Source organism: Bos mutus, chromosome 2 (assembly GCF_027580195.1).
Source record: "Bos mutus isolate GX-2022 chromosome 2, NWIPB_WYAK_1.1, whole genome shotgun sequence".
Classification (NCBI taxonomy): domain Eukaryota; kingdom Metazoa; phylum Chordata; class Mammalia; order Artiodactyla; family Bovidae; genus Bos; species Bos mutus.
Window position 1 is genome coordinate 82,964,067 of NC_091618.1, and position 72,089 is coordinate 83,036,155.

The 72,089-nt window shown below is 39.6% G+C and overlaps 1 long non-coding RNA gene across 1 annotated transcript; it reads right to left on the bottom strand.

Annotated features, from left to right (window-relative positions):
- Positions 1–7,784: 7,784 nt before the first annotated feature.
- On the bottom strand, positions 7,785–50,408 carry LOC138990214 (uncharacterized). The gene is made up of 4 exons (XR_011466333.1): positions 50,335–50,408; positions 45,277–45,377; positions 43,894–43,981; positions 7,785–14,094 (listed from the first exon to the last, which is right to left on the bottom strand). It is a non-coding gene; the product is annotated as an uncharacterized lncRNA (long non-coding RNA).
- Positions 50,409–72,089: the final 21,681 nt, after the last annotated feature.

The following is a 72,089-nucleotide window of genomic DNA, read 5'->3' on the forward strand; positions in this document are numbered from 1 at the left end:
ACACAAGATCAGCCCTATCCAATGTGAAGGGCATAATAACAAAAAGCAAAGATTACTGGGAGTCAACTTGGTCATCCTGTTATTGCTCAAGACACCTTCCATCGAGATATGGAATTGTTCTTTGATCATTTTGTATCTAAAGTGGCCTGTGACTGTTTTGAACAACTGAATACAATGGAAGTGATGCTATGTATATGCGCGTGTGCTCAGTCATGCCTGACTCTTTGTGATCCCAGAGACAATAGCCCACCAGACTCCTGTGTCCATGGAATTGTCCAGGCAAGAATACTGGTGTGGGTTGCCATTTCTTCCTCTAGACGATCTTCCCGACCCAAGGATTGTACCCGTGTCTCCTGAGTCTCCTGCGTCTCCTGCACTGGCAGGTGGATTCTTTTCCACTGGGCCACCTGGGAAGCCCAAGTGATGCTAAGCCAGTTCCAAATTAAGAGTCTTTTAAGGACATTGGAAGTTTTTCTTTTTCTTGCCGTTTGGAGCCCTGAGCCATTCTCTAAGAAGTTCAGACTATAGCTTCACTGGTGGCTCAGCGGTAAAGATCCCTTACCTGAGTTCAATCCCTGATCCAGGAAGATCCCATATGCCAAGAGAAGCGACTCAGCCCAGTACACAACAACTGCTGAGCCTGTGCCCTAGAGCGCGGGGAGCTGTAGCTACTGAACGCACACGCTGCTGCTACTGAAACCCGTGGCCCCAGGGCCTGTGCTCTGCAACAAGAGAAACCCACACACTGCAACCGGAGACTAGCCCCTCCTCACCACAACTAGAGAAAAGCCTGAGCAGCAACAGAGGCCCAGCACAGCCCAAAATGAAATAAGTAGATAAAATTAAAAAAAAAAAAAGAATTTTAGGCTGCCCTGCTGAAAAAAAATAGCTACATCCTGGTATGTTAAGGTATTGGACATGTGTGCAAAGAAGGCCATCTTGGTTAATTATTCAGATGACTCCAGAACCTATTACTGAAGGACTGCAACTTTATAAGAAATTTCAAGTTAATATCACTAGCTGAGTCTGCCAATTCATAGAACTATGAGACTATGAAATGATTTGCTATCCAATGACAGAAAATCAGGACAAAAGTTATGCAACTTTCTATTATTCATTCTTGGTACTTTATGTATACCTTTGGATTACAACAAAAGTTCCATGATGGCAGGGAACGGTACCTGGATTACTATGATGGCATCTTAACTGGTTTTTCACAATATTCTTGCCTCCAACCAACTATTCTCCAAATAGTAGTCAAAGTGACTATTAACATAACTCATATCAAAGTCTTTCCCCATCCTCAGATGATTCTATGCTTCAATTTTGTATATGACTGCAGTCTATATACCAATACAACTCTTTCATAACATGTATAGCACTGTATTTTTAATCATAATTTGCATAATCATTTTTTTACTGTTGTTCTCCCTAACTAGATATTAATCTCTAATAGGCAAGGTGCCTTATCCATTGGTCTAACCTCTGTGTCAAGCACAATGCTTAGTACATAGTGGCCATTCAATAAATATTTGTTAAATGAATAACTTTTTAAAAATGGCTTTTACAGTTCACTTGATTTTGTATTTAGCAACTAACTCCCTAAGTTGCCTTTGGGAGTAACTAACTTGCCTCTTTGGGCTATTTCCAGTTGCAATAAATATATAAAACCAATTAATGTTTCAGCTAATTTTTCACAGGCTTCCAGACATAGGTCAAGAAAAGAGTTACATGAAATGTGACATATGTTCCAGTCTTAAACTAAGGATTCTGTTAAGATAAGCAGAGTTGTGGCCACTCTTTATTGAGAATAGCTATTCAGATTGTATCTAATTCATCAAAGCAAAATAAATGATAATCCTCCCACTTCCTTTTGCCAGTTCTCATTTTTATTTTCTACAGAATTTTTTTAATGATTTCCTACATTTTCTATTGCATATTTATATGTATTAACTTATTTAGACTAAGAATAAAAGATTCTCCAACTCCTTCCTTTGGCGACCTTGGAAAGCATAAAGCCTTGGTTAATATAATCAGACCAATCCTAGAAAATTAAAATCACCACCCAAAATGCTTCTGCATTAATAAAAAATGGAGCCAGACAGACTGTTAGGTAAAGCATATGTTAACAAAGCACAGAAGTGGTTAAACACAAGGACATTTCCCTATATAGGAGACCAAAGGCCCAAATATTCAATAACAAAAATTTTAGCCATATGTGCACTTATGTAGAACAGATTATTAACTGTTATCCTCTGTAAATATAAGAAATGAATTACAATAAATCTGAATAATTTTAAATTATTTTCTTTCTGAAATCACAGCCATTAAGCAGTGGTAATCATTCAGTGGAAATATTCATCAAGATACATGTATGACAGAAATACCAAGTTCATTTTGGGATGTCAAATGGAGGCAGATTCTACAAATGCTTATATTCAAAAACATTTTCAGAGTAATTACGCATTTTTGGACAACGTTTTCAGCATCCTTTTTCTTTTTTTCTTACATATGTTTCTAAATCTGTGTTTGGAATCCAAATTTTAAATTTAATTACAAGCAGAAGAATATGCTTACTTAACATCCAATTTAATCCTAAATTACCCTGAAATTCATAGAGGCTCATGGGAGTTTAGGGTTGGAAGTTTCCTAAAGTTTATCTAATCCAGTGGTTTTCAAAGATTAATACGCTCTAGAATCATGTAGTTGTTCTTTGGGTTACCCTGGTGGCTCAAACTGTAAAGGATCTGCCTGCAATGCGGGAGAACTGGGTTCAATCCCTAGGTCAGGAAGATCCCTTACAGAAGGGAGTGGCTACCCCTCCAGTATTCTTGCCTGAAGAACCCCATGGACAGAGGAGTCTGGCAGGCTACAGTCCATGGGGTCACAAAGAATTGGCATGACTGAGCAACTAACACATTTGGAATCACCTAGAAGACTTATTAAAATACAGATTGCTGGGTTTCACCCTCTAAGTTTTTGAATCCATGGGTTTTGGGGGTGGGGGAGGCACTGAGAATTTGCTTCTATAGCTAGTTCCCAGATCATGTTAATGTTAGTGGTCCAGAGGCCTCCCTTGGAGGATCACTCATCTAATGAACTGCTTAAATTTTACAGATAAAGAAAGTCCCAGAAAACTTGAAAAATTAATCCAATGATTCTGCCATAGTCAGTGACAAATGGCAGCGAGATTAGAAGACAGTTTTCCTATTTCCAAGTAGAATGCTCCTCTGATACTACTTTCTTATTCTGAAGTATATTCAGTACCATATGAGGCATTGATTAATAAGCTACAGAAAAAATAAGTCACAGCTGAGGAAAAGGGAAGACAACATAAACATGGTCTCTCCCATTCAACAAAATTAAAGACATGCAGGACCACACCAAAAATCGAATGATTCAGGTATTTCTTTGTGGCCACTACTCCCCTTTTGAAGTTCATTTCCCTCTAAACATCTAAGGACTTACTTTGCATTCTTACATTGCAACGTCTTTGTTGATAACTTTTCAGTAATTCCATTAAAGCAAATCACAGGGTTGTCAAATCTTCAAGGATCAGAAGATCATGAGTTGACAAGTAGCAGATGCACAGAAAGAAGTTTTAAATAACGTGCATTCATTCCCCATGTGGAGTAAAGTAGAATACCTATTACTCCATGATAGTAAAAACCAGCCGGGAAGTAACGAAGAATGGAGTTATGCCACGATATTTACCATTTCTCCCACTTTTATGCAGTGAAGAACCCAAAAATTCAGAAGAAAGAAAACCCTTAGATTTTCCAACAAGCTGTTTCTGTTTAAGGACAGAAGTTTCTGTTAAAATTTAGTATAATTGTGATGTCACTGAGCACAGTGAAAGCTGCAGGCAAACAGAACATTCTCATTGTAATACCACTACTGTAGGCATATTTGAAACACTATAGCTTCTTCAGACTATAATTACAACTGTTTGCTGCTTCTGTGGTTTCAAAGATAATAGAAGTTGTTCACAAAATTTACACAACACTGATGTGTTGCATATAAAATATAGACAGTCACGTGCAAAATATCCCATTATATATTTTCTCATAGAGAAAAACAGCTGAGAAACCTACAGACCATCAAATTATGACTCCAGTGTTTCATTACAAGCAATTAGACTCCGGAACCCAAAGGTACAACCAAAATGCTTGGTGTAATTTGGCTAATACCATTTAAGAGCTGGGCCACAGGTGTTTAAATCTGCAGAAAAGAAAAGTCCCGGTGGCTCTAGGGTCTTATTACTTTACTTTTAATTCCTTCCATCGCCTGCACATCAAAGGTGGGACCTGGGAGAAAATATATGTTAAATGAGGAGAGAGATTCAAAATTCCACTGATTCATTCCACAAGCACTGAGTGAATGACTACTCCGTGTCAGGCACAGTTCTTGCCTAAGTGAACTCAAAATCCAGCAGGAGAAGTGGCCATAAATGCATCCCTTGTCAAACATTGAACTCTGTTGTAAAGATATCAGTACAACCTGTTACTCATGTTATAGAACAGACTGGTTTTTTGTTCAGACTGGGAAATTAAGAAATAATTGCCAACAAATGACATTGATATGGGTCTAGAAGAATTAAAAAGTAGTTTCCATATGGAAAAGAAAATCATCTGATGGGAAATAAAGCCATGAAAGACAGGTTTGAGGTCATATCCCTTAGAAAATTAAGGAATTTGTACACTGTTTCCAACACAGTAGGAGACATGGGGAGTGTTTGAGAGCTCTAAGCCAAGTAGTTTCTGAGAAATTATTGGGGAGCACACCTAAAAAAAGGTAGACAAAAAAGAAAAGACAACTTTTTGTAATGCTTGGATGACCTGTTATAATAATAGACTCCCTGGAAATCAATCACAAAGAATTCAAGGAGTTAAAGAGATTTGGAACAGACTTTTGCCCTGAGGTATCTGCAGATTTCTGGTGGCCTAGAACCTGAATTTCAGTGAATCGTGAATTAGTGACAGGACACAAAACTGAGGCCAGAGCAGAAATAGATATCAACACAACAAGGTAAATGGGGAAAAAAAACAATAAAATTAACAACAACAACAATGAAAACTAAATGAAAATCAAAGATATGATATGCAGCACCAATACAACCAAAAGTTAATTCTATGATAAGACTAATAAGGTACAAATCTCTGACAAGAGTAATCAAGGGGGGTGGGCTTGAGAGGGTTTAGACCAGGGGCTGGGATCTTTGATGCGGGGGTTAGAACTGTGGATTCCCAGTCCTTAAATTATAAAAAAAAAACAAACAAACAAAAAAAAGAGTAATCAAGGGGGAAAAAAGGGACAAAGGATGCAAAATACATGAAATGAGGGATGAAAGAGGGACTTAATTAGTGATGCAGCACATCCTAAAAAGATAGTATGAGAATATTATATCAACTTTGTTATAGTAAATTTACATTGATCAGTGAAATGGGCAAATTTCTAGAAAGATTTGTAAACTTACTTGTTCATGAAGACGTAGAAAATCTGAGTCACCTTAGAACTCTCCCAAGAAACTAAAAATATTGTTTTAAAATTTCTCCCAAAGAAAAGCAGCTTGTTGAAATTGTTCTATTGATGCATTCTGCCATGCAATCGAGGAACAGATTATTCCACTATTTTAGAGAAAAGAGAAAAAAGAAATACTCATTATCATAGGTAAAAACTAGCATATCCTTTATACTGAACCATACAGAGTCAGTTTGAAACAGAAAATTATGAGTCAATCTCACATAAAAATTATTAAACTAAGTCCAGGGATATACAAAGAAGACAACACATTATTAACAGATCATGATTATTCTATAAAAGTCGAGTTGATTCAACATTAGAAAATTATGAGATTGCTTTGTTATACTAAAAGATTAGAGGAGAAATCAAGGGACATAAACCTACACATCCATGAAGCTCAACAAACTCTAAGCAGGATAAGTACAAAGAGATTCTCACCAAGCACATCATGCCAAACTTGCAAAAGACAGAAACAAAGAGCAAATCTTGAAAATAGCACATGAGAAGCAACTCATCACATACAAGGGATCCTCAAAAAGAGTATAAGCTGATTTCTTTTCATAATCACGGAGGTCAACAGGCAGTAAGATGACATATATAAGTGCTGAAAGGAGAAAATTGTCAACCAAGAATTCTGTATCTAATAAAATATCCTGCAAAAATGAAGGTGAAATTAAGATTTCCAAGTGAAAAAATCAAAGGGAGTTTATCAGCAGTAGTCCAGCCCTGTAAGAAATGTTCTGTAAGTATCCTCATAGCTCAACTGGTAAAGAATCTGCCTGTAATGCAGGAGACCAGGGTTCAATTCCTGGGTTGGGAAGATCCCTTGGAGAAGGAAATAACAAACCATTCCAGTATTCTTGCCAGGAGAATCCCATGGACAGAGGAGCCTGGCAGGCTACAGTCCATGGGGTCGCAAGAGTCAGACATGACTTAGCAACTAAACCACCACCATAAGAAATGTTATAAAGTGTCCCCCAGACTGAAATAAAGTATACTAGACAATAACTCAAAATCATATGAAGCAATAAGGAGCAACAATAAAAAAGCTATACAGCAAACAATCGTAAATAGTAATGCATATTTGATGTGTAACTCCTCTTTTTCTCCCTATATTATTTGGAAGACAAATGCATTAAAGAATAATTATAAGTAATCATAAAATTATGTTAAGGAGTGGGAGATAGAGTTATAAAGGAAGAGAGATTTGTATACAACTGAAGGATAGTCTAAACAAATTTTCACCTAACAAGTAATAACCAGTGGAGGGACCTGACCTATCAGTTGGTAAGACTTATTACAAAATATACTATTTAGGACACTGTGGCATTAGTGTGGAAATAATCCTATAGACCAATGGAACAAGAAAGAAATGCCAGAATCAGATCTACACACCTTGATGGAAACCTGATATATGAGAGAACTAGAATTGTCAATCAGTAGCAAAGCATAAATTTATCATTAAAATATCTTGGACAAGTGATGATCCATATGGAAAACATTGTTATCTTCAACTATATAAACAATTAATCCCAGATAGATCAAGTACTTGAACTGGAAAAGCAAGAGTAAAAAATTTTAAAAATTAGAGGAAAATACATTTGCCAATGCAGGGTAATAAATAATTTTTAAATCAAGCAGAAAACATAAACCAAAAAGGGAAAGAGTAAAAAAGCATTGCTACTGTCTAGAATAAATTTTAAAATCTTATGAATTCAAATGAAAAAGTCAAATAGTCCCTTTAAAATGAGAAGAACCTATAACAAAAAGTTTTCCAAAGATGAATAGACAGTAAACATAGGAAAATATTTCTTAATGGAAATGACAATCAAGCAATGTGTATTAAAACTAGCATGAACTATAATGTTATATATAAGGTTATAATGTCCAAACAGAATGGTAAAAATTCAGAAGTCTGAAAATGCCAGATATCAGCAGTACGTGGAATAAAGGTTATACACTGCTGATGTAGAATAAAGTTGAATACATTGGTGAAACTACTTTGGAAAACAACTTGGAGTTGCTTGGCATAGGTGCGTCTGTGCATGCCCAGCATTTCTAGGTGTACATTCTAGAGAAGCTCTTGAATACATGAACAGGAGCAAACGTATATAAGAACATGTATAGTGACGCATATTTTGTAATAACAAATCAATCCAAATGTCCGACAGCAGTAGAAAAAAAAATTGAAATTCATTCTTTTTTATTGAGATACAATTGGTAAATAAATTTGTATGTTTCAAGTGTATAACATTGTGATTCAATATTTGTTAGAATGCAGTAGTATACAACAGTGAAACATGAATCCCAGATAAATCAACATAAATATATCTCTAATACTTAATATTGAGTCACAGAGTAATACATTATGATTCCTTTTATATAAAGTACAAAAGAAGGCTAAATAAAATAGCAGAGATTCAGATTTTTATAAGTATATGCACATATGATTTCTACTTAGATTAATACATGCACATACATGACAAACTTGAAGGAAAACAAGGGCTGGGGTTAGTCCACATAATTCAGGAAAGTAGTTACCTTCAGGGCAGAGGAAGGGGGCTTTCAACTGGGCAGAAACTCACAAAACATAGGCTTTCAAATACAAAGGTAATGTCTTATTTCTTAGGCTGAATTAAGAGCAGTGATCATTTTGTTTTTAAAAAATGCAACTTCGGTATACTATATCCATTCTTTTAGTATGCTGTATTTCACTATATAAAGTATTATATTCACAATAGACAACACAATACTTTATAGAAGTAAAAAGTAAGTCTGAGTAGGAAAAAGGAATCGAGTCTAAATTTTAGGAAAATTATTCTGGTGGACATACAGAAGAGAGACATTGATGGTGTCTATTATCCCCATGGAGAATATGAGGTTCGAACCTGGGCAATGCCAGTCAAGGGCAGATTTAGAAGAGAAATGTTATGAATGTATCATTGATAGAAGAGATAAGAGAATTTGTTTACATTTTTAATTGAAGGATAACAGCTTTACAATACTGTATTTGTTTCTTATTACATTAACATGCATCAGCCATATATATATGTGTATATATATACACACACACATATATATATATCCCCTCCCTCTTGAAGATAAGAGGATATTGATGTGTTTTGTCCCTGACTTAGGATGGTGACAATGACCAAGGAGAACTGTAGGAAAGCTCTATTTGAAGGATGAGAAAAGGAATAGGAGTAACCAATAGAAAAATAGACCCACCGAAGAACATCCCAAAGCCAAGTGAGGATTAGGTAGTTTGGAACAGATATAGCTCAATCACTGTAGAGTAAGTTCTGAAATCAACTCCTGGTATGCGAAGTACAGAAATATTTTTCTGAATTTGGGTGAAGGGAGAGGGTGTGGAATAGCAGCTGTGAGAAGTACAATAGGGAAAAATTAGAGACAGAAAGAGGACTGAACAGCAATGAGAGCCCAGCTGAGCTTGGACAGCATGAATCTGTAGGATAGACCTCTGGCACAATTCATGACCTTGAGTGATCATCAAGGTTGCAAATATTTTCATGTTCAAAACATACAGACATACATACACAAACACTCGTGCATGCACTCACACACTCAAGTTTGGACTAAATAATTTGTTAGAGGTCTATCAAAAACCAGAGACCACAATACAGAGGAGACTGTAAAATCCTTTATAATTAGGCCACATAATTGCCATGGATAACTATATTTCCATCTAGACACAGCTTCTTCAGGATTCTGGTTGGTCAGAATTTCCAGGAAAAGTTTAAAAAGGAAGGTTAGTGGAACAAATCAGAGCCCCCACTGCAGCAGTTAACTCTGAAGCAATAACTGATATTCACTCTCTCCCCGCTTTTCACTCACTTTAGACTTTCCTCCCCTTCGGTCTGCACTCTGGTTGGTCCAGGTGGCTTGACAGGTAGTTTGACCCAGGCCCTCATCTCTGGCCTCTTGTTTCTATGTCATTCTCAAGTCATAGTTATTGTACTTGCTCTTCACAGGTACCAATTACAGTGGGCGGGAGAGGCACACATATTTCCCATTGTGTAGCACAGCCCCACTTTTTTGAGATAATCATGGCCAGTTATAAGGAGAAGCCAGAGTGCTATGACAGTGACTTGTGTTTATTGCATTTTACTCTGATCCTTGATGGAAGCATGCTTATTTGTGAACTAGGACCTCAGGACCTACAGAGCCCAGTCTTGCAGAGACAGCAAGCACAGGCTGACCACGTGGGTTACTAGGATCGATGAAGAGGAAGATCGATCCTACTTCCACCCCTAAATTCCCAGACCCATCTGTTTTATCTATTGAGGCCACAGTACCATATAATGGTCTTAATTTCAGTTGCACAGCATGTTCTGAAGGGTAGCACTCCATTGCTTTAGCCTACCATCTCTAAGCCAGCCCCTCAGCTAGACTGTACCTTCAAGAAGCCATTCAATACATTCCATGATCTAATACCAGCTGCTGCATCTTATTTGCTGCAAAGTGGTCTCTTGGTCCATGGTAATGTTATGCAGGATTGCCTGTCAGTGCCTGTAAACCACTCAGTGAACCCTCAGTGGGTGGTACTGGCTAAGGACCTCCAAGCAGAAAAGGCAAACCCATACCTGGAGTAGGATGGGATCCAGTCAAGAGGAAATACTGTAGGAAGAGTCTGATGTAGTCAATATCTAGCAAGTAGCTCACTGGTGTCCTCAAGGAATATTCCTGTATCAGGGTCTGACAATACTCAGTCATAACGGGAAATGTCGGCTCTTCAAGGATCCTGTTAACCACTCTGCTACTAAGGAGCTCACTTCCCTTGTAGCATCTCCCACCATGAGCCCCAGCCTGTGGACACTCTACCACTGAGTGTGCCTATCATCACCAGCAATACCTTCCTCATTTCCTTGGTAAACTCAATGTCCTCCAGACCCTTGTGAAGAATTTGGCCCGTCAATAGGTTTTGAAGCCTCACGTGGTTAACTCACAGCAGCAGCTTCCTTCTCTGAGCCTTGCAATCCTCTCCTCTGCAGTGTCCTCCACAGGACTGTATGGCAGTTCCAGGACTTCTGCTTCATTTAGTGTGTGTGTGTGTGTGTGTGTGTGTGTGTGTGTGTGTGTGTTAGTCCTTCAGTCATGTCCAACTCTTTGTGACCCTTAGGACTATAGCCAGCCAGGCTCCTCTGTCCATGGAATTCTCCAGACAAGAATCCTGGAGTGGGTTGCCATTCCCTTCTCCAGGGAATATTTCTGACCCAGGGACTGAACCCAGGTCTCCCGCACTGTAGGCAAATTCTTTACCATCTGAGCCATCAGGGAAGCCCATTCATTTATTGTAGAAAAGTGCTATCACTCACCTCCAAAAACAACCTCAGCAGCATATTAGAACTGTCCTCCAAGCCCCTGTGAGAGTGTTAAATCCTGTGTCATTAGAGAATGGCCTATATTCTACCTTGACCAGCATTATCTCCACCTCTATCTGATAATACTATGATGGTCCGTTCTCAGACAAACTCTCCTGCTTCTTTCTGGAACATGATAATCAAGTCCTGCAAATTGCTATCCTTTTTCCAGTCAGCCAGTGCCTTGATCTGACCGAAGTTATAGGCCAAGAGAGGACTTGAGGGAAGACCTGTCGAGGAGAAACATTGTCTTGTAAGAGACCTCTCTCATTTAAGGCTTCTTCATGTTCTTCAAGCAAGAAAAGAATCTAACTTCCATCAAGAATTAAGCCACCTCTACAGAACTGGGGGTTTTAGGGAAAAAGATTCAGGGTTCTCATGCACATTTACCCCAAAATCCCTCCCCAGATCCCATTTGCTTCTTATTAGAACCTACCTTTGACACAGGACATGTGTCTATTCTGAGAATTCAGACTTCTCCTCAATTCAGCCACTTTTACAATTAAATATAAAGGAACCAAACAATATCTGATCATCAGCTGTGTGTGACCTTCTACCTCAGAAGATGAGAGCCTCAAACATTTACAAGAGGGCCTTCTGACTACCACTGTGCTTTAAACTATTGACTAATAGATCTGAGCCTGTCACTTTCTCTCTTCATTGGATCAATAGCCCTTAGCAATAGCCATCTAGTTCCACCGTCTTTACAATGACTATTTTCCCCTTTCTCTCAAATACCTGAGACTTTGTGCCAATTATTACATCCCTTCTACCCGTACTGTATCCCAGCTTATTACAGATGAAAGTATTCACAATATCACTGCCACAGTGTAGCTAGGGTGATCAATAGCCTCCCTCCCAGCAGCTGGGGGGTGGGGCTTGGTGCACATTGCCTGGAATTCAACTTCAGAATCCCATCCTTAAAAGTTGCTTTCTAAGACCACATCTGCTTTCAGCTGCCCTAGGTTAAATTCCCTATTGCTTGCTCAGTTCTTTCTGGCTGTAGCCTGCCAGGACTGTGGCCCGCCAGGCTCCTCTGTCCATGGGATTCTCCAGGCAAGAATACTGGAGTGGGTTGCCATTTCCTCCTCCAGGGGACCCTCCAGACCCAGGGATCAAACCTGCATCTCCTATATATCCTGTATTACAGGTTAATTCTTTACCCACTGAACCATCGGGGAAGCCCTAGGTTCCCTAGAAGCAGAATCTAAGAGAGGACTTCTTGTTTGGCTTATTTATTGAATGTTCCTGAAAGAATGGGACTAAAGGCTACAGGAGAGGGCAGGGGGAGGAACTAAGGAAGGATGTGGTCTTGGCATTCATTTGTTTCCATAAGAAGTTCCGGAGTACACATTGTACCACAGAGTTGGTCAGTTTATGGCAAAAGGATAACACTTCTCTACCGCTGGGTCAGACAGTCGTTGTCTATACAGGAGGGGCAGTGCTGGAAAGGGGCATGTAGACTTCCTGGTGAGGTGCATGCATGTGCGCCCAGTCGCTTCAGTCGTGTCTGACTCTGTGACCCTATGGACTGTAGCCTACCAGGCTCCTCTGTCCAGGAATTCTCCAGGCAAAAATACTGGAGTAGGTTACCATGCCCTCCTCCAGGAGAGCTTCCTAACTCAGGGCTTGAACCCATGTCTCCTGCATCTCTTGCATTTCAAGCAGACTCTACTCACTGAGCCACCTAGGAAGCCCTTCCTGGTGAGGTACCTCCTGTTAAAGAGTAATTCTGCAGGGAAGGCACATCTATGAATGGCTATCAGCCTATCCCCACAGCAGTCAGGAAGTGGATGTCTCACAGCATGCAAGGGATCCAACAGCACGGCACCAGCACCATCCACTTAAGTACTAAGTCTTAAGATACCTTTAGTGTTACAAACTGCAGTAAAACAGAAGAGTAATTCCATGAAATCAAACCATATACCTAAAGCCACGCAGTGATGTGCAGGAACCGGCTTCTATTAGCCCATAGGAGTTAATTATTCACATCTCTTCTCAACTGGGTATTCAGTGATGTCATGTTGGAGGCTTGAAATTGTCCGTGGTGGGAGTACTTACACTATGGAAACCAGCAAAAGCTACGCACCAGGCCCTTTTTTATGGGGGGGAGGGCGGTGGGGAGAAGGGAGAAGATGATGAAGTTGTTAAACATTTACCAGCACACTGCTGACATAGTGCAAGAATCGTTATTTCCAATTTAAGTATAAAAAAAGGTTAAGAAAGAGCAATTAAGTGACAGATTTAGAATTAAAATCTATTTCTCTCTGACTTCATCATATCAGGAATATTAGGCTAACTTAACATACATTTATTGAGTGACAACCATGTGCCAAGCATGGCTGTCACAAAGGCACATTCTAAACCCACAAAGGAAATGGAATGAAAGTTCACTCTATGGGAAATGGAGAACATGATATCTTGGAAATTTAATTGAATTTCTTCTAGCTATTTTCATGTCTTTGAGATTTTAATAATGTTCTAAAGATTTTTCCCTTTCAGTCTGTAATATGAAGATTTTTTAAAATGTAATCTAAATGCCTCAGTTTATGAGATACATATGCAAAAGCACTTTGGAAGTGCAGAAAGCTTAATACAAATGGATGAATTGTTAATGAGAAAATCATTAGAGAAGATACCGCTCTTTTTCAAAAGGCTGAAGCAATAGATCCCTTGGAGTGAAGAGGAGGAGGACTTAACTGAGTCAAGGCCACTTTTTCTTATGGCTTTCAATCGAGGTGAAACAACTTCTCCAGGCTTTGGTTTTGACAATGATTTTTTAATGTGGTCGGAATTCTTCTGGTCCTGAAGAAAGGAGAAGCTCTTCTCTCTTCCAACATTTGCCTCCATCACCTTTTCAGAGCTGAAACTAGAGTTGTTCCGAAGAAAGTGTTTCAAAACTCAGGCCGCTTCGTATCTTTCCATGCACGTTCAGGGAAAGTTGTTGAGTTCAGGGCCACCATCTTTTTGGATGCTTGGTCGTTTGCTGATTTCAAGACTTTCATATTTCAAACCTCTGGTTCCTTGGTTTTCTTCTCTCACGTCTTTGACTGTAAGCTGCCTCCTCTCTGTCCCAGGCATCCTTGCTGTCCCCTCTTCCCACTCTCTCTGGCAGAACAATACATCATCATTGCAGTGCTCTTGGTCTCCAGTGCTGCAAACATCGATGGCTTTCGAGAGCAAGTATATTCTAACGGAAGAAGAGAAAATGAAAGATGACTTCCTCTTACAATAGTGAAAGGTACAGTCACAGCATTAGGAACAGTTGTAACAGCGGCAAAACTACTGATCTGAGCACCTGACTGGTTCTTAGAGAAAGCAACACGTATACACACAAACGTTCCCACGCAAACACAGAGAGCGAGCGAGCGCATACGATTATATACCTATTTCCTAACTGAACAAAGAAAAGGCAACACAACTCTTTAAAGGGCTGTTTGGCGGGGTGGGGGTGGGGGTAAAATTTCAAAAGACTGCTCTCGAAGCATACTGTATATGAGAGACAAGCAAGGTTATAGATGAGAGACAAAGTGAAAAACAATTCACTTGCTCCAAGAATTTGCTGAACAATTTCATCTTGCTGAATTCCACCCATTCACACATGTATTTAGATCCTAACAATGACTGACAGACATTTGGAAAGCAAAAGTAAAAGTTGACCCGCAGACAGTTCAAATTTGCCATATGCTTGCTGTCACTGTTAGCAGTCTGTAGACCATCCTAATTTATGCTTCAGCAGATTAACCTGATGTATTTTAAAGACTCTGAATACCTGTTTATTTTTTGAATAAGGCATTTTATTTTCCCTTATTATCCATAAATATGACAGCAGTGATAAATGAGTAAGGGCAGATTTAAGTAGATGGAAAGGGGAGATAAAGGGTTTTTCCTCCTATGACCTCTAACAAATATTTTCCACTTAAATGATCGCCTTACTAACAAATTCTCAAAAAATATACATCAGGTGCAATTTCAGAAATAAAAGTTCTTTCCTTCCACATAGCCTAAACAGAATTTTAAAAGGAACTTATTAGTGCTTAAAAATCACTATACTTTAAATGGCATGTGTGTATGTGTATGCAAATGACTAATCATATACTTTTTTTAAACTAATATTTGCGTTTTTAAATTTTGTTACTCTCTTGTGCATTTAAGCAATCAAATATCCTGTCAACTAGATGCCCTTTCCTTTTCTTTCATGAAACTACATTTCTTAGGCATTATTGTAGATGTAAAATATTTCTGATGGAAAGGGAAAGAATTACTATCACTTGTTTTAAAATTTGATACTTCAGTCCAAATCTACTCAATCTTTCCTCTTTGTGCCTTTGAGGGTAGGTCTTCAACTTTCCCAGTTTTAATCAGATAGCCCAGATGGTCATGCTTATGGTAAAAATATCATTAAGGACTGGATAAATAAAATAATTAAGAGATTTACTAATTAATTTTTAAAGATTCTAGATTTTGAGCTAGGGCTATAGATTGTATTACATAGGCTTTGTCTCTTTTGCTTTTAACAAAAGTGGTTAATAGTGGTTGGTGTGTGGTAATGCTCAGTAAGTGAATTTTAATTAGTTATTAATGGTTATTTACAAGTTATCATATGTAGTCTGCTTTTAAAGGTGCCATACTTATGTCAAAATATTCTAAAATAATGAAACCCACCATCTAAAACATGCATGGCCATTCATTATTTTAAAATAAAATATTCTGTTGCTTACATTTGAGCAAACTTTACTTTTCACATATCTCTTCTGACAGTATTTAAAGTATGAAGCATGAACAGAGTTAAGTAACTACAGCAAGTCATAGAAATTACACGTGGAGACAGAGTGAAATGGCTTAACTGCAGGCTTGTGCTTGTCGCCACACTGGTGGACAAAGCCGGTGGGACTAGGAGAGACCTGATCTGCACCTCACCCGACAACATCCACCTGGCTTTTTTTCACAGCAAAACCTCCTTGTCCTTTAAATTCTCGAGGTGAGGAGGGTAGGAATGATGCACCGGATTCATCTGAAGCACCAACAAGACTCTTGGTTCATCTGGAGAAGCGAAGCCCTGGGCAGCTGGCACCCTTCCACAGGGAGCTACAAACTCCACTTTGCCACATTGCGAGTCTCCCCAGGCAGCAGATGTCTCGTAGCTGCCGCGCAGGTCTCCAACTCCACCACACCACCTGGACAACATATTTAATGTACCGATGGTGTGTTTGTCGCCACTTGGGAAAGATTTTTTAAATTTTATTTCATTTTTCTCTCAACACCTTCCTGATTAGTGAAATTTGGCCTCAGATTGCAAAACTTTGTATTCAAAAATATAAGGGGGAAGAATCAAGACTCACATTTCTTCCCATCACCCCAATTCCCCACCCCCAAATCATTCTGGAAAAAAAAATGCATCCATCTTCCATATCATTACAATGCTCTTTTATTCTTTAAAAATGGAATCTTTCCACAGAGCAGTTCTGCTGAACCACTACGCAGAAAACTTATACAACGAACTGTGAGATGGTTCACCCTCCTGCTTGGCTCCAGCAGCACCAACTTCAACACGCCTCCACCACGACTTTAAACGGTGGGTGCAATCCTCGTAGAACATTATCTGGAAAACATTCTGACTTTTTCGGCTGCTAAAGTGATACTTACAGTACCGTTGTGTCTGTTTAGTTTAAAAATGAGGTTGATAACGATAATGCTTTTCCTAAGATGATCTTCTACTTTTTAATGATACCCGTAGTTTCCCCTACATAAATGACTAAATCCTTACAGAATCTCGGTCTTGATTAGCACTCCTGCTAGTAAAATTTCACATACTAAATCAGCACCAGCTGTAGCAAGAAAGAAAGAAAAAGGCAAGTGTAAATGTTCCATATGCCCCACCAAATTGGCATCTGTGTCAGTAACCCTTTTTTTTAAACTATTGTATACATACATTCTCTTAAGTGTTTTGTTCACAGAATACTGCTAACAAAATTCCTCTGTTGGCATCTCAAGGAAAGAGCCTGTCCTTGGTATAATTCAATGGCACAAAATACAATTTCTCCTTCTCTTCATGTGGTCACAGACACACCTGAGTTCTATGTATATAAGTTGCTTCAAGTTAGTGAACCTTTATTTTGACATCTGTTCCCTGTAATATGACATGGCAGTGCTCTTATAAAGCTGCTTTACAGTTGAAATTCAATTGGTAGCAATACCAAACAATGTTAGAGAGACAATAGAATTATTTTGGTCACCTGGAAGGTATCTCAGAGACCAGGCTCAAAACAAATAATCTGGAATGTGTTGACTGTAGAAAGCATTTGTGATCACTCTCATGTTGTCACTCTGGTTTTCTTCCCATCATGAAGTGTCTCTTCACAGAACTAAAGATGCATCAGAAGTAATCCCGAAGCTACAGCTAAGATAACATATCATGCCACTTTAGGTGGTTTTCTTATCCACTGGGACCTTACTGTCTGAAATCCAGTAGGTATAGTTCTTCAGGAACATATTTAAACCATCAACATGAATACCACAATAACCATCAGAAAGCTACAAGCATAGAAGAGTGTACTAATTAAATGTTTACATACAAAGAGTGTCGGTAGGCTATGGCCCAGAGATAGCTGTCTCACAGAGAGAGCTCTCTGGAACCTGGCTACCCTGGTAAATGCGTGCGTGCTCAGTGGCTTAGTCATATCTGACTCTTTGGGACTCCATGGACTGTAGCCCACTAGGCTCCTCTGTCCATGAGATTTCCCAGGCAAAAATAGTGGAGTGGGTTGCCTTTTCCTTCTCCAGGGGATCTTTCTGACCCAGGGATAGAATCTGAATCTCCTGCATTGGCAGGGGATTCTTTTACTGCTGAGCCAAGAGAAGCCGGTTATCCTGGTAGACCACTGTATATGGAAGAAAGAACACCCATTTCTTTGTGACAGTCACTAATTCCTGATAATGTGTTCTCACAAAGGTTGATATTTTGTGTTGCTCTCGTTTACCTCCATGTCTACCTCTCTGGATTTAACTATAAACTCCTTGAGATAGTTTCTCTATAGTCCTTTATCTGTCTCACTGAAGTAGCAGAGTTCAGCAGATACCCAACAAATGTCTGTCCAAATCAAAATGGTTAAGGAATGCTCAAATTTTTGTTAGAATCTAAATGAACTGGTTGATGAATAGTTTACTGATTGGGATCAAGTGATCCAATTACATAAGGACAAAGGAAAATGGCTGAAAATTTCTTTTGTTTCCCTGAAGTTTTCCTACTATATAAACTCCCTTTCATCAAATGTTATTATATGGGTATAGAGATTTAGTTAAAGTTACTCTCAATAACTTTTTTATATCAAAGGGTAAAAATCAGAAGGCATTTTGGTGACAAGTTAAAAATCTCTTGGATTTTCTGAACCAGTTTACCTAAATTCTTAGCAAAACAATTAGAGAAGGGAATGCGGGAAAATTCACAACTACAGTATATTTTGCAGACTGCTTTTATAAAATATGAAAATCCATTCTCTTAGAAACATGGAGCTTCTTTTACAAGACAATGGCTTCTCTCTCTAGTACTGTTGCTAATCCAACAAAGCCGCTAGCCTCCTCCCGTGGAAGCTGTGAATGGAATTCCCATAGTGGCAACTTCGAATGAGATGATCCAATGTTTATACACACGAAATTCAACTACACTTACCAACCGTATAGTGATCTTGCAGCTGTTATAATGATTATACTGAACTGATTCTTAAAACCCTTGGTCATATTATAGTTGACGGTAGCAGTGGTAAAATCTGTATTTCTGCTAATCTATCGCTTCCAGAAAGTAAGCGCAGTTGTTGATATAGCTTTCTGTTCCCAAATATCAGCAGAGTAATACAGAGTATGTATTTGTTCAATGACTCCTGAATACATGATGCTTTTGAACAACCGATTTCTTACATGGTTGCCTTCTTATTTTTTAGTCCTAGTCTGTAATTGGCATGTTTATTTTAATACAGTTGCATGGATGATAAATTACACACAGATATGGGATTTCTCCAAATGACAGACAAGTATAAAAATGAACTTGGAGAGTCAATCAATCAAGAAGTCCTTCCTGAGAACACTGTGTGTGCACGCCGTCCTACGACACTTCATAATGGAGAGTCATAGGCCCTGATGAATAAGAACAATCGCTGATGCAAGTCAGGACAGCATCAAGCTGGCATTCTGGTTGCTCTATGCCTGTGTCTCCTTGGTAAATATTTTGAATATCAACTTCGGTTTCTGATTGAAGGCAATTAGTGATTGTGCTGTGAAGACACAATGTGATTATCATCTTAAAAGAATTAGACAATAGAGGAATATGAAAAACAGGGTAGTTTATACAATGCCTACAGGAAGTTTATAGACAATGGTCGTGTTCACTAGGCAAAGTTCAGGAGGTGATGACGTGTGGAATTTTCATTTAGGGCACCGATCTTTAAGGCGGTGTCTGGACCAATCCTGTGTCTGGACACTGGGGACTGATGCCCATCACTGTCATTGCCTTTTATAATTTCATAGGCTTTGCTAACCAAAAGCTACCTCACTCTCCGCAGATGCATGCCAGGGTACTTTGTGTGGGGTGGTTGCTTCTTAAAAGGCCACAGCCAGGTCACACACTATTTAAAACGCTACTTTATTTAAGACAACTTTCAAGTGTTCCTTCTCCCTTTGCTATCTATGATTGCCCCATTTCAGTTTGCCATAGAACAGCTGTTTCGATATCCAGCATTTATCTGTTCTCCACATGCATCCAGCCCAGAGGGATTGTTAAGCAGATCATTGTTTTAATTCTGGCTAGATTCCAGGTCCCCATTATTAGTGATCCTGTCTTAACATTTACTGTTCAGTTTGGCTCACAGGTGATGTTGATTAAATTGGATATGCCATCTGGGGTGGCTTTTCGTCTGGTAGGCACATTCAAGGCAGAGCATACCTACTGCTTCATTTGGGTCTGAAGCTTTACACCTCATGTGATGGCATTCTGGACATGGCTGTGTGCAACCTGGGCTTGAGTCCTGGCTTCTCCAGCTAGTAGTTTTTTTTGAAATTGGGCAATCCACTCCTCTATTCAGGGCTTTAATTTTCTAATGAATAAAACAGAATCATCACTAATTCATTCTTTCACTTAGTTCCATGTTCATTTTTTAACCATTTACTAGGCAGCCACTATTTGCCTGAGAGTCTGCCAGGTTTGGAAAAATCAGAGATAAGTATAAAGAATATACTGGTATTACGTGTATCATTTACAAAATACGTCTTTATGCAATAGACTTGAGCAAAGAGCTATGAAGCCTGGAGGGAAAAACAACAAAATCTATTCCCAAGAATCACAGGATTTCTCAAGAAGGACATGAGCATTGAGTTGTATCCTATAACTCAAGAGCTCCAAATCTTGCTTTTGTGCATCTCATCAATGAAAATATTCATGTGAGGATAACACATAACAATTTTATCCCTATGTCTTGGGTGAAAATGTCAAACATGTACAATTTTTTTTTTTAATTCCATCAGTTAATTTAAGTAAGCAAAGCAAACTTAACTACATGTGCTACATTCCACCTGGGATTGTTTTGAGAAGCAAATGGCATGATGTGTGAACCAAGTAAAATGCTGGAGAAAGCTTTTGAATCTGTGGGTGATGTTGCATGCCCTTCCTATCCCAAGAGGCGGTCCAAGGATTGAATTAGAACATGAATGTGAAAGAATATTGGAAATGTAAAGCATCGATAATAACAAGAACAATAAGAGTCAACACTGATTCCACTCTTACAATATTTGAAGCATCATCCTAAATGTTTTATATGAATTAGCTCATTTATTTCTCCCAACAGCCAATATCGTATGTTCTAAAGCTGAGCCATCTAAAGTGTTGACATCGCTCACACCTCTTTCAACTTTTTCATAGGGTTTGTCCTAGAATTACTTCACTTTTTACAGATGAAGAAATGAGGTACAGATAAAACTACACAATAATTTAAAAAATTGAAAATACAATATATAACCCAAAGAAAGGCAATGCCAAAGAATGCTCAAACTACCGCACAATTGCACTCATCTCACATGCTAGTAAAGTAATGCTCAAAATTCTCCAAGCTAGGCTTCAGCAATATGTGAACCGTGAACTTCCTGATGTTCAAGCTGGTTTTAGAAAAGGCAGAGGAACCAGAGATCAAATTGCCAACATCCACTGGATGATGGAAAAAGCAAGAGAGTTCCAGAAAAACATCTATTTCTGCTTTACTGACTATGCCAAAACCTTTGACTGTGTGGATCACAATAAACTGTGGAAAATTCTTCAAGAGATGGGAATACCAGACCACCTGACCTGCCTCTTGAGAAACCTGTATGCGGGTCAGGAAGCAACAGTTAGAACTGGACATGGAACAACAGACTGGTTTCAAATAGGAAAAGGAGTACGCCAAGGCTGTATATTGTCACCCTGTTTAACTTATATGCAGAGTACATCATGAGAAACACTGGACTGGAAGAAACACAAGCTGGAATCAAGATTGCTGGGAGAAATATCAATAACCTCAGATATGCAGATGACACCACCCTTATGGCAGAAAGTGAAGAGGAACTCAAAAGCCTCTTGATGAAAGTGAAAGAGGAGAGTGAAAAAGTTGGCTTAAAGCTCAACATTCAGAAAATGAAGATCATGGCATCCGGTCCCATCACTTCATGGGAAATAGATGGGGAAACAGTGGAAACAGTGTCAGACTTTATTTTTGGGGCTCCAAAATCACTGCAGATGGTGACTGCAGCCACGAAATTAAAAGACGCTTACTCCTTGGAAGGAAAGTTATGACCAACCTAGATAGCATATTCAAAAACAGAGACATTATTTTGCCAACAAAGGTCTGTCTAGTCAAGGCTATGGTTTTTCCTGTGGTCATGTATGGATGTGAGAGTTGGACTGTGAAGAAGGCTGAGTGCCAAAGAATTGATGCTTTTGAACTGTGGTGTTGGAGAAGACTCTTGAGAGTCCCTTGGACTGCAAGGAGATCCAACCAGTCCATTCTGAAGGAGATCAGCCCTGGGATTTCTTGGGAAGGAATGATGCTAAAGCTGAAACTCCAGTACTTTGGCCACCTCATGCGAAGAGTGGACTCATTGGAAAGGACTCTGATGCTGGGAGGGATTGGGAGCAGGAGGAGAAGGGGACGACAGAGGATGAGATGGCTGGATGGCATCACTGACTCGATGCACGTGAGTCTGGGTGAACTCTGGGAGTTGGTGATGGACAGGGAGGCCTGGTGTGCTGCGATTCATGAGGTCACAAAGAGTCGGACACGACTGATCTGATAGTGTAGCACTATTTCCATCACATATTTCCCCTTGCTTCCATTCTCTCCCACAGATGTAACTCCTTTTAACATGTGGGATGTGTACTTCTAGTGTATTTTCAAGTTGTAGGAGACTTTGTAGAAACACTGGACAGAATATTATATGTACTGCTCTATATACTGCATATTAGATATCAAAAATTATGCAAATTATTCTGCAACCTGCACTGCTCACTTTACATTCTATCTTGGACAACTTTTTATGACGTGGGTCTACCTTATCTTATTCAAAGTCTGCATAGTGTTTCATTACATGGATATAGCATGACTTATTTAACCAATTCTTTAATAATGGCTATTGTTATTCAAAATATAGCTATAAGTGATGTCACTATATGTAAATGACCACTTGTATTTTTAGGATAAATTCCCAAAAGTACAATTATTGTGTCAAAGTGTAGATATATTTCACATTTTAATCCATATTACTAGATTGTGCCATAGAACATTTATAGCAACACACACTCCCACCAACAATATATGCTAATGTTTACTTCCTAATATTTACCATCATCTTTGGTATTTTGATAGACGACACAGAATCTGTTAGTATGTCTGTGACTCTAGATTCTGGATACTAGGTCATATATAGTGTCGTCTTCCCTGGGAATTGGAGACTAGTTAGACAAAGTAAGTTTGACTAGACTGATCTAAGTGAAAACAGCTCGAGTATGGCAACCTACACTGCTGAGGAACTAACAGTAGTTATTGCAACAGGAGTATGGCCTTAAATGGAGGTTTTAATACTTTTAACAAAACTGGACCGTATCTAGAGTAGACAGATAAATCTAGACACATAATGCTCAGAAACCCAATGTAAACCAGCAACAGCCCTATGGGACACATGTGTCTTCACTCCCCACTTTCTGGTCCTGTGTTCGTGCGTGCCAAGTTTCTTCAGTCATGTCTGACTGTGCAACCCTATGGACTATAGCCCACTAGACTTTTTTGTCCATGGGATTCTCCAGGAATGAATATTGGAGTGGGTTGCCATGCCCTCCTCCAGGGGATCTTTCTGACCCAGGGATTGGACCCCCATTTCTTAATCTCCTGCATTGGCAGGCAGGTTCTTTACCATTGGTGCCACCTCTGGCCATAGGCAAAGGCAATTGCCACTAGGACTCCACCTCTGAATCCTTCACAATTCAGTCTCTCTGATCGCCACTCCAAACTCAATAGAGTAGACACATTAAATATAACCTATTTGGCATTGCTGAGCTGCACAGTGGTTTTGCCAGAAAAAATGGAATCAAGAAGATACAGAATTTTCATCAGGATGTATTTTTAGAGGAGAGAAGAAAGTGCAGATGACATCTGATTACAATATTCAAATCGTCTTTAAGAACCACCTCCGAGGGACTTCCCTGGCAATCCAGTGAGTAAATGGTTAAGATTCCAGGCTTCCATTGCAGGGAGTGTGGGTTTAGATCCCTGGTCAGGGAACTAAGATCCCACGTGCCTAATGGCACACAGCACACCAGGAAAAACAAAACAAAAAGCAAAAAATCCACCTCATTCCTGAATCAAAGATGGGAACAAGTTAGGTTGAAGCCTAAAGCCCTGGAGTGATTTGTGGGTGTGCCTAATGGAAAATAATAATAGTTGATATAGAGAGATTCTGGCCAGAATATTGCTGGTGATGAAGACAAGAGTGATGTCAAGATAGCGACATTCATCTTGATTTCTTAAGACTACTAGGCAACCCAATCAAAAAATGGGCCAAAGATCTAAATAGACATTTCTCCAAAGAAGACATACAGATGGCTAACAAACACATGAAAAGATGCTCAACATCACTCATTATCAGAGAAATGCAAATCAAAACCACTATGAGGTACCATTTCACACCAGTCAGAATGGCTGCGATCCAAAAGTCTACAAATAATAAATGCTGGAGAGGGTGTGGAGAAAAGGGAACCCTCTTACACTGTTGGTGGGAATGCAAACTAGTACAGCCACTATGGAGAACAGTGTGGAGATTCCTTAAAAAACTGGAAATAGAACTGCCTTATGATCCAGCAATCCCACTGCTGGGCATACACACTGAGGAAACCAGAAGGGAAAGAGACACGTGTACCCCAATGTTCATCGCAGCACTGTTTATAATAGCCAGGACATGGAAGCAACCTAGATGTCCATCAGCAGATGAATGGATAAGAAAGCAGTGGTACATATACACAATGGAGTATTACTCAGCCATTAAAAAGAATACATTTGAATCAGTTCTAATGAGGTGGATGAAACTGGAGCCTATTATACAGAGTGAAGTAAGCCAGAAGGAAAAACACCAATACAGTATACTAACGCATATATATGGAATTTAGAAAGATGGTAACAATAACCCTGTATACGAGACAGCAAAAGAGACACTGATGTATAGAACAGGCTTATGGACTCTGTGGGAGAGGGAGAGGGTGGGAAGATTTGGGAGAATGGCATTGAAACATGTGAAACGTCATGTATGAAACGAGATGCCAGTCCAGGTTCAATGCACGATGCTGGATGCTTGGGGCTGGTGCACTGGGACGACCCAGAGGGATGGTGTGGGGAGGGAGGAGGGAGGAGGGTTCAGGATGGGGAACACATGTATACTTTAAAAAATTAAAAAAAAAAGAAAAAATACAGTTAACAAAAAATAAAAAAAAAAAGACTACTAGGCAAATGGAAATTCTGTATAATGTTGTATGGAATTTCTTCAACAATATATATTTCAGTAGAAAAAATTTATATTGTTGTCCAAAATTTTTGACATTTTCCTTGATATTGTATTAGTAAGGATGCTTAATGCTAGCTACTATAACAAATGAAATTAAAAGATGTTTTATCTTTGGAAGAAAAGCTATGACAAACCTAGAGAGCATATTATAAAGCAGAGACATTACTTTGCCAACAAAGTTCCGTAGAGTCAAAGCTATGGTTTTTTCCAGTAGTTATGTACAGATATGAGAGTTGGACCATAAAGAGGCTGAGTGCTGAGTGCTGAAGAATTGATCTTTCAAACTGTGGTGCTGGAGAAGACTCTTGAGAGTCCCTTGAACAGCAAGGAGATCAAACCAGTCAATCCTAAAGGAAACCAATCCTGAATATTCATTGGAAAGACTGATGCTGAAGCTAAAGCTCCAATATTTTGGCCACCTGATGGGAAGAGTTGACTCACTGAAAAAGACTCTGATGTTGGGAAACATTGAGAGCAGGAGGAGAAGGGGGCAACAAAAGATGAGATAGTTGGATGGCATCACTGATTCAATGGACATGAGTTTGAGCAAGCTCCGGGAGATAGTGAAGGACAGGGAAGCCTGGCATGCTGCAGACCATGGGGTCGCAAAGAGTTGGACAAGACATAGCGACTGAAACAACAACAAAAACATAAAAAATAACCCCCAAATCTCAATGGACTAACATAATAAAATTTATTCCTTGCTCACAAAATAGTTAAAAAGGCTTTCTGAGGGCCTCTTTCAAGTGGTGACTACGGGATCCAAGCTCTTTTGTATGACTTCCACACATGATCTCCATTGCTACTACTGAAAGAGAAGAGAACTTGTGAAAGATCACATGGACACTTTTCTGTCCAGTTCTGGAAGTGTTGTATATCATTTCCATCAATATCTAGTTGGCCAGGACCTAGTCACATGGTCTGACCTAAAGGAAGCTGGGAAATGGACTATCCCTGTGTGCACAGAAAGAGGAAATGGAATTAACAAGAATCTAACCAGCTAGTCTCTGTCACAGGTACACAACCAAACCCAAGAATTATACTTTTCTTGGTAAATTTATCTGCAATACTCTTTAGAATTTTGGAAGGAAGACTATTTTGCCATATTTCAATGGATTCTCAATACCACATAATTAGGGATGAAATTGTATTTGGGATATGAATGAACTCAGAGACTCATAGATCTAAGTCCTGGAACTGATCTTGAGACTTCCTGGTTGAATTCACCTCTTTAGGTAGGTAAGAGGTGCTCTCCAAAGACCCTTTTATAATCACTGGGAATTTCTTTAATGATTTTTCTCCAAAGACATTGTATTCAGAAATAATTTGTTTACCAAACCACATTTACTGAACAGTAGTATTTATTTTTCCCATGCATTATTAATCAGAAACATAAAACTGCAAGTCAAAAGTTCTGAGCCCAATATGAAGTCTTACACTCAGCTGATGTAAAAAAGTCAGCCAGAAGCAAAGAAACTGGAGTTCCAGGGAGTCTGTGTGTTATTTCAGTATTGTTGAATGAATTCGTTCAGTTTAATAGCTCAGTCATGTCTGATTCTTTGTGGCCCCATGGACTGCAGCACGCCAGGCCACTGTCCATCACCAACTCCCAAAGCTTACTCAAACTCATGTCCATTGAGTTGGTGATGCCATCCAACCATCACATCCTCTGTTGTCCCCTTCTCCTCCGCCTTCAATCTTTCCCAGCATCAGGATCTTTTCCAATGAGTCACTTCTTCACATCAGGTGGCCAAAGTATTGGAGTTTCATCTTTAACATCAGTCCTTCCAATGAATATTCAGGACTGATTTCCCTTAGGATGGACTGGTTGGATCTCCTTGATGCCCAAGGGTCTCTCAAGAGTCTTCTCCAACACCACAGTTCAAAAGCATCAATTCTTCGGCGCTCAGCTTTCTTTATAGTTCAACTCTCACATCGATACATGACTATTAGAAAAACCATAGCTTTCACTAGATGGACCTTTGCTGGCAAATGTCTCTTTTAATATGCTGTCTAGGTTGGTCATAACTTTTCTTAAAAGGAGCAAGCGTCTTTTAACTTCATGGTTGCAGTCACCATCTGCAGTGATTGAATCGTGTCTCCCAAATTCTGTTGGTGGAGCTCTAACCCCTGGTGTGACTGTATTTGTAGACAGTGCCTTTTTGGAGATGATTAAGGTTACATGAGGTCCTAATCCTATAAGGCTGGGGTCCTGACAACAAAAGAGACACTAGAGATTCTCTGTTCACACACATAAGAGAGTCATGTTGAGACACAGCAAGATACCACTGCTTATAAGCCAGGAAGAAAGGTCTCTTGAGAAACTAGCCCTGCCAGTACCTGGATGTTGGCCTTCCAGTCTCCAGAAAGAACTGCTATTCAAATAACTCAGTGTGTGGCATTTTCTGATGGCTGAATTAGCTGACTAAAACACTCAGTTAAAGGTATAATTTCCATTGTATCTCTTGAAAATATACCTCAAATGCTCACTCTGTTCTAGTCAGTTGTGATCAGCAGCAAGTGTATTTTCTATCTTTTTATAAATAGCCTTGCTTATCTGGGGAAATAGTGTCTCAAATTTTATTTCTTTTGGGTGTAACTGTATCAAAAAACCCTAGCTAGAAGAATTAGCTCCATAAGCATGCACTTATATAAGACTTGGTATTTATTTGTTTCTTGTTTGTTTGTTCTTCACTATACTGTCTCACCTACTAGAGGTTCAAATTCTAGCTTTCATATTCTCTTAGGCAATCATTGTATACAATTACACATGTACATTAAATGATGTGAAAACTTTCAACCCAAGTTATCATTTTCAGATTCATGCAGAGAATGAGAAAAGAAATCATGATAATGAAATAAAACATTTAGATCTGCCACCAGGAAATCATTTCCTCATCCTTTCAAACAAGAATCAGTACATATAGGTTCAGAATAAGTGACTGAGGCAACACGCCAGGGTCATTTTTTCAAAGGCTTGAAACCTTATTTTGCAAAGAGGTGCTGGTTATGGATACATGCCACACCCCTCTCTCCCTCCTATTCCATGTATGACTTTCATACTTGCATTTCATGAATCTGCTTCCCTGTGACCATCACAGACTTAAAGAATGTGAAGACTGTTAGAAAGCAGGATTTAGCATCCCCATTTTAATAATAAATACAAACACACACTTACCCAGTACGTTTTACGCCTGCCTGCAACAAAAACAGCTGAACAGATTGTGATGAAATTCAGAGACTGACAGTCTGACAAAAAAATCCCTTTTTGTCTAAAATCTGGCTTCCATAGGTTTTTGCAAATCTAAATATTTGATTTTGCACTGGAAAAGGAGCCAGTCTTATGTACAATTTATAAAATAAATGTGTAGATACATGTTTTAAAATCTCCAAATTTTGTCAACACATACTGTCCAACTTGAAAGACTTTTCTCCCCCATTTTTTTCCCTATGACTTGGGTGTATTTTTCTCCTGCCTTTTAAGGCTTTAACTATATTTATCTAATAAGAACTCTTTTGCAAACCAGTGTTTCAATAGTGATTTAACACTAGTTTCAGTGTCAAATTGCCCTTTCCACAGCAGGGAGTTTTAAGCCTTGCTGTATTATACTTCCAAGACTCTCAGGAGCTGGAGTTGGGAGATATAATATTTTCTTTGAAGTTTGCCTTTCACTACACACTGGGATGCAAACAAGCTTCAGTTACTCAGCAGTCAAACAATTCCATCACACAGGGACCAGAGCTAAATATTGTACCAAATTTTCTAATTATGTCTTTGTGATATTTGCTGCACGAAGTTAGGTGAAGTCAAACTAGGATCAATAGAAAACTCCTTGTCTAAACAGACATCTGAACCTTGAGATATTTTGTTTATGGCCTCAAAATTCCCCTTCAGCAAGTCATAATTACAATAAAGATAATTTAATTGACAAAAAAAGTTATTTTTGGTAAACTCATATATATGGTAAAGGTACTTCTTGTATCAGAGGTGTATATAATCAGGCTATAGACAAATGTGAAGTTCCAGGTTAAAACATACATATTTTATTCCCATGTACCTTATTATATTGCCTTTTATGGTTTATATATCATAGCAATTTAGCTGCCTTAGTGGTATTTCTTTAAAGGATTTCTCAATCATTTCATAGCCTGAAAGCTGGACCTTTTCTTTTCATGAGATTTTTTAAGTATATGCATCATTCTTTTCTTTCTTATTAAACAATGATAAACTGCCAAGGAGGTATCTCACCCATGAGAGAGAAGCAAAGTGTTAAAGAACATTCCATGACCCAATAAAAAGTATCACAGACTATTCCCTACAGAAGTTGCCCGCAAATCTCAAGGGCAAGTAGAGAAAGGCATGTCTATGGAGGCATCCCAGAGTTCTGAAGAGCTGAGGAACTGAGGAAAACACTTTCTGCTTTATTATAGAAAGTCTGTTTCATTATAAAAATGTAAATATTTCATGCATGCATGCTCAGTTGTGTCCAACTCTTTGGGACCCCATGGGCTGTAGCCTACTAGGCTCCTCTGTCCATTCAATGTGTTCCAAGGAAGAATACAGGAGTAGGGTTGCCATTTCTTTCTCCAGGGCATCTTCCTGACCCAGAGATCAAACCTGCATCTCTTGCATTTGTAAGCAGATTTTTTACCATCGCACCACCGGGGAAGCTCAGTAAATATACTATTTCAGTATTGCTCTAAAAGTTAAATAAGAATTCTGATGTATTTTGATAGCCATTAATCTGCACTCATCTAACATGCTAGTAAAGTAATGCTCAAAATTCTCCAAGCCAGGCTTCAGCAATACGTGAACCGTGAACTTCCTGATGTTCAAGCTGGTTTTAGAAAAGGCAGAGGAACCAGAGATCAAATTGCCAACATCCGCTGGATCATCGAAAAAGCAAGAGAGTTCCAGAAAAACATCTATTTCTGCTTTATTGACTATCCCAAAGCCTTTGACTGTGTGGATCACAATAAACTGTGGAAAATTCTGAAAGAGACGGGAATTCCAGACCGCCTGACCTGCCTCTTGAGAAACCTGTATGTAGGTCAGGAAGCAACAGTTAGAACTGGACATGGAACAACAGGCTGGTTTCAAATAGGAAAAGGAGTATGTCAAGGCTGTATATTGTCACCCTGTTTATTTAACTTATATGCAGAGTACATCATGAGAAACGCTGGGCTGGAAGAAGCACAAGCTGGAATCAAGATTGCCGGGAGAAATATCAATTACCTCAGATATGCAGATGACACTATCCTTTTGGCAGAAAGTGAAGAACTAAAGAGCCTCTTGATGAAAATGAAAGAGGAGAGTGAAAAAATTGGCTTAAAACTAACATTAGAAAAAAATAACATCAGAAAAAAAAACATGACATCTGTTCCCGTCACTTCATGGCAAATAGATGGGGAAACAGTGGAAACAGTGGCTGACTTTATTTTGGGGGGCTCCAAAATTGCTGCAGATGGTGATTGCAGCCATGAAATTAAAAGACGCTTACTCCTTGGAAGAAAAGTTATGACCAACCTAGATAGCACATTAAAAAGCAGAGACATTACTTTGTCAGCAAAGGTCCATCTAGTCAAGGCTATGGTTTTTCCAGTGGTCATGTATGGATGTGAAAGCTGGACTATTAAGAAAGCTGAGCATGGAAGAATTGATGCTTTTGAACTGTGGTGTTGGAGAAGACTCTTGAGAGTGCCTTGGACTGCACAGATCCAACCAGTCCATCCTAAAGGAAATCAGCCCTGAATGTTCATTGGAAGGACTGATGCTGAAGTTGAAACTCCAGTACTTTGGCCACTTCATGCGAAGAGCTGACTCATTTGAAAAGACCCTGATGCTGGAAAGATTGAAGGCAGGAGGAGAAGGGGACTACAGAAGATGAGATGGTTGGATGGCATCACCAACTCAATGGACATGAGTTTGGGTGGACTCCGGGAGTTGGTGATGGATAGGGAGGCCTGGCGTGCTCTGGTTCATGGGGTCACAAGAGTCGGACACGACTGAGCGACTGAACTGAACTGAATCTGTGGCAGTATTATGGCAGTATCTAGACAGACCCATATTTTAGAAAAAAGAAGACTTAGGGGTTTCAAGAAGTTATTTGGCGTCTTCTAGATCGCTAGTTCTTCTGTGTATTCTTTCCATCTCTTCTTGATCTCTTTAGCGTCTACTAGATCTCTACCATCTCTATCCTTTATTGTGCCTATCTCTGGGTGAAATGTTCCTTTGATATTTCCAATTTTCCTTGAAAGGTCTAGTCTTTCCCCTTCTGCTGTTTTCTTCTAGTTTTATGCACTGTTCATTGAAGAAGGCCTTGTTTCTCCTTGCTATTCTTTGGAACACTGCGTTTAGTTGGATGTACCTTTCCCTTTTTCCCTTGCTTTTTGCTCTTTTCTTTCTTTAGCTACTTATTAAACCTCCTCAGATAACCACTTTGCTTTTTGCCTTTCTTTTTCTTTGGTATGGTTTTGTTAGCTGCTTCCTGTACAATATTGTGGATCTCCATCCATAGTTCTTCAGGCACCCTGTTTACTAGATCTAATCCTCTGAATCTATTCATCACCTCCACTGCATATTCAACAGTCAGTTCATTGGAAAAATCCCTAATGCTGGGAAAAATTGAAGGGGGAAAGAGAAGAGGGCATCAGAGCATAACATGGCTATATGGCATCACGGATGCAATGGACACGAACTTGGACAAACTTTGGGAGTTGGTGAGGGACAGGGAAGCCTAGTGTGCTGCAGTCCACGGGGTCGCAAAGAGTTGGAAAAAACTGGGCAACTGAACAACAACAAGAAGTTCACTAGTAATACAGCAGGGAAAGGAGGGAGTCTGACTCATAAGAAGGCGCCTTCAGCAGCATTTCCTCGAAGGCAGCCTCAGCTAATTAAACAGGGTCAACTTTGCTATGGGCAGTGGAAAGTATCCTTGCCTTGTCAGTGGGCTGACAGTTTCAGAGTATTAGAGTGTGAAAAGGAGAATGATTAAAAATATACACTAAAATATGAATTGGAGGTGATCTCTAGGAACTGAGATTGTGAATAATTTTTGTTTTCTTTTTTCTACTTGCTTATATTTTCTAATATTATAAAAATGAGGAGATATGAATTATATCATCAAAAAAAGCATTTAATGTGAGCAACCAAGATGTCCTTCAGTAGACGAATGAATAAATAAACTGCAATATATCCAGACAATTGAATATTATTTGCACTAAAAACAAATGAGCTATCAAGCCATGAAAAGACATGAAGGAAACTTCAGTGCATATTATTAAGTGAAAGAGGCCAATCTGAAAGGCTACGTACTCTATGATTCCAACCATGTGATTTGTGGAAAAGTCAAAGGAACATAGTAAAAACCAGTGCTTGCCAGGGATTGAGGAGGAGAGAGGGGTGAATAAACAGAGGACAGAGGATATTTAGGGCAATAGAACTAAATGATACTCTACATGTCTGGTACTGTAATGATGTATGATAATGTAATAATGGATATATGTCATTATACATTTGTCTCAGCCAAAAAATGTGCAACACCAAGAGTAAGCCCTAAAGGAAACTATGGAGTTAGGGTGATTAGAATGTGTTGGGGTAGGTTCATCAGTTGTACACGTGCACTACTCTGGTGGGGAATGTTGATAACAAGGGAGGCTGTATGTGGGTGGTGGAGGGGAATACGGGAGCTTTCTAACCTTTCTTTCAATGTTGCTGAGAATCTAACTACTCTTACAAAAAAAAAGTCTTTAAATGTGAAAAAAAAACTAAAAGAATAAAAATGAAGAAATATGTGCTTTTGAGGTAGCAGCTAGACGGTTCTTGGGGAGAGCAGCTGGAGTTGTCCCCTGTGGACAGGTACTCCAAAATAAGAGGAGCAAGACAGGAGCTGAGTCCTGCCTAGGTAAGAGATAAAAGAGCACAGATGCCTCATTCTTGAGGTCAAGGAGACCTTCCGACTACATATGCACAGAAAGGCTCCTTGAAGGTCAAAAAGTGAGGGGACACCACCCATGGTAAATGATGCCAACCTACCCACAGTCCTCGTCATTAGAGGACTAGGAGATGCATGCACACCCATGGGAGGACCCTGAGACATACCAAACACAGACTCGTGCATCCATGCTAAGTCACTTCAGTCATGTCTGACTCTTTGCAACCCTATGAATGATATAACCTGCCAGGCTTCTCTGTCCATGGTATTCTCTAGCCAAGAATACAGGAGTGGGTTGTCATGCCCTCCTCCAGGGAATCTTCCAGACCCAGGGATCTAACCCAGTCTCTTTTCTTTGCCGCACTGGTAGGCAGGTTCTTTACCATGAAGACCACCTCAAATATGGACTCAGAAACAGGCAAAGCAAGATGATTGGCAAAGGAAACCCAGAAGAAATGCCCCATAAAAGTGACTCACAGCACTGTAAGGGTACCAGTCTCTCTCTCTGAGGCCGCCTATGGGTCTATCCACACATACTCTTTTTCCTCTAATGAACACTTTACTTGTTTCACTACCCATCTCTATATGGAAGTTCATTTCTACAGAGTTGTGGGCCAGGGTCTTGTCACTGGTCACTGATCTTGTGGCTAGATTCAGTGCTCTCACTGCCTCATCCCAATCTCAATCTCTGGCCAGGAACTGAAATTGTGCTTCAATCGTGCAGGCGGAGGCCACCTGAGATCACTTTGAACAAATGAGTAAGTATTATCATGTCCTGCCTCTCAAATCTGGAGAAGGCAATGGCATCCCACTCTAGTACTTTTGCCTAGAAAATCCCATGAACGGAGGAGCCTGGTAGGCTGCAGTCCATGGGGTCGCTAAGAGTCGGACACGACTGAGCGACTTCACTTTCACTTTTCACTTTCATGCATTGGAGAAGGAAATGGCAACCCACTCCAGTGTTCTTGCCTGGAGAATCCCAGGGACGGGAAGCCTGGTGGGGTGCCATCTATGGGGTCACACAGAGTCAGACATGACTAAAGCGACGCAGCAGCAGCAGCACCAGCCTCTCAAATCGGAGAAGGCAATGGGGCCCCACTCCAGTATTCTTGCCTGGAAAATCCCATGGATGGAGGAGCCTGGAAGGCTGCAGTCCATGGGGTCGCTGAGAGTCGGACACGACTGAGCGACTTCACTTTCACTTTCATGCATTGGAGAAGGAAATGGCAACCCACTCCAGTGTTCTTGCCTGGAGAATCCCAGGGACGGGGGAGCCTGGTGGGCTGTGCGTCTATGGGGTCGCACAGAGTTGGACACGACTGAAGTGACTTAGCAGCAGCAGCAGCAGCCTCTCAAATCCACTAAACTTAACCTAGACCCAGTTGTCATCCTCTGTAATACTAATATTATAAGGAAGAGAGGTCAGGTAAATATAGTTGAAGAGCTAATGATGGTGAACAGGTAAATGCTCAAAGTAGTCAACCACACACCATTCAATGTTTATTCAGAAAAGTTTAAGATTGTAAAAATACATATCATTCAAGCCATATTTAAAAGTATTACAAAATGCTCAGAAACCTCACCCTCTAGATGAAACTTCACAAATTAAGTCATTGACCTGCATTGAGTTGAACACCAAGCAAGGTGCCCCTTCTTCTAAAGTAATGAATATTCTTCAAACAGCAAGGGAACAAGGCTGCTGTTTGATGCTGATGACATTGAAAATTTAGGAGAACGGAAATCCCATCATTTTTCATTTGTATGCAAATTTGTCTGTTCCAGAAATTAACCCCCAGACCCCACGTCAGTTTTCATCTCCAGGAATTTTTTTTGCCAGCACCACACGGTGTAGGCTTGTCACTATCCTGAGGTCACTAGGCTTCCCCAGCTTAAAAACAACCACCACCCCCAAAGTCACAATGGCGCTTTGTTTACCTTCATTATTGGAGGATAAAGAGCAGTAGCTGGAGAGGCCTGTTGTAAAATGCACATCTCGAATGGCCGGCCCTGCTGCCAGCAGCATTGAAATGCAAACGGCAGATGATTTTGGCCAAATAGCTCTCATTGACCACTGCTCCCCATCTTAGATGAACCCGGAACAATAGACCAATCCTATTACCCTCCTTTTGAGCCAGATCTTCAACTGTTAAAAAGTTCCTTTGTTAATTCCCACCTTAGACAAATGTCACCATCTACATGTGAAGGGGAGAGAGGTGATTGAGGTTTTTAATTGATGTGGATTTAATTATGCTAATTTAGACAGCTGTAAAGCATTTCAGTATAGCTGCATAATAGGGAGAGCAAATACAGGTGCCCTTCACTGTAGGGGCTTAATTTTTAACCTACGTAGCTTTAAAACAGAAAGGGAGTTCAAAAGCGTGGGCAATTTACAATTTATAGAGGGAGGTCCACCCACGCTCTGAAATGTTTAGCAGGCTCTACATGTACCTAAGAGAGAGTCGAAAGAAACCCTCAATTTTGATTGAAAACTTCAAATTTGTCTCTAACTATAAGAGGCAATTTAAAATGATGTGTATGTCAAGACTCGATTTGAGATAACACTAAACTAGAAGCTGGGAATTAAAAAATGACCTTTATTTTCATCTCGGAGAAAGAAATCTCACAATGGAAATGGTGATAAAAGCTAGCAAGAATTTTAAAAATTTTTGAAGAAAGGGCTTTTGAATTTTTGAACTTTAATGACAAGGTGAGTTGACTTCACCATGTATCTGACGACGACTTTCATTACCAGGAACGTGACATGACACTCAGTGTTATCAGCGGGAAAACAGTTTTTGTTCAAATTGCTGAATAATCCTGTTTTGATTTCTTGGCGTTTTATCTGGAGTGAATGATGCAGCAGACCCCACTGAAGTTGTACTGAGTCTTAACCAAGTACGACCTAGGATCCTGTTTCAAGGATTAGATGCTCGAGAAACACTAAGTAGTTAAATCACTGCTCCAAAGGCGGCCTGGTTTTAAAGGGCGATGTTGCACAGGCCGGTATATAACAGTATGAATGAAGAGGAGGAGAATCAAAGACATTTTACAGCACTTTTAGTGTGCATGTGGCTTGCTGAGGAAGGGAGGTCTGAAAACACTCCAGCTCTTCTGTTCTCTTTCTCTTCTGGGTGACTCTTCCTTCAAGGCCCAAGCTGCCCCCTAGACACTGAGTCTCTCCTCCTAGGAGGCCTATTGCATTTCTAGAGGACAAAGAGCTTATCAATGAATCATCTTCCTTTCTCCCCGGCCATTTCCTTCTCAACCTTGTCAGGCTTCTCTTCTGTGCATTTTCCTTTGTCCTACACTAATTAGACATGTAATTAGCTGGCAAAGAAAAGAAGAAAGAAGCAGGGGCATCTGTCCTCTGTTTCACACAGTGGGTGGAGAGTGACCTTTCCAATCCTGCCCAGTTTTTGGTGAAAACACACAGATTTGGGCATGCATTTTGACTCAGGATTTTACTAATTCTTCCGATCTTGGATGAGCTGTCTAACTTCTCTGACTTCTTTGATTTATCAAATGAAATAATCATTCGTTGTTCATACATTTGTTGACTCTACATATGAGCTGTGGATGAAATGTTTCTACTGTTCTGTCCAGCACACAATAGGTACAAATGGTCCTTGATCTGTTCCTCTCATCATCACCCACAACGCTTCGCGCTTTCTCGATCTCAGCACCCCACGCCTCACTCTGTCTTTCTCTGACCCATAGCTTTTGTTGTTATTATACTTTCATTTATTTACTTATTTAACTTATTTTTGGCTGTGCTTCTCATTGCGGTGACTTCTCTTGTTTGAGAGTACAGGCCCTAGAGTACAGGCTCAGCAGTTGTGGCGCAGAGGTTTAGTTGCTCCAAGACATGTGAAATCTTCCTGGACCAGGGATCAAATCCATGTCTCCTGTACTGGCAGGTGGATGCTTTACTGAGCTACCAGTGAAGCCCAATTCATAACTTCTTTACTCTTGTTCTTTGGGATACCATCATCTTATTTCTCCACTCTTGAAAATTTACTCTCTTTCATATTGTTTTTATTTCCTTCTCTTCTGCTCACTTATTACTATTTTTTCTTTTTGTTATTTCTCAGAGATTCTTTACCATCTTCCTCTCATCTCTTTTCTGTTTTGGGTTATAATAGGAGTAGAGAAGAGAGGAAGTTGTTAAAATTAAAATGAGGATCTCAAAGGAATGGAGAAAAAATAAATTAACATTTAAGAACCCTAGTGATAAGACTTCCCTGGCTGTTCAGTGGTTAAGACTCCACAATTCCAACGCAGGGGACTAGGTTCCAACCTTGGTCAGGGAACTAAGATCCCACATGCTGTGTGGTACAGCCAAAATAATAATAATAAATAAGAAGAAGAATGCTAGTGATAAAGTTCTGATATCACTTGTCTAAAGGAATTCAAAATAGTGTCAGTTCAGTTCAGTTCAGTCACTCAGTCATGTCCGACTCTTTGCGAGCTCATGGACTGCAGCACACCAGGCCTCCCTGTCTATCACCAACTCCTGGAGTCTACCCAAACTCATGTCCATTGAGTCAGTGATGTCGTCCCCTTCTCCTCCCGCCTTCAATCTTGCCCAGCATCAGGGTCTTTTCAAATGAGTCAGTTCTTCACATCAGGTGGCCAAAGTCTAATATAAATCCATATAAAGTATTTCTTTCTGTCTCTATGCTATAAGCACTATCTAAAATATGGAAACCAGTCATGTAAAAACAATATAGATAGGCCTGGTGTGCTGCAGTCCATGGGGTCACAGAGTCAAATACAATTTAGCAGCTGAACAATGAACAGCAAAAGAAGAGTGTAATTTTTGGAAATTAAAGCAAAAAGGTCAAATGTACTTGTTACAAATGTGTGAGCGGCACTGAAGAACAGAAGTAGAATATATAATTTCCATTTAATAACAAAAAAAATCAAAAACAAAGAAAAACCAATTAATCTAAATAAGAATAGAGAAAAATAGCAAAATGAAACATGGTAAATAGAAATCATAAAGACAATTAAAGTAAATCTTTCTCCCTCTTTATGCATATATACACATTCTCCTGTTTCTGGTTCTCTGGAGAACCCTGACTAAGAGAACACGGTTGAAGGTTCATAAAGATAGTGACTTTTGGTAAGAAAAGGCATTGCATTCAATATTATGAGAGACAATAAGAATTGAAACTAACTAGTTGATCTGAGAAATGAGTGGCAAGACTGAAAATATCTTAAATACATAAACATGAGATAGCTTTGAATTGGCACATTAAATATCAGTCAATTATAAGAAAAATTCTTTTATATCTAAAACTAGAATTTCCAGTGAGATTAAAAAAAATAAGTAGAATGGCTTAGTATAACTTTTGCTAGAGAAAGAGATGAAAAACTTAGTTTTATTCAGCATCTACTAGATGTCCAGCAATTTATGTACATAAAGTGAGCACTTAAGTATCGTTTATTTTCACAATATTTAATTATCACAATATAATTCATCACATCTAATGATCACAATATCCTGCTGGTTAGACCCCAAGTTTTAAGGAGATCAAGTCACTTGCCAATGGTTCCTCAGAAAGCAATGGATTATGGGGGCTGGTAAGCCTGAAATCTGCAGAACAGACTGGAGACCCAGAAGAGCTGATGCTACATCTTGAGTCAGAAGGCAGTCTGGAGGTAGAATTCCTTCTTTCTAGGGGGACCTCAGTCATTTCTCTTAAGACTTTCAGCTGACTGGGTGAGGACTACCCATGTTATGGAGGATAATCTGCTTTACTCAAAGTCTACTGAGTCCAAAAGAGTCACCCCTAAAAAAAATATCTTCACAGGAACATCAGACTTGGTGTTTGACCAAATCTTGGTTCCCCAGCCTAGCCCAGTTGACATCCACAATTAACCAGCCCATCAGGTCATGGCAATTCAATTTGAGATCAGCCCTTTACCTTAAGGCTCCTGTCAGGGCCAAGTTCTCTGAGCTAGCCTGAAGATAGAACTCCTCTCCAGGGGCATGACCACCTGCCAGCTGGTCAGTCTCAGAGGCATATAGCTCTGAGGAGAAAGGAGGCTGAAGAGTGACTGGCTTGTGAGAAGCAGCAAGAGAAGTACCATCAGGGCCAGAGAATGTCATGAGGATGCAAAACTCCATAATAAAAACACTGGCCATTAAAGAGACAAAAGATAACTGGATCTCTAGAGGTACACTCATGATATTTCAGTCCTCAACTGAGTCCTAAATGTGCAGTTGTGATTATGTTTGAACAATTTTCCAAAATTTTGAGACTTCTGACTGTTAAGATTACCATTCTTCCATATTGTTATATATGGTCTTAATCTATTTGGGAGGCTATAACAAAATACCATTAGATGGGGTAACATAAACAAAAGAAATTTATTTCTCACAGTTCTGGAAGCCAGATGTTCAAGATCAGGGTGCCACCCTGGCCAGGTTCTGGTAAAGGCTTATTTCCTGGTTTATAGATAGCCATGGAGAAGGCGACGGCACCCCACTCCAGTACTCTTGCCTGGAAAATCCCATGGATGGAGGAGCCTGGTGGGCTTCAGTCCCTGGGGTCGCTAAGAGTCAGACATGACTGAGCGACTTTACTTTCACTTCTCACTTTCATGCATTGGAGAAGGAAATGGCAACCCACTCCAGTGTTCTTGCCTGGAGAATCCCAGGGACGGGGGAGCCTGGTGGGCTGCTGTCTATGGGATCACACAGAGTCGGACATGACTGAAGCGACTTAGCAGCAGCAGTAGATAGCCATCTTCCAGCTGCATCTTTACATGTGGAAGGGGATACGGAGCTCTCTGGGTCTCTTATATTGAGACTAATTCCATTCATGAGAGCTCTACTTTTAGGACTAAAGGCCCTCCCTCCTTATACCATTACATAAAGCATTAGGATTTCAATGGATTTCCCCAGTGGCGCTAGTGGTAAAGAACCTGCCTGCCAATGTAGGAGACATAAGAGATGTGGGTTCCATCCCTGGGTCAGGAACATCCCCTGGAGGAGGGCACGGCAACCCTACCAGTGTTCTTACCTGGAGAATCCCGTGGACAGAGGAGCTTGGCGGGCTATGGTTGCAAAGAGTGGGACATGACTCAAGCGACTTAACAGCAACATTTCAATATAGATATTGGTGGAGGTGGGGGATGGGGAGGTGGTAGAGCATAAAGAAACATTCAGATCATAGTTTAGATCCTTATATAGGGCCAGTGACCCAGATTTTCTAGTTGCAGAGCTTGGCTTGCCCGCCTCCTAACCTGGGGCAATTATTTTGACAATTTAAACCCCAGTTTTCGTACCTGTTAAATGAAAATAGTAATATCATCTACTTTAAGGTTGTAGTGAAAATTAAATAAGACAATCAATATATCTAAAGCAATAAACATCGTGCTTGGCCAATAGTAAGTGTTCCATGAAAGTTAGCTGTTATCAATTCTATACATCTCCTCCATCAGTACCATGCTGAAAAGTTAACCTCTGGCCACTACAAATGCCTCTTGTTTTTGATGTTTCTATGATAGCTTTTTAAGTTACGTGTTTGTGAGTAAATTTTTAATTTGTTTCATTTGTTTATCCTGTAACTTTGGGGGTGCCCATTAAAAGATAAGAACATGTATGTAATAACTTTTAAACTCCCCATAAAGTCTGGCAATTCCTAGTGACTTTTAGCAACATTAATAAGTGTTTATTGAGAACATACTATGGTCAGGGTATCACTCTAGGTGCTACCGTGGGCCGTCTATTCACTATCATGAATGAATGCATTTATCATTGAGAAAACTTTTCATAAAGTTTTTATACAAAGTCTCAGTGCTGAAGTAAGAGTGTAATAACATGATTCTGAAAGGCATACAACTGGATGTCTACCTGGGAGGGACACAGACTTAAGGTTCAGTGAGTCATGTTCAGTTTTCAGTGTCTACGCAATGCCTGCTATGTGCATGCAGGACAATCCTTAGCTTCAAAGGTGTTAGAAGATGACTTACCTTAAAGATGTATTCTTTGTTTATTAGCTTTTGTTTGGGAAGGTGATCTATGATTGTGAAGTTTTATTAAATCCTAGCAGCATTCTTGACACTAAACAAACACAGTGAGCTGCTAATCACAGCATGGGTCATTTATTTTCTGTTTTGGGTCACTTCTTTCCTCTATTGAAGGAAAGGAACATGACAGCTCTCTGTTAATAATGCCAAACTCAAAAATCCATTTTCTTTCTAAAATCTGAGTATCATGTCCCTTTAACCACACCTCCTTTTTAAACCTGGCATTCATTTCTGTCCATATTTTTCAAGATCCTACTTAGTAACTAAGACATGCCACCTGAAAGAATTGAGAGGTTAAAGGAAACCCGAGCCACCATCACCGGTTCCTACGAGCAGAGTCGATTATGCTTTCAGAGCTGCTATGTGCATTCTCCCTTAGCCCTCCTTCCTCACAGAACCCGAAGAGCAAAACAATACATCGCCCCATGAATATATTATCAGTACCAACTTGACAGCCTCGCTGTTGACGATACTGGTTGTACTTCATTTCCCTCCTGTAATCCAAAACCAGATCCAGCCCCCCTGGGCCCAGACTGGGGCTGTACAGCAGCTGAAGGGCCAACTGCCAATGGGTCTGGAACAGAGTGTTTCCAGCCTCGGCACCTGACTTCCTGGCTGCCTCCATGTCAGGTCTCATTGGTTGATGTGGCAGCTGTGATTCTGACAACAAGCTTGGTGTTGGGTCAAGTTTTTGTTTGGCTGACTTACTCCCATAGAAGCCATTTTCCTTGACTCACCCTTGATTACTGAAAATACTCTTTATTACCTTTTAAAATCATGTGATATCCATAAGTAAAAATTGGGATTAACATTTTTGAAAGCATTACCCATGACTGATTTTTTTTTTTGCTGAAATGCAAGAAGTAAAGCCAGAGGCAGCTCAATCCTATGTTTAGCACAGTGGTGTATCAAATACCATTTGTAACTTCAGAATAAAATGCACAGCTTTTTTCCTTGTTCTTAGGAACCTGGATGCAATGATCACCTACGGAAACAGTTTACAGATGCAAAAGTATGTAGTGTTTATATATTAGAAAGCTTGACAGAATCCTCCTTTAAAAGACTAAATAGTTGTGTTCTAATACAAAGAATGTGAAATAAAAACATGTATAACTTTATTGATAAAACAGGGTTTTCATTCAATAGTTGTAAGACAGGATACTTGCAAAACTTGCTTATACAAGGGAAAAGTCTCAATGCGGTGGCTTTCTTTATAATCCAAACATCATCCTCCCCCAAAACAGACTGAAATAATTAATGTTCAATGTATGAAAATTCTATATGGTATAACTTATTTATGCTTTGTTAAAAAAAAGCCAAATTGAATGCCAGCACTTGAGATCTTGAAAATAATGCCACATGTCTTGATAAAATAATTTTTATTTTTATTTATACTCCTTCTTATATGTTGATATTTTAAAGAACTATATTGTTTTTAGTATACATATTTATAAAATATCTAAATATTAAAGAAATACACAAAGTAGAAAATAAAAGTCTAACCACAGATATTTTAATATGAACAGCTTGATGAATAATCCTTCCAATTTTTCTTGCTATATTCTAATGTATATGGACATAATCTTTACCGAATTATTTTGACTACTTCTTAGACTTTTTTTCATTTCATAATCTCTAAAACTATCTCATTCTTTGAATACACACATAACAGTGGGTAATAAGAATGTTATAGTCAGTCATGTCCAGCTCTTTGTGACTTCATGGACTGTTCACGAACTTTTCCAGGCAAGAACACTGGAGTGGGTTGCTAAGCCCTTCTCCAGGAGCTCTTCCTGACCCAGGGATGGATCTTTACTACTAGTGCCACCTGGGAAGGTCTGTACAATGTATATGAATATTAATAGAGTAAGTTCATGGCTTTGCGACCAAATGGCTTGACTGAATCTGAATCCTAGCTTCACTATTAGTAATTCTGTGACCTGGATAAGTGATTTTCTCTGTAATCCACTTTCTACACTTGTAAGGTGTGATGTTAACAATACCTCCTTGAAATGGTTGTCATGCAGGGTGAGGAATTACTGCTTGGTGTTGGTAGACATGCAACCATGATGGTACTGCTACCATAGATGTTTGATTCCTCATTATCAATTTCATGTTGATGGACATATAGAGTGATTGCAATTTTTCTTCTCATCCATGCACTAGTGAACATCCTCCATTCTGAAGCAGAATGTTGTGAGTATTTCTAAAGAGTACATTTTAGAAGTGCAATTTTCTAATCAAAGGTGATATACACTTTTAAATGATAGATATTGTTGTGTAATCATCCCCTAAAAGTAACTATTTACTCTGTGAATAAAAGTGAATGAGAAAAAACTGGGGATCATTAGAGATATTTTATTAAGACTTTCATCTATGCATCAAAAATGCATAACCCTTTTATACAAGAAGTGGGGGATTACTGTAACACAACATAAGTAACACTTGTTTTATATTATCTGTAAAAATCAGAAAGCTTTTTATGCATAATGCTCATGATTTTCAGTTCTGCAAATCTTTGAGCCCCTCTTTCTCCAGAGAAAGAATTCATAGCATATTGTCTTCCTATAATCAGTTATTATTTATTAACTGCAGAACATAATATTCCATCAGGCAGCTATTCATAAATATCTACCAATCAGATGTGTAACAAATGCTTACTAAAATTAATAAGTTATGAAACAGAACAATTATGTCATATTCTACAGGTGTGGTAGCAGTGGTTCTGAAATCCAGATTGAACATAGCCTGACCACTCTACCACATATTCAGAATTTGAGATGGTTCCAGCTACTTTTCTGGAGTTATACCAGAGCCCAAAGAAGAAAAAAAAAAACCATACTGAAAGCAAATGCTTTAATGTCTGGTAATACCTGGTATACCTGTGGTGTGAGAGGCTATGTCCTCAAGCAGTGAGCACTGAATATTTTACAGCTTCTGGAAATACTTACACATTTCTTTCTAGTTCTTCAGCATACAGCTCATTTGAGGCTTTATCAGGGATCATCACATCTGATGCAATGACAGTAATATCCATCTCTGCGTATCAAAACAGAGTCCAAAAATTTTTTTTAAATAATGAAGAGATCTGACATCACATTAACAGAAAGGTAAAGATAAACATTTATATTGGAGAAGTGGTCTATGGGCAAATGTGTTCTCTATACAGTACCACAAATACTGTGTTCTTTACAAAGCTGTAGTGCTCTCTGTGTTCTCTGTTGTTGACATGCCCTAACACCTCTGCACATGGAACTTTAAAATAGAATAATAATATTTAAATATTATCATTGAGACTTTTACCTCACCATTTCTCAAAATAGGTTTTAGAAATGTGGCACTGATATTTTTCAACCTCAAGTGAAATTTTTTTTAAAAAATGGGAATTTGGGGACAAATAAGTGAATGAAGGTTTGTATTTTAAAAAGAGTTATCCAAGAACAATATTGCTTTATATAGTTTCATATTTAACATGTCTTAAGCATAATTAATTTTCTACCTTAATTTTATTTTTTTACCTTATGTTAATTAAAAACTACAATTTGTCTATAAGAATATGAGCCTGATTCTTTGGAAGTAATGTTCAGTTGGTGTTATTGGTATCATAAGAGTTTTAGAGTATATTATAGAATATTCTGGCACTAGACACTAAATTGAAATTTTAAAGAAAATGTTGGAAATAGCTGTAAGGGGGAAAAAGTAGCCTTTTAAATCTAATTTGTTATGCACCACAGTAGGGTAATGGATGCAATGAAAGTTCTTTTATTGAGTTCCCATGTCCAAAAGGTATTTAGGGAGCAAAGGATGTTAAGCAGACCCCCTGCAATCCACCTTTAACTGAAGATAGCAGGAAATAAGGTATATCGGTCTGTGTCCTCCTGGTTTTTATTTCCTCGGGAGAACAGCTCTTGCAAAGGACACCTTAGGCTGCTTAGCCGATCACAAAGGGTGCACTAGACGCCCTCGCTGGCTGCTTGAATAGCCTGATCAGAAGGGTGGCCGAAACCATACCGGGAGTTCAATCCTTCAGGTGGGTCTTTTCAAATTCCAATAGAGAGAAGTTCCTGGAGAATTGGTAAGGATTTCACTAGTCCCCAGCAGGTTTGAGATCAAAAGCTTTGGTTAAATAAAAGCCTGCTGGGAAATCTTAAAACCTCTTTGTGATGTAACTTTAAAAAGTTAATACAAAGAACCCTTAGACTGAAGCCATAACAGCATGAACAAAGAGTATATCAAAACTGATTCCATTAAGGGAAAGCGCACATACAAATTCACTTAATTTAAAGAGCAATCCAGTTATATTACTGTGTGAGAGAATAGAACTTAGACCATACCATCGAGCCCATTTAGAAGATGTGCTCATTTCTTGTTACGTATGCCAACTTCATTCTTGGTCATTCAGATATGCTTTCTAAACAACTTATATATTCATTTTCTGAAAGGAGAAAGAGTGATGTGCATTTAAACTCATTCCTCAAGAAGATACTTTTAAAACAAATTAAAATTAAACTTGATGGGGACCCATCCGTCAGTTGGTTATCTCTTTTTCATGGTGTTAAACTGCTAATTGCCCATCCTCCTTAAAATAATAAACCTTCAATTGATATTGATTAGATCATTAATGAATGCATTAATTAAAAGGTAATTTTATAATTAACACCAATTCATTTTTGGCAAGTCACACAGTTTTATTAAGTAAAGTCATCAGTTAATAGTTTCATGGAAATATTTTACTCCATCAACAACCCCCAAAAAACCTTTATTTGATTTTAATGTCTGAATTTTGCACTTTGTTTGAAATCTTTCAAGACATTTTCATGTACTCGATGTCTCACATTTTCACATTAGTCATGTGAGATGAGGTTAACAGGTTAAGCATTGTTTTTCTTTTTATTTTTAATAGATAGGGATGCTGAAGTGCACTTATAGTACAAATAGCATGCTCTCCACTGCACAGCTATTTAGAGAAGGCTCAGACTAGGACCCAGAGCTCCTAATTTCAAGGCTACAAAGTTTTCAATTGAGCAATGTCTCACAGACTTTGGAATGCAATTGCAGCTTATGTTAAAAGATAAAGTGAGGCATATGAAAAATTTTAAGAGTCTACTTGAGCAAAAACCAATTTGAAATAAATAGCATTCAATTTTGCAAATAGAAAGTACCTCTGAGGAGCTGTACAAAATGAAAGACTTTTGTAGACAGAAGGGAGCAGGAATAAGGGTGTTATACTAAGCTAAAAAGTGGGTTGGTTATTATAAGATAATTTTCCTTTAGGGGATAGCAGGGATCTACCAGGGTTTCCCATAGTGGCAAGAACCTGCCTGCCAATTTAGGAGACCCAGGTTTGACCCCTGGGTTGGAAAGATCCCCTGGAGGAGGGCATGGCAACCCACTTCAATATTCTTGCCTGGAGAATCACATGGACAGAGGAGCCTGGTGGGCTACAATCCCATTGGGTCGCAGAGAGTCAGACATGACTGAAGCAACTTAGCACGCAGCACGCAGGGATCTAGCAGGCAGATTATGTAACTAATAATCTAGAGATTATTAGTTATTCATAGCTAATATGGAGATTCCTGATGGACTGGTCTAAGATTGCATTTCTAGGAAAGCTGAAACTGTAATTAAGTCTCAGTTTGGTGATACAGTGTTTATCATAAGTGATCACATTTGGAGCGTGTTGTCTTATTTTTAACACTTAAGTCACACACAGTGGGATTCATCCCAAAGAACTCTTTTCAAGTGTGGTCACTACGGACCATGAATATCCCCAGATTCTCATATTGATAGATGGAGAGACTGATCCTTCTACCATATCCGGTTTTTCTCTTCTTCACTCCTCTCCTTTTATTTCTCTTCTTCAGCTGTTCTGTCATCTGATTAATGATTGGAAAATGAAGAAAGGCAAGTGGCAGATTAAGTCAATCTCTGTGGGGAAAGTATAAAAATCTTTGGGGGCAAGTACTCTTTCAATGAACCGTCCCAGTGATTTTCTCCCCTGCCGGCCTCAACTTTCTTTAGTCTCTTAAAAAACATGAACAAAACTCTCAACTGACTAGCTCTATTGAAAGAGCTCTGTGTTCTTACAGTCTCCTCTGAAACGGCCGAGCCAGCAGCCCCATCCATCCCAGGTGTGTGAGTATCTGTTGGTCGGCTTTCAGCTAATGATTTCCTATTCGTGTCTATCCTGACAGAATGTTCACTCAGGTAGGTGTTCTACTGAACAATTAGCCCTTTGTGATAAACAAAACAAAACAAAACAAAACTTCAACTCAGTAATGAAGGGAAGACATGTTTACTAAATCTGTGATTCCCAAATATGCTTATATAAGTGTATTTACATACACATTCTATATGGATTATATGTGTTCAAACAAATATAGTTCACCTATGAGGTTTTATTAGAATATAAACATTCTGCTCAAACACTAGCTCCATTTTCTTTTTTTGTTTTTTTTTTTTGTTTTGTTTATTTGTTTTTTTTCACTAGCTCCATTTTCAGGCAGAACTATGTGAACTAGCTTATCTTGATACCTTGGATACTTTCAAAGATACCCTAAGACCTTGCTAGGCCTGAAGTTATTGCTTACTTGTGGAGTGCTTTGAATTTTTAAATCCATTCCGATGTGTTACTGCCTATTCTCATATTGGAACTCCAGTCTTGAATTCCAAAAATTCAAAACCCACTACTCTAGCAAATAAATAATTCGAACATGAAATGTATTCTATGAGCCCCTGGCATACTATCACCAAGATTCTGGACTCCAAATAAGTTATTTTAAAAGTATATGTTATAGAATCAGTCTCAAGACATTTACACTTTTGTAGTGGAAAAAGTACCTGCAGAGAGAACATACAAATTCACGAACTGTTCAATAATTTTAAATGGATGCTGCCTCCTCTGTGACCCCACCTAATCTTAAATGTGCCATGCTGTGCCTAGTCTATTCAGTCATCTCTGACTCTTTGTGACCCCATGGACTGTATGTACCCCACCAGGCTCCTCTGTCCATGGGGATTCTTCAGGCAAGAATTGGAGTAGGTTGCCATGCCCTCCTCCAGGGGATCTTCCCAACCCAGGGATAGAACCCAGGTCTTCCACATTGCAGAAAGATTCTTTATCATCTGAGCTACCAGGGAAGCCCATGAATACTGGAGTGTGTAGCCTAGCCCTTCTCCTGGGGATTTTCCCAACCCAGGAATCAAACCAGGATCTCCTGCATTGACGGTGGATTCTTTGTCAGCTGAGCTACCAGGGAAGCCCCATATCTTAAATACATCTACTGTAATATAACATTTATACACCTTATTTCAGGGCTCCCCAAAACCTGAGTTGTGGACCAGTACCGGTCCATGGCCTGTTAGGAACCTGGTCACACAGGTGAGTGGCAAGTGACTGTCACTCCCCATTACTCTCGTTACATCCTGAAACATCCCCACCTCCGTCATCTATGGAAAAATTGTCTTCCAAGAAACCTGTCCCTTGTGCCAAAAAGGTTGGGGACTGCTGTTTTACTTCACGTGGAGTTTCATGTGTCTTTTTCATCAGAGTCAGAGACTCTTATTTATTATTGCTTCTTCACAGTGACTATCACAGAACACATGATAGGTGCTCAATAAACACTGCTGCTGCTGCTAAGTCGCTTCAGTCGTGTCCGACTCTGTGTGACCCCATAGACGGTAGCCCACCAGGCTCCCCCATCCCTGGGATTCTCCAGGCAAGAACACTGCAGTGGGTTGCCATTGGCTTCTCCAATGCATAAAAGTGAAAAGGGAAAGTGAAGTCGCTCAGTCGTGTCCAACTCTTCGCAACCCCATGGACTGCAGCCCACCAGGCTCCTCCGTCCATGGGATTTTCCAGGCAAGAGTACTGGAGTGGGGTGCCATTGCCTTCTCCATAATAAATGTTAGCTGAGCTAATTAAAACTAGATGAGCACCTGGAGGACAAGAAGAACAGATGATTATGTGCGGATTTTTTTTCAGTGTCCAAAACAGGAAAAGCAAAAATTAATATCTAGAATTCTTTTCAAAGGGAAAATAGCTATCTTTTCTGACTGCTAAATTATACATCTCACTGGAAAATATTCAAATATCTCAAGATAATTCTTCTATTAGAGAAAATCAGTTTTTATGATTTGGTGTATATCTCTCAGCTGTTAATCTATGTGCTTACAGGTTGACTTAAAAAATTGAAGTCATAGTATGTACATTTTATTCAATGACTAGCTAAAAATTTAACATTATATTTCTGATTCCTTTCCATGATACAAGTGTTTCCCTTTATTTGGCTATGGTAGCCTCTATTTTGTATATTTCATCATGTATTTAATTCTATTGACAGATATTTAGGTTATATTCAATTGTTATTCTTATAAACAGTGCTTCAATAAATATCTTTTAACATCTTTGCAAATTCAGGTTTATTTTCTTGGCACAAATTCGTAGACATGAAATGGACTTAAAATGTTAAACTATGTTGTTAAATTATTCTAGAAAAAAAGGATGTGCTAATTTACACTCCCACCAACTGTGTGTAAGCCATTTTCTCTATAACCTTGCCTGGATATAATTCATTTTAAAAATCTTTGTTAATCTAATAAGGAAAGAAGTTTCATTGGTTATTGTTGTTATTGTTTTTCCATTGTTGTTTTAAATTCTAGACTACTTAGGGACCTTTTAAATAAATCAGTTCTTGATAAATCACACATGGACCACCCATGAAACATGTTCAGCACCAAATTAACTCTCCTCTTCCACTCAGTTGCGTTTCCTTCTCTTTGCACGAGCACTAAACATGAATCAAAGAAACAAGATCTTAATATTAGGTTAAACATACCTGCTGCTGCTGCTGCTGCTGCTAAGTTGCTTCAGTCGTGTCCGACTCTGTGTGACCCCATAGACGGCAGCCACCAGGCTTCCCCGTCCCTGGGATTCTCCAGGCAAGAACAATGGAATGGGTTGCCATTTCCTTCTCCAATGCATGAAAGTGAAAAGTGAAAGTGAAGTCGCTCCTTCGTGTCCGACCCTCAGCGACCCCATGGACTGCAGCCTACCAGGCTTCTCCGTCCGTGAGATTTTCCAGGCAAAAGTACTGGAGTGGGGTGCCATTGCCTTCTCCGAAACATACCTAGGAGAGCTGAAATATATATATATTTTTTTTTCATAAATAAATCTAAAACTAAAATGTGTAGGAGAGCTCAAATATGTATTTTTTTTCATAAATAAAATCTAAAATAAAATGTGTTTGGTTATTGACTAAATTGCTTTATCATCGTTCCCCTCTGTTAATGTGGATAACTGAGTAAATGATAAAATAATTTACAAATTATATAACCCTGTTGTAGGAACAAGCCTACAAATCACATCAGTTACTGGTAATAAGACCACCTACCTCTAAGTTTTTTGAAGGCTCTACTGGGATTGTTAACAATTTGACCACAAAGTCTAGAACTCAAGAAGCTGCTGACATGATGTAGCAGTGTGAAAAAGTCTGTGAAACAAGAGAGAGGTGTCTAAGAATATAGCACTCATGACATGAATAAAAACCATTTTATATTTCTATAGTCCCAGTAAGTGTAGATGCCAACCTTGCCTTGGAAAAAGAAATAGCACCTTTATACCTCAAAGCTTTACAACCTTATCCCAAGGAGTAAACACTGTCAATATTTCTTGCTCATGAATAATGGTAAGGTCTTTGTGAGAAGGTCTTACAGATTTCACAAATTTCTTTGTGGACTGGATCAGCTCTTCCTTATAGCCTTCCAGTGAGGATGAAATCTATATTTTGAAGATTGGTGTGAAGAGCTCTAGCCCCACTGCACTCTACAACTCACCACAAAAAGGAGCTGCAGTGAGCTGTCAAGCATGTTTACTGAGAGACAGTAGTTATATTAGTTGTCTATTGCTATACAGCAAACCCAAATTTTAGTGACTTAAAGTGTTAGTTGCTTAGTCATGTCTGACTCTTTGTAACCCCATGGGCTGTAGCCTGCCAGGCTCCTCTGTGGAATTCTCCAGGCAAGAATACTGGAGTGGGTAGCCATTCCTTTCTCCAGGGGATCTTCCTGACCCAGCGATGGAACCTGGGTCTCCTGCATTGCAGGCAGATTCTTTACCATCTGAGCCATCTGGGAATGCTAGTGACTTAAACCACACACATTTACTATCTCACAGTTTCTGTGAGTTTAGAGTCTAAGGAGAGCCTAGCAGGGTCCCTGGCTTCAGGGTCTCTCAGGAGGCTATAATCTAGACGTCAACTGGTGCCACAGTCACGTTAGAGCAGACAGATCTGCTTTAATGCTCACTTTAGCAGTTGCCTGGATTCAGTTCTTCATGGGCTATTGGAATGGTCTCAGCTCCTAGCCGGCCATTGGTCAGAGGTTGCTCTTGGTCAGATATGGCTCTCCAACATGGACACTTGGTTCTTCAAAGTCAGCAAGAGTGAGACACTGCTAGCAAACCAGAAGTCATGGTCTTCTATAACCTAATAACTTTGTTCATATTCTATTCTTTAAAAGCAAGTCACTAGGTTCAAGGCAGGGGAAGGGGTGAATTGTACAAGTTAGTGAATACTGGGAGTTAGGGAGGGCTTCCCGGATATCACTAGTGGTAAAGAACCTGCCTGCTAATGCAATAGATGTAAGAGATGTGGGTTCAATCTATGGGTCGGGAAAATCCCCTGGAGGAGAGCATGGCAACCCACTCCAGTATTCTTGCCAGGAGAATTCCATGGACAGAGGAGCCTGGTGGGCTGCAGTCCTTGGGGTCGCAAAGATTTGGACATGACTGAATTAGCACAGGGAGTCAGGGATCATTGGAGGCTACCTTAGAAGGCTGTCTACCACAGAGGATGGTTGCTCAGTTAGTAACAGGCATAAAGGACTCTGGGGAAAAGTGGAAAGGAGAGTGTCAGCAGACAAGGTAGGAGAGGAATTTCTCGGGAAAAGGCTCACAATAAGTGATACATACACTGTCAACAAACTAAGTTGAATCTGGGGGTCTCTAGCCCCCTTGGGAAAATGTATTAAGTCTCAGATCAAATCAGTATGTACCATGTTAAACCATTAACTTCTCATATTATGTATTATTGGGGAAAATCAAAATAGTTAAAATGGGTGACAATGGCAAAATAATGGGTAACAGAGAAACACAACCTCAGCCAAGAGGGAAAATATTCCATAACTAATATAAAAAAGGATTGTCATTCTTATTCTCTCAAAATGTGTATTTAACAATTAACACTGAGAAAGTGAAATTAATGACATTCAAAATACTCTGTATTAATCTGTATTTATTCTATCTAAACATGCACCCATGCCATTTATTTGTCATTTGTCGAGCTTAAATTTTGAGTTTGTCTTGTCAGGACCGCAGACTTCATGATTATTTAATGTTTGCCTTTCTTTTGCACCTGCCACTCACTTTGATAGGATAGTTGGTTTAAGGTAAGGGTATATTGGAGTTTATAAAACAAAATAGAGAAAATACAGCTTACTGACTTATATGGGGAAGGAGGTTTATAATCATAACTAGGATTTTTATTATAATGGCTCTTCTAGTAAGTTGAGTTAATCAGCTGAGTGTTTGCAAGGATGGGTTATGTACATGTTTCTATAATAACAAAAATGAACAGAGATATAGCAGATAAATTGTCTTAACAGGTTTTGCTTGGTTTTAGTGCAAAAACTTACTAATTAATGCAAGTGTTGCAATCATTTTTATGACATTCCCTGAAGATGGCACTTTAAGGGTTATGCCATATGCTGATTGACAGCAGCCATAATTCCATACAATGAGACTGTATCATATTGTTTGAAGTGAGGTGATATTCATCTCTTGAAACTGATCAAACATATCATTGCATCAAACAGTATTACAATATAATCACACTGTATGTGGAGCCTGCCAAGGCTGATCATCATGTTGTACTCTTTTCCCACGGACTTCTCTAATAGAACTTGTGACACACCACTGCATCCACATTTTCCTTTAAGAACTCAGAATCTACGAAAGAGAAAAATCTGCATAAAATCGTGGTTTGGTTATGCTGTGTGAGTGTTCATTTGTCGACTGCTTTAGAATTACAAATTTCCTTCCACAAAGATCTCCCTAAGTATACAAATAAAAACCTGGTAAGACCAAGATAAAAAGAGAAGATTCCAAACAGGGCAGAAAATAATTCAAATGCCTTTTATTTGTCTTCCATAAACAAGCAAACATGGAAGACATGTCTTTCGTAAAAAATACTTTTTAGTGTCAGAAACTTCCAATGGTGTTTTTTCCTAATGTACTGTTTTGCAAAGTCACTTACTATATGTACTGACTTTGGGGCTATTGCAGCTGCAGGTGAAAATTATATTAGAACCTATTCTTCTACTAGTTGTAGTTGCTGCTGATCTTGGAAAAGCAATGCTAGGATGGGCAGAAATAAATGAGGGTGATTTGGCCTATTAGTGGCATTTTTAGTGGTATGAAATTCTATAACAGTAGCTTTTAGACTGTGATATAATTTAGGAATTGCCCTTTAATTATCCATCCATCCATCTCTCCATCCATCCATCCATTCAGTAACTTGTAAAAAAGCCATGGGGATACTTTGGGGATTATGTTCAGAATAGTTTACAAACAGGATGCTAGGATGGGAGCCATCGCCTATTCACACTGACATTCACTAAGAGATGTGTTACCGCTTCTGGTCCTCCAGTGCTGACCTGTGTGAATCTCTGCGATGTCGCCATCCTATCTGGACCTTATTAATTTGCCTGAGCCAGCCCTAGCCCTAACCTGTTAGGTTTAGCGTCCTTAGCCTTCTGGGCCTGCAGAAACTATATGGGTCTTTCAGAGAGGCACTGGGATGCAGGAGCACAGAGGCACTCTCTGACTGGTTACCCAAGCACTCACACTGCGACCTCTCTTCGACTGCTTCTGCACTGTGGTGCGCACAGGTGAGGCTGGAGGATTCTGGAATTCCCCCAAGATACAAAACCAGAGAGCTCTCTGTTCCCAGATTCTGCTAATCATGGGCATTTCTTCCAGATCAGGTGCAGGAAGAGCAGAGCAAAGACCCTTCTCAGAGACACCACCAGTATTTAAGCTCTGTGCTTCCTTTCTGACCATTTTCTCCTTTACTTCTCTTCTTTAACTATAGAAACTTCATTTAATATACAGTGAAAAACACTGACTTTTCATCTCTTTTCCCCAAATATTTGGTTTGTGATATTAATATCATGCTTTCAGATCTTTAGGGCATGTCTGATACACAAATGCCCAGAATTTTGAAATTCAAATCTGAGAACTGTCTTTTCCCCTCTCTTTTACACAATTGAAGTGACTTAGCAGCAGCAGCAAGAGCATCCATTGCCTCAGCAAGTAAGGAAAAAGTCTTAGCAGCTGTTCAGTGGTGAAGAGTGGACACCTTTCCCTCTTTTCTCTCTTGCTTCTTTGTCTCCTACTTCGTTAATTTTGTCGTTCGACCTTCCCCTCTCCCCTATTTTCTTAAGAGTTTAGTTGGCTGGGTTTTTTTTCCCCCTAGCTTGTTGAATAGAATAGTTAGAATTGAGTTATATTATACATGGTTTTTTGTTTGTTTGTTTTTTGTTTTGTATTTTTTTGCTATTAGATGCTTTAGATTTTGAAACAATCAAAAATTCTTTTTTTTCCCCTCTAGCAAAAAAGTTAGACCTACAGTACAAATACGGACTTTCCATGTGGTGCTAGTGGTAAAGAACCCCCCTGAAAATGCAGGAGACATAAGAGACCCAGGTTCAATCTCTGGGTTGGGAAGACCCCTGGAGGAAGGAATGGCAACCCACTCCAGTATTCTTGCCTGGAGAATCCAATGGACAGAGGAGCCCCGCAGGCTACAGTGGGTCTCAAAGAGTCAGACACAACTGAAAAGACTTAGCATGCACAATACAAATAGCTTGTTTTTTCCTGAATACTTATAGACTGCTGACCAGATGGTACATTAGCTCCAAACACTTCAATGTGTGTTTTCTACAAATAAGAGTGTCCTCCTACTGACCACAACACAACTAACAAAACCAGGGAATGAATTTTGATACACTCCTGCCCTTTGGTCCACAGACCACATTCCAGTTTCAACTGATGCAACAATAATGTTTGTAACCAAAGGATCCACTTCAGAAGCACACACCATATTACTTATCATGTCTCTTTAGTCTCTTAGACTGGAATATTCTTCAGTTTATGCTTGACTTTCAGTCCAGTATTGATATTTTAAAGAAGAATTAAATTACTTTGTAGAATTACCCCCAGTTTAAATTTGCCTGAAGTTTCCTCATGATTTGATTCAGATCACAGTATCACAGAAGTGAGGCAGTGTTCCTCTCAAAGCATCAGACCGGGTCATGCATGGTTTCCATAGCTGATGTTCACTGTCCCCACTTGCTAAAAGTGATGTCCTCCAGGCTTTTCCCCCTTTTGTCGGTATGAAAACATACCGAATCCTGTTCTTCATCAAATTTAAATCCTTTCATTCATTCATTTATGTTGGTATGGTCTCTTGGTCTTTTATTTTACTTAATATTGTAAATTCTACAAGTTATTATCACATTACTATCAGTATTTTTTAAAGTTTTTATTTTTTGGTGTGGACCATTTTAAAAGTCTTTATTGAATTTTTTACAATATTGTTTCTGTTTTATGTTTTGTTTATTTGGCCATGAGGCATGTGGGATCTTAGCTCCCCAACCAGGGACTGAAGCTGCACCCCTGCGAAGTCTTAGCCACTGGACTGCCAGGGAAGTCCCTTCTATCAGTATTAATACTCCAATTATGTCCAGTGTGGCTAGCAGGAGCCCATTTAAACTGACCTTTAGGCTCTTTTGATATGTTCCCAATCATTTTTTTTAAATATATTTTTGGTTTATGGTAGAAGTTTCAGATCTTTGGTTTATGGTAGAAGTTCCAGATTTTTCTTGTAATTTTATTCCCCCTTAGTCCCAGAATCAGCCATTTCTCTAAAAATTCTTTTTCTTTTTTTACTGGAAAATAGTATTTGGAAGCCAAGACTCGAGTGCTGTGTATGTTCATTGTTATTGGAGTGTTGGTGCTTCCCAGCTCTATCAGAAGATAGAGCCAGGAAGTATACTTATGCGTATACCATGTATCTACCTTGACACTTATTTCTATCTATAGAAATTGAAAACTGTCTCTCTATAAGTTATACATATGCTGAAAACCATGAGCTCGTCTTACACTTCCAGTCACATGTTGATTCTAGTTTTCTCCCTTTTCCATGTATGTAATCTTCTCTAATAATGAGAATACAAGCTTCCACAGTTCCTCAGATGTTGACTTATGTAATCAACCTCACTTTATGCAACCCATCTCCCATCCCTACTATGACTCCCTCCCACACACAGATGCCTCTTCCCCTTGCTTGGGCTCTGACTCCCGTGTGGATACCTTCTCACCCTGTTCAGGCTGATTCCTCAGGCTATTTTGCCTGCCACCCTTGACTAGCTATTCTCTTCATCTTGTTTAGACCCTTATATCCTCTTATCTTGCTCTGTCTCACCTAGCAGCTTTGTTGATGTTTGTTGCGGCTTTAGAAATAAATTATTCAGGAAGGGGAAGGAGAAGCAGTCAAGTTTTTCCATGAAATGTTTTCATTATCCTTTTTAATCGAGAGTTGAGTTAGCAGAAAAATAAGAAGAATCCAAGGGCCAAAAGAAAAAAGGAACTAAGAACCCAAGTGGTGACTGCAAGAACTAACAAGGCAGTGTAGGAGCTGGGGTGGTGGTTATGGCTCAGAAACATAGCAGCTTTCATTTTCATACCCAGAAGGGCAAAGGAAACAAGGACTTGGAAATTCTGTAGGGAAGTGGGGATAAATCCAGGATCATTTAAGGGCTTCCCCTTCCATAAAATGATAGAGAGGACATAATCTGCACACTAGCAAAAGAGACCACAAGGAAGAAAGCTATTGAGGCTATTGCTTCACGAAAAACCACTCCAAAATTCAGTGATTTAAAACAACAAGCATTTATTTCTCCCTCATGGGTCTGTGAGCTATTGTGATTCATTTTTAAAAACTCAATTTCAGGATTCAGCTCTGGACTCAAACTGCAGGCTCGGTTGAATTCAGGTCTACTTCATATATGTCCATATGCTCCCCCATTGTGTTCTCACAGTGAATGATAGACAGCAAAGCAAAGGGGACATGCAACACCTGTTAAAACCTCAGCTCAGAGAGGCACTGTTACCTCCACCCAATCCTGTTGGTCAAAGCAAGTCACGTGGCCAAGCCCAACACCAGTGGGTTGGGGACAGTACTCTGCCTCCTCTAGTGGGAGACAATGCCAAGTCAATGAAAAAGGATATATATATGTACTGTATAACCCCCAAAACAGGGAGGAATTGGTAACAATAACTCAATGTACCATATGTACCATGAACACTATGTACACAAATTTTATTATGTTTACCTACAAAAGATTATTTGAATATATTTATTAATACCAAAAAACCCTCCACTTTCTTTTTTTCTTTTTTTTATCGTGCATTGAACCTGGACTGGCATCTCGTTTCACACATGACATTTCACATGTTTCAATGCCATTCTCCCAAATCTTGCCACCCTCTCCCTCTCCCACAGAGTCCATAAGCCTGTTCTATACATCAGTGTCTCTTTTGCTGTCTCGTATACAGGGTTATCGTTACCATCTTTCTAAATTCCATATATATGCGTTAGTATACTGTATTGGTTTTTGTCCTTCTGGCTTACTTCACTCTGTATAATAGGCTCCAGTTTCATCCACCTCATTAGAACTGATTCAAATGTATTCTTTTTAATGGCTGAGTAATACTCCATTGTGTATATGTACCACTGCTTTCTTATCCATTCATCTGCTGATGGACATCTAGGTTGCTTCCATGTCCTGGCTATTATAAACAGTGCTGCGATGAACATTGGGGTACACGTGTCTCTTTCCCTTCTGGTTTCCTCAGTGTGTATGCCCAGCAGTGGGATTGCTGGATCATAAGGCAGTTCTATCTCCAGTTTTTCAAGGAATCTCCACACTGTTCTCCATAGTGGCTGTACTAGTTTGCATTCCCACCAACAGTGTAAGAGGGTTCCCTTTTCTCCACACCCTCTCCAGCATTTATTATTTGTAGACTTTTGGATCGCAGCCATTCTGACTGGTGTGAAATGGTATCTCATAGTGGTTTTGATTTGCATTTCTCTGATAATGAGTGATGTTGAGCATCTTTTCATGTGTTTGTTAGCCATCTGTATGTCTTCTTTGGAGAAATGTCTATTTAGATCTTTGGCCCATTTTTTGATTGGGTCATTTATTTTTCTGGAATTGAGCTGGAGGAGTTGCTTGTATATTTTTGAGATTAGTTGTTTGTCGGTTGCTTCATTTGCTATTATTTTCTCCCATTCTGAAGGCTGTCTTTTCACCTTGCTAATAGTTTCCTTTGATGTGCAGAAGCTTTTAAGTTTAATTAATTCTTCTGTATTGAGTAAAGCCTCATAGTCAGAGCCCAAAGTATCTTCTGAATTATTTTTGGTCACCAACCATTACATCCCTCAAGCCACCAGTCCTTTGTATAACCAGGGCTCAGGACTTTGACCTCTTTAACTCTTGTGTAAGTTTTAGGCATACAAAAGAAAGACCAGGGTTCTATTTGCACTTCCAATTTGGTTAAACTCAGAATGTACCCCCCAAACATTTCTATCATTGGAGATTCAAAACTTTTCATAACAATCCACAGGAAGTTTTGTTTTGTTTGGGGTTTTTTCCTTACTGCTTATTTATTTAAAAAATTGTGTTGAGGTAGCACTAGTTTATAAGTTTCATGTATGCTACCTTATATTTTTACTTTTGTGCACACTGCGATGTGCTGACCACCAACAATTGGTTTCCATCTCTCACTATACAGTTGATCCTCTTTATCCAACTCACCCTTCACCCAACTCTTACCGTCTGGTAAGAACCACTACTCTGTTCTCTGCAGCTACCTATTTATTTTTGTTCGACTTGTTCATTTATTTTTGTTTGTTTATTTTTTATATTCCATATATGAGTGAAATCATCTGGTCTTTGTCTCTCTTTGTCTGACTTATTTCACTTAGCATAATACTCTCAAGGTCCATTCATGTTGTCACAAATGGCAAGAATTCATCTTTTTTGAATGACTGAGTGGTATTCCATTATGTATATGTGTATATATATTTATATATATAAAATATTATAACATCTTCTTTATCCATTCTTCCATTGACGGGATTAGGTTGTTTCTATACCCTGGCTGTTGTAAACAATGCCACGATGAACACAGAAGTACCTATGTGTTTTTTAATTAAGGGCTTCCCTGATGGCTTAGCAGTAAAGAATCCACCTGCAATGCAGGAGACGCAGGAAATGCAGGTTCGATCCCTGGGTGGGGAAGATCCCTTGGAGGAGGAAATGGTAATATGCTCCAGTATTCTCACCTGGACAACCCCATGGACACAGAAGTCTGCTGCTGCTGCTGCTAAGTTGCTTCAGTCGTGTCCGACTCTGTGTGTCCCCATAGAGGGCAGCCCACCAGGCTCCCCCGTCCCTGGGATTCTCCAGGCAAGAACACTGGAGTGGGTTACCATTTCCTTCTCCAATGCAGGAAAGTGAAAAGTGAAAGTGAAGTCGCTGAGTCTTGTCTGACTCTTATCGACCCCATGGACTGCAGCCCACCAGGCTCCTCCGTCCATGGGATTTTCCAGGCAAGAGTACTGGAGTGGGGTGCCATTGCCTTCTCCACACAGAAGCCTGGTGGGCCACAATTCAAAGGATTACAAAGAGTTGGACACAACTGAGTGACTGAGCACACATATACATATGTTTTTGAATTAGGTTTTTTTTTTTTAATTCTTTGGTAAATACCCAGAAGTGAGACAGCTGGATTATATGGTAGTTTTAATCTTAATTTTTTGAGGAATCTTTATACTGTTCTCCATAGTTTTCCTCTGTCCATGGGATTTTCCAGGTAAGAATACTAGAGCTGTTTCCATTTCCTCCTCTAGGGGATCTTCCTGAGCCAGGGATTGAACCCATGTCTCTTGTGTCTCCTGCATTGGCAGGCAGATTCTTTACCACTGCGCCACCTGGGAAACTTTTTTCTGCCCAGCCAACAATGTTCATTGCAAAGCTACTTGGAGTGTAAACCTCTGAACAACTCTTTGAAAAGACAATTAGATACCTTAAATTGTCTTAAATTTAGTAAGAATTCAATCCTGTATGTAAATACCCGAGAGGACATTTGATAAAGAGATGCACTGTTACCCGGAGATGCAGTGTCACTCTGCTCAGTAGCTGGGAAGTTTCCTGTACCACGGATTGAAAGAATTATCCCTCTGTAACATGGGAGCAGTCATCTGAAATTATGTCTTGCTCGGTTCTCCTCCATCCCCCAGAAGTGCAGGAAAGTGACTCAGGTAGGGGGGAAAGTGACATTTTTACCAGGATCTGACTTGGATGCTAGACATGATTGATTCTTTCCTCTTAGGCTGTAACAATCCTGTGAAATACGATGAGTCATCTTTCCCACCACACAGAGATAGCCTTTTACAGAGAAAACAATCCGGAGGAGGACCTTAAGACAGAAAGAATGAGAAAGAGAAAGATAGACACACAGACCGAGCCAGATCCCAGAGAGTGGCGCCCGAGCCAGATCCCAGAGAGTGGCGCCAGAGCAAGGGGTCTCATAATGCCCAAGATCATCTCCTAAAACTTTTCCACACAGAAGCCAAATTTTATGCCTCGTTAATGTGAGGTGATTTCTGTCGCATGTAATCAAATAGAACGCTAGATATTACAAAACAATAACCCACACGAGCAACACCATGGTTACAAAAATACATGAGAGTGCAGCAACCACAAATAATTTCAGAATAACTCAAGCTCTTCATTTGTTTTTTTAACATGATGAAGGAAACAGAGAACCTTAAAAATCCCCCTTTGCCTCCCCCATCCAGCGATTCACACGCGGCAGCTGCTTCTGCTCCTTTACATCTGTCTTCAAATTCCAGTCTCAAGTCAAGATAACCTCCTCCCCCAAAGTTAACCTTCTGAACTTTTGTTCTCTCTTCCTTTCCTCCCTCTTCTCATGCCTAAAGCTCAGAAGAACTTGTCTGTCAAAGCAGGACTCTCCGAGCTGAACTCACCTCAGAGCACAAGAAGACATGTTAGCAAATGAGGGAAAATGGGGAATGTCCACGTGTGCCTCATTTTTGTCCCATTGCTCCCCTTTAAAAATGTAATAAAATGAAAAAAACACACGCATTTATTTTTAAGGGTACATAAATGTGGTTTAACATTTGCTTTTCTTTGCTAACGCAATGCCTTCCACATACATATTAAATACGTCATAGCACATTACAAAAAAAAGAAATTAATGACTAGGTGAATTACTGAATGAACAAGAAAGGAATGTATGAATAAATGTAAAAATATAACATTAGGGATTGGGGGAAATTATTACTAAGAAATTAAAGTCATGGTCAATAAATGCTTGACACCTACAAGACTAAAAAATACATTTCTAAAACCCAACTCATTCTTTCACATGCATAAAAACAGAACAAAAAAGAAAAAATGAATTTTGAAAGTAGAAGCAAGTCATGTGTGTGTGTGTGTGTGTGTATAGAAAGCTATCTACAATTTAAATAATCCCAGTGGTAGCTGTAACCAAGTGTATTAATTAGAATTCTTTGCAAGCCACAGCAGAGAAGGCAATGGCAACCCACTCCAGTACTTTTGCCTAGAAAATCCCATGGACGGAGGAGCCCACGACTTCACTTTCACTTTCACTTTCATGCATTGGAGAAGGAAATGGCAACCCACTCCAGTGTTCTTACTTGGAGAATCCCAGGGATGGGGGAGCCTGGTGGGCTGCCGTCTATGGGGTCGCACAGAGTTGGACACGACTGAAGCGACTTAGCAGCAGCAGCAGCAAGCCACAGAGAACAAATCTGAATAAATAAGACATAAATGTATTTATTGGGAGAAGTATTTTTTCCCCACCGAACCTCCATCTCCTTCCTCTTATCTTTGTAAAATATCCCCTGTTTTGTTTGTGTGTCTATTTATCCCTCGCTCATTATGGCTCAGGGTTAGATCCTAACTGAACAGAAGTCATTTCCATCCCTGAAACCAGTTTATGCATATATGACACTGTGAGATGTGTGGGGAATTCTTCTAATGGGTTTCTGAGAAAAGCTTTCCTTAATTGCAGAGAGAGACCCAGGTAAGAAAAAAAATCCCTTCTCCCATGTCTGGAAAGAGGGATGTGGAGAGGATGTGATGACTAGATTTCTGTAGCTTTCTTGTGAACATAAGAGGGACAGCCAATGAGAAGCTTACCTATCAAGATGAAAGAGTGGAATGATAAAAGACACTCTACATCCACAATTCTTGCTCCCAAAATGGTAATTTTCTCAGAGCAACTTACTTGAGCCAGGTTTTTCTGTTTTTCTGCAACTGACAAACTCCCAGGGATAGAGAATCATATTAAAGGGAGGCTGGACATTGGCTTGGGATTGGTTGGAGCCCCAGAAGCTATGGAGGTTAGGAAGCAGAACCCAACAAGAGCTACCTTTTGGTGAAAACAGCCAGGTTGGGTATGTACTAGGTCAGATGGACTAGAATTCCAGCATTGTCTTTTTGTTCCTCTATTCAAGACAACATCCAATTCCCGCGCCTGATTATATTCAGTAAGAAAGAATCAACTCCTCAAACAGGATTTTAGATTCCAAGAGAAGGTTAGGTAGATGTTGAGCAGCCAAAAATGTCAAGTGTCTACAACATCAACAAATTAAAACTTCTTGTATTATGGGTTTTCTTATTTTTTTTAGTATTCATTCTCAGGGGCTTCCATTTCTCCTAATCATTAGAGTCCTTATTTCCTGCTTCCATATCATTCTACACATCTTTATTTTAAATCACACCTTCTGCACTGTTACTCCTGTCTGCCTTGTCTATGCCTTCATTCCCCAAATGTGGAAATAAATCAAGTCAGTTCTTTGTCTCAAAATTTCAGTGGAGTTTTGAAGTTACAGATGGAGATTACATTGATGTATAAGCTGAGAACCGAGTGTAATATACCCCTCTACAAAAAAAAAAAAAAAAATTTATAATCAACTATATCCCACCATGAGGAATTTGTTGCTGGATATGTTATCTTTAGGTTCTAGTGTATTCCTATCTTAAGACTATATTCTTTTCCTCTCTACCATTTTTTTTTTCAATTTCCCCAAGTTCCTTTAATTTCATAAACAGAATATGTCTCCATCTTGTACTCAAAATCAAGCTTGTAGTCTCTCTCTCTCTCTATATATATCCAAGAGCTCATTAAACAGCTTTTCAATGGTTTATCTACCTCAGATTTGTATCCTTTAAAACACAAAGCACTGGGATGGCTTTGGAATTAGTTTTTCATTTATAGAATACAAATTTTAGGAAGTGTTTCTCTCCTTACTAATCTCTGTAAGCAGAAAGGGAGTAATTTAAAGATTTCTCCTTCTCAATTGCACAGAAAAACCTGCAGAGAGGAGCTGGTTTTGTTTTTTATCCTTTTCTTTTTTTTCTTCCCCATCCTTCTTCAACTTCTCCTCCTTTTCTGTCTTCTCTCCACCCAATACAAGTACTGTCATTTTAACTTATTCTTATGCCCACAATTTAAATGAAGAACAAAGTGTGAAATCCAGCCTAAAGGAAAAGGGGGAAACGGCACCTTGTCATATGAGCACTAGTCACAACTCTGCAATGTACTAGCAGTATGATTTTGAGATGCTTCTTCTGAAGTTTGGAACTAAAGCTATGGTTTACCTATATCATAAGGATATTAGCAAGACTAAATGAGATGATGGATGAAAAAGTGCATCCTCAACTATCAAGAACTACCCAAATGTAACAGAATGAATACCAGATGGTGGAGTCCATCACAGAAAGCCCATGAGAACAAAGCTGCGGACTATGTGTGAGACAAGGACTTCCTAGGTGGTGCTAGTGGTAAAGAATCTGCCTTCCAATGCCGGAGACATAAGAGACTCAGATTTGACCCTTGGGTCTGGAAAATCCCCCGGAGAAGGGCATGGCAACCCACTCCAGTATTCTTGCCTGGAGAATCCCATGGACAGAGGAGCCTGCTGGGCTGCAAGTCCATTGAGTCGCACAGAGGTGGAGACCACTGAAGCGACTTCACACACAACACACATGTGATAAAAGGCAGGCGCTCAATCAAAGAGCAGAGAACCTCAGCACTGAGACTTTGGGGTGCCAAGATCAGAGTGAGGCCAAAAACAAGATTTGACTCGAGATGAAGAGCTACTAGAATCCTTTTATTTCTTTTGCACAAACAGATTTGATCTCTGAGGTTGCTTCAGGTCCAAACTTAAAAGAAATCTCACTCTGCTCTTTCTCCTTTAAGGATGAAGGAGCAAAGAGTTAATTACCTTGTTATATTCATCTCTCTTCCAAACTTTCCACATGGGCTTTTTTCTTAATTAGCCATCATATGAAACTAGAAGAATATTTATTATTTATTGTGTGTATTAAATTTTATGTCTTTTCTTCTTAACTTCTAAAATGGGTGAATTTACTACTTTTCATATTTTTCTCCTAAAAAAGAAATGTTTTTGGTTGTTGTTATTGTAGCTTTTATTGTTTGTTTAGTTGTAGTCCTCTTGTGACTTTTCTTTGGGTCAGTAATTCTTCATAAGGACAAAATTCTTTTCTTCATAAATGAGAAAAAGCTTCTGGTGTATTTTAGATTAATTGGAAGATGCAAATAGTTTCCCATACGTTTTTCTTATTCTTAATGCTTTTCGTTTTATCATTTACCCAATTTATATATGATACCTATAAATGTCCACTGAGTATTGGTTAAGTTATATGGCTTAAATTCAAGGCTCTGTAGTAACTTATTAAAGTATATTTTATAAAGTGATTTTGGTCATCAAGATAATATTACTATACAACGACTCATGTGCATATGTGGTTCATTGCCATGGTACTAAGTCAGCTCTAAAGGGAACATGAAATGTACACCTATATGCCAATTTCAGAATCAATTATATATCTGCTGCAATTCATTAGACTTAGGGATTCCAAATGGTTTATACACTTCAAGGCTTGCTTAACTGGTTAAGAATATAACTGCTAGCCAAGGTACTAAGGAGTAAAGTGTGTCTCAATAATTCCTCCATTTAAAATCTTCTTTATTTTTACCCCTACAGTAGGTAACATATAATAATACATTATACATAGTCTTGTTTATTTTGTGTATGTAAAATGCTTTGAAAGCTTCGTCCCCACCTCCTTGTGTGCATATGGATGTTTAATGTAACATTCTTCAGAATGTTATGCTCAAAGGAATTCCCTGGTGATTCAGTGTTTAGGACTCTGTGCTCTCACTACCAAGGGCTGGAGTTCAGTTCCTGGTCTGGGAACTAAGATCCCACAAGCTGAGTGGCACGGCAAAAAAAAAGTTAGGCATGAATGGAAAAACTGGTCCACAAGTATCAATCAAGATTCACTTAAGAGTTTCCCTTAGCTGTTTAATATCTCAGTGAATGATGATGATTTTAATGAGTGTCTTATGTTGGTCAAAGCAATTTTGAAAGCTGTTTGATAAGCTTCTTTTATCCCAGTTACAGTTTTTGCTTCTCTCATCTGTCTTCCTCTCCACTTTCTTCAATTTCTTTCCTCTGTATCCCTCACATTTCATTTTGTTTTTATATTCTTTTGTACTCTTTGTACACTTAAGCAATTATTTAGGAAAAAAAGAGTCTGGCATTTTCCTATTGTAACTCAAAGGAAACCAAGCTTGAGCATATCTTTATGACAGAAAGACCCAGTAGGTTCATTGTGGGGTGGAAAATCTGACCAGAAAGGAAAAAAAAATCCCAGATTTAAAAAATGTAACAATTAGATTTTTTTAAATGTATATATAGTGCAGTTTGTTTACTCAGAAAAAAGGACTCTTAATATTCTTAATTATGTGTAAGTAAATAATCTAGATTGATAGAATTTTAGATGAAGCTGCTAAAGCTAAAATGCTTAAGAAAACAGATATTGCTAAATGGAAAAGGAGGTACTGTACACAGCACGCGTTGAAAACTCAGCTAAGTAAAGTACCGATAACACCCCTAGGTAATTGGGAGAGTGTTTTCATATTTCTGCATGTGTTTGTCTATAAAAGCATTTCAAGGTGTAGCTTTCTACTGATTCAACCTTGCTAAAAAAATTAATCAAGGAACCATCATTTGCTAATCACTGTTTTTTAATCACATTTTCCAAATCTTTTTCAGGAAATGTGTGTTTTCAGTTTCTCCTTCTTGAGAAAGCTACCCCCTGACATGAGACTGACCCTAAAGCCACCTCTGGACTTCAACACCATGTCTGCCCTGAAAAGAAGCCTCAGTTGCTGAATTTTTCCAGTTTGCAAAGAAAGGAACTCTGTACTAAACTTGAGTTTGTAACTTAAAAATAAAACCCCAAACCTGCCCATCTACTGCAAATAAATGTACTCCCTTTGTTTCATGGTATGCAATTAGATGCATTTGAAATAAAAGGTAAGTTAAATCAGAAATCTTGGAGACAAGCATGTACTATTTTAAAACAGGGAATGTCAAATGTTGTTTTTCAATGCAGTACCAAGGGGTATTTCACAGGTAATTTCTCAGGGCTGATGCTAGCTAATTATTAGCTACCGTACCCTGCCTCCCATTCTAAGTGAATATCTCCTGGCAGAAAGACACAGCTAGGAGTGTTTTGTTTCATTTGTCCTTGGAGTTTTTATCAGCATCAAGAAGGTGGACTGAGCCAAAGTTAGAAGAATTCTGGAGCTAAGCAAAAAGCGACACATTTAACAGCCCCCATTAATTGGGGCTGTTACATGATTAATTTGAGAAAAACAGAAAAGACCGATTTCTTTACAACTCACAGTTGGATGCAATGCACTAAAAGTAATCCTGTAAATTACATTTTAAATCTTCAACATATTCCAAGCAGATAAAATAGTGGCATGATTGACCAAACTCCTTTAAAAAGTACACATATTACGATGCATCATAGTTATAAACAGATGGTATTTGGCCTCCTTCCTATTCTCAACATTTGGAATTTCTAAACTATGTGAATTAAACAATAATATTTTATAAACATACAAGGGATTTTGCTCACTGCTTTGTTAACATAGAAATTATACAATGCTGACATTTATTTAAATTTTAAAAAGTAAACAACAGTGTGCATTGAAATAAAGCAAACTAAAATCAACACAGAGAAGTATGTTCTGTGTGCATATTACCTACAATGGCACTGGCCTTTTTAAGGGAAGACATACTGGGTTGAAGAACAAATGGTGGCTTAGATGGGACTAATACTTTATACTCCAAAGGTTCATTTAACACCTCTCTGTAAACAAGGGATATTTATACCATAATTGGCTATTTGACCATCACTGTTCATTTACAATGTAACCTGCTATTATGGAGTTAAAAGACGTTCCCCTTCATTGGCTCATCAGTTCTCACAGTAGTCAAAGTGTACTCACAGTTTTAAAAGCACTTCCACAAACAGGGATCATTCTGACACTTGTACTCTGAATGAGAAACATTATCATTATATCAATAAGTAGGTATTTTTTCCTTTGAAGGATATTATTGCCAGAAAGAAAAGGAAATGTATCCGATCTCAGTGTCATTTCCTGAGATTCCTTTCTAAAATTACAACTTTAACCCTTTGGCCACATTTTGGAAAGGAGATCCATCTGGTTGATGCACAAAATAGAAGGCACTCGGTTTTCAAACATTCTTCTCAGATATGCAAAGTTGTGTAGTGATGAATAAATAATGAATCAGATATTTCAATCCATTTTATGATTTTTGAAAGCCCTGATTATCACTGTTTACAGACTCCATTGTCTCTATGTACTTCCCAAATGTTCTTGCTCTGCCTTTCAAGGATGAGCTTGGGTTGGCCACCCTCTCCTACCTCGGTTTACTCCTAGACTGCTCTTTCTCACATTTTAAACATTTTAAATCAGCCAACCTCTATCTTCAAGTCTACAATTTGAGGAATATTTCAAACCAGATGGGGTAATATCTTGAGCTATGGATGCCAGTGATGGTCACCAACACTCCAGCTAAGGTTTCTTATCTTTGGTCACTGCAGTGCACCACTTTGGCCTACAATCTCTATAGGTGGGAAACAAAGAGGAAAGTATGCCACAGTCTGCTGCTGCTGCTAAGTCACTTCAGTCGTGTCTGACTCTGTGCGACCCCATAGATGGCAGCCCACCAGGCTCCGCCGTCCCTGGGATTCTCCAGGCAAGAACACTGGAGTGGGTTGCCACTGCCTTCTCCAGTGCATGAAAGTGAAAAGTGAAAGTGAAGTCGCTCAGTCGTGTCCGACTCTTAGCGACCCCATGGACTGCAGCCTACCAGGCTCCTCTGCCCGTGGGATTTTCCAGGCAAGGGTACTGGAGTGGGGTGCCATTGCCTTCTCCGATGCTATACACCCTAGATGGTCAGAAAAGCAAAGGGGCCTGCTGAAACCACAAACAAGGCGCATTTTTCTCTGACACACACAGTCTTAAATGTGTACACACAAATAAATACCTAATGACAAATAGTAATACTAGAGGGAAGGAGGTCCTTTTAAAAATAAAGACGCCTACAAATGATATTTAACGTTTTCCCAAGTTTTTTGGAAATCAACGCGATGCTTCTAAATATTCTTCTACCTAAACACTGCTTAACTTCTCTGTCGCCCCCCCCCCCGCTCTCTTTGCTCCACCTAAATAACCAATTGGTAGTCAGGAGGAGAAAGTTTGCAATCTAGAACACAGGTATGAAGTGAAAGGGAAAGCAACCTTAGGGCTGGCAGTGGGATTAAAATCACAAGTCTGAATATGTGAGAGAGTTGAAGAGGAGTGTTTTAACATTAATAGCCAGAATCTTTGCCTGGAGAGTTGCAGTGCCCATCCCTACTCCCTTCTCTGTTTTTGCTTAAGTTAAAATTTTTTAAAAGGACAGAGAGAGAGAAATCATTCTCTTTGCTTTCGCTTCATCTTCATTAGATTCTCTCCCTGAGATTTGATACTGGCCGACTCAAGGCACCAGGTTCAGTAAAATACTGAGAAGAATTCTGCCCGTTAGGGCTGCGCCGCCTTCCCGGTGGTGCGGAAGGGGACCGGTCAGCCCGGCACGAAGCAGCAGGGCAGACCTGGGCCACCCGCCACGTGTGCGTGTGTCAGCATGTGACCGTCGGTGCGCGCGTGCCAGGGAGCGTGCCCGCGTGTGTGCGTGACAGTGTGCGCGACAGTGTGCGCGTGTCGGGCTGTGCGCGCGTTGGCGTGCGCGTGCCGGCGCGGCTCTGCCCGGAGTCCGCGCAAGAGTGAGCGGGAGCGCGGCGGTCGCTCGGGGCTCGCTCCGTCCGGTCGCCTGGGACGCTTCCAGCGGCTTCGCGGCTCCTCTGGCTCTCGGTGCTGGGCTCAAGCGCTGCCGAGGGGACTCGGTTAGGACTCTGCGCCCTCGACGTCCTACTGTGCCCCGTTTTCTCGCGCCCGGAGAGGTGTCGAACTACCTCCAGACGCTTTGGACGGGACCCAACGGGGCATCGAGGGCGAGCGCCGCCTCGAACCGGAGCTCGGGCACATCCGCCTGGGGGAGAAGGTGCGCGGCGAGCACCCGGAGGCCCCGGACCCTCCCAACCCTTCTCGGTTTCGGAGGCTCCGGCACGCTGTCCTCCCGACGCTGGGCGCAGGCTCGTCGGAGGCTTGGGGCTGGCGCCCGGGCGCGCGCTTTTGGGCAGGCCAGCGCTGCGTAAGGCCGAGGCCCGCACGCTCCGCCGCCACCCCTCTGCTCACGGCCCAGTCGGGCCACGCCAGCCCCTACCCTGCGGCGCAGGGCTAGACCTGACCGAGGGCGGAAGATCTGAGAGGAAGGGAGGGAAGGAGCAAAGAAGTAGCCGGCCCCAGACAAGGAATCCTTAATTACAGATTAAAAGGCAAGCAAAACCGTACACATTTTCCATGTGTCAGCTGACTGCCACGACAAAAGGAAATACAGAATGCTGGGTGGGGTCGGGGTGCGGGGGGGTGGGGGGGGAATGCCTCTTCTCATCGTTCTCGCCCCACACCCCTTTTTTAACAGGGCAAATGTAAAATAACATCAGGCAGTGGATGACTCTGGGTAGGTGGTGCCTGGGGCCGGATCGCAGCTGCTCACTCCTCGTGTAGGAGGACCGTTTGCTGATGCACCCAGAGGTCCTGAGACCCTCTATATATTAAAAAAAAAAAAAGACTAGAAATACTCCGTTAGAGTACATTTCGTTTCCTAAAAACGTTTTAAAACACATTTTTAAGTTTTAATATTTGACGGTTAAAGTAACAGGCATGCATACACGTGCACGTTTTGTTTCGCAATTTTATAGATGAAGTTTTTTTTTTTTTCCCCTTTGCCTGGCATCACAGGATTAGAAATCCAGGAGCAAAGTTGAGCCCATAGAAAGGGAACTTAGCTGCAAGCACCAGAGAGCACAAGGTTCTCGATGGTTCTGGACTCTGGAGGAAAAAGGAGAGATGTATGCGTTGATACCTTTTCTCTTATTATGATCGCAAAACAATCTCTACCATGTTTCCTGGGATTTAAGATGCCGCTTCAACTCCGTGACGTCCTAAATCCTTCACTTAGGGTAGGGTGGTGTTCAGAAGCCAAATCCCACTCTGTGACCATCACACATCTCTAGTTCTAGGCCCTCAATTTTTAACACTGAAACTAAAGGGATGACCTTTGAGGATCACCCCGAGCCACCAGGCATTGCACTTTTCCGTATTTTATTCCTCTTGTTGCGGAGTCAGCTTGAGAAATAAAGGTATTTGACTCTGTTTGTTAGTAATCGGTTTACTGAGAAAAATGATGCAGCAGGTTGGAGGCAGTAAGACCACCTTGCTTAGTCATGTTACCAGCCTTCCTCTGTGTAGGTATTCTCCTGTATTTTATTTGTAATTTTTCCACCAGTGCCATTTTCCTTACAGCATTAAAAAAAAAATTCAAAGTGCTTTTTCATGTGATTCCAGTTAAGTGATTTGCCCACACCCCAAATAATGCTATTTGCATTCAAGATTAATAGCTGCATATCAGTAATTCTTAAATACCTCCTGATCCATATTTTCACTTTAAATGATTCCGTTATTGGCCAGACAAACGCCTGAACCAGTAAGTTCGTGGACTGGTTGCCAGCCAAATGACAGAAGCATTCCACTCAGGGAACGCGATTAAATTTCTGCTGTCCTCGCTTCTACTGCGGAAGGTAGAGAGCCTTCCTTCCTTATTTGCCACTTTTCCCAGAAGTGGCAGTAGATGAGCAGATTAATAAATTGCTGTAAATCACAGTAGGTTCCAAGCCTCCCCCACCCTTTGATACATATTTGGGAAAATCTTTAAACTCTACTCTGAAGCATCCAGTCTTGATTTAGCCACATGCACTCCACATTTTGACTTTCTCTTTCAGCAAAATAAATAAGGTGAAAGAGCAAATTAAGAGTTTTTTTTTTCCTTATAGTTTCCCTGTGTTTGGGAGGATCACTCTGCTATCGTTGTTTTAGGCCAGTTTTGTTAGTTCGTGTTTTTACCACCCACCAAAAAACAGCACAGGATCAACTTTATATTAATAAATGATGTTCATGACTAGGTTTCTAAATGCCAGAGTTATGATTTATTATTTTTAATGGGTGGAGAAAGGAGAGCAGCAATAAAACCAGCCCCTAAGTCATTCAAAATCCTTGGCTTCACACTTCTGTTTGTTTTTTTTTTTTGCCTTTTAAATTTCATCTAAATTTCCTGTAAGTTCTATTATGGACTAATTTTTTTTTTTTTCCATTTACCTGTGTCCATAGCTTCAAACACTATGTTATTATAGTTAAATTTATGAAAAGCATTATGTTCCCCTTTTCTACTTTCTAAGTGTTTATAACTGTCTCTATTTATCCCCATCCCGCTAAGAATTTCACAATAAAATCCTGTACCAAATAAATTAAAATCTACATCTTCAGACACCCCAGGAAGAAGGCATTAATCCACTTAGTCAAATATCCAGACCTCCCCTCTCCATTGCAGCTCTTCTTAATGTA